This window comes from Nyctereutes procyonoides, unplaced genomic scaffold, assembly GCF_905146905.1.
Source record: "Nyctereutes procyonoides isolate TBG_1078 unplaced genomic scaffold, NYPRO_anot_genome, whole genome shotgun sequence".
Taxonomy (NCBI): Eukaryota; Metazoa; Chordata; class Mammalia; order Carnivora; family Canidae; genus Nyctereutes; species Nyctereutes procyonoides.
The window spans coordinates 36,946,704-37,016,286 of record NW_026575133.1 but is presented as its reverse complement, the minus strand read 5'-3'; the positions used below and the strand labels follow the sequence as shown (position 1 = coordinate 37,016,286).

The 69,583-nt window shown below is 57.5% G+C and overlaps 1 protein-coding gene across 2 annotated transcripts; it reads left to right on the top strand.

Annotated features, from left to right (window-relative positions):
• Nucleotides 1–21,266: 21,266 nt before the first annotated feature.
• Nucleotides 21,267–69,261, top strand: MLPH (melanophilin). 2 transcript variants are annotated; one of them, XM_055300423.1, is made up of 16 exons: nucleotides 21,267–21,503; nucleotides 28,195–28,325; nucleotides 44,470–44,691; nucleotides 44,802–44,914; nucleotides 46,908–46,946; nucleotides 48,361–48,464; nucleotides 49,895–50,011; nucleotides 51,102–51,303; nucleotides 53,292–53,437; nucleotides 58,909–59,094; nucleotides 59,357–59,512; nucleotides 60,824–60,916; nucleotides 61,457–61,528; nucleotides 63,247–63,304; nucleotides 65,114–65,220; nucleotides 66,084–69,261. In XM_055300423.1, exons 2-16 carry the CDS (start codon nucleotides 28,216–28,218, stop codon nucleotides 66,108–66,110), a joined length of 1,752 nt encoding a protein of 583 aa, XP_055156398.1. In that variant the 5' UTR covers nucleotides 21,267–21,503; nucleotides 28,195–28,215; the 3' UTR covers nucleotides 66,111–69,261. The 2 variants fall into 2 exon arrangements, with proteins under 2 accessions (XP_055156398.1, XP_055156399.1); XM_055300424.1 differs by lacking the exon at nucleotides 46,908–46,946 and having other exon boundaries at nucleotides 21,268–21,503.
• Nucleotides 69,262–69,583: the final 322 nt, after the last annotated feature.

The window sequence follows — 69,583 nt, the reverse complement described above, 5'->3', positions numbered from 1 at the left end:
ACTGAAATAACCAGCATGGATTCTGTTGTCTTGATTGGAACCTGGCTGAAATAAGAGGTCAGCAAGTTTGTGACCTCCGGTCTTCTGAGGGCATAGGCCATGATGCGAGATGCTTATTGTGGACAATACCTGTAAAAGAAGGAGGGGAGGGAGCTGTAAAGGAGGAGACAAACTCAGACCTAGCATGATGGAGGCAGTCTGACACCAGCCAGCATCGGGGAGGACAGCGGGGAGAGAGCCTCGGATGACGGCTTTGCTGGAGCAGGTGAACCAGCCCTGAGGGTCCTACATGGGGTGGAAAGGGCCAGGCTCGAATCCCCCACTGTGCCCAGAACCTGTCAGGAGCTACTGACAAGAGCAGCCTCGACCCATACCTCAGAATGGGTCCTAAAGATGCCAAAGCCAGAGACTTCCCCAAAAACTCACTCCTCCAGCTTTCCAGCAAGTTCTTCCTTGAAGGGAGAGCCAAGTGGTACACCTCCATATCTGTAACAGCAAGTTACTCCTTAGTAAAAATTGCCTAAATTATATCTTAATTTCAACTCGAAGGAACCCCGCTTGAATTGAGAAGTAAACAAGAATGGAGCCTAATCTCAAAAAATTGATGCATATATGCCCAGCGCCAGAGTTTCTCCTCCGTGGACACTTGTATTATTTTTTTAAATATTTGATTTTTAAGTAATCTCCACACCCAACATGGGGCTCAAACTCATGACCCTGAGATCAAGAGTTGCATGCTCTACCAACTGAGCCAGCCAGACATCCCCTCCATGGACACTTGTAAACAAGTGATTAATCACATGGGTCAGAGTGGATGGGATGGTTAGGGCCCAGCTGGAATGAGTTAAATGCAGAGAATTGTTTTTAAGAAATAAATCTCATCCAGTTGTCAACTGGAACATGGGAAAATATGCTGTAAAATTGCTGTCTAGGGGCACCTGGGTGGCTCAATGGGGTAAGCATCCAACTCTTGATTTTGGCTCAGGTCTTAATCTCAGGGTTGTGAGATCGAGCCCTGTGTTGGGCTCCATGCTGGGTGTGAAGCCTGCTTAAGATTCTTTCTCTCCATCTCTCCCTCTGCCTCTGCCCTTCCGACCCTCTAAGAACTAGGGGTGATGGAAGGGGAGGAGGGTGGGGGGGTGGGGGTGAATGGGTGATGGGCCCTGAGGGGGGCACTTGACGGGATGAGCACTGGGTGTTATTCTGTATGTTGGCAAATTGAACACCAATAAAAAATAAAATTATTATTAAAAAAATAAAAAATAAAATAGTACATTAAAAAATGAAAAAAAAATAAGAAATAAAATTAAAATAAAATAAAAAGACATTTGTAACCAGTACTAGCCATTAGGCCCAAAACCTCCTATTCACGTTTAGGAAACCCCCTTTTTCTTAAAAGATTTTATTTATTTATTCATGAGAAACAGAGAGAGACAGAGAGGCAGAGACTCAGGCAGAGGGAGAAGCAGGCTCTCTGCAAGGAGTCCGATGTGGGACTCGATCCTGGGACCCCAGGATCATGACCTGAGCCAGAGGCAGATGCTCAACCACTGAGCCACCCAGGTGCCCTAAGAAACCCTTTTTTAATCAGATATAATTTACATCTAATAAAATGCACTCATTTAAATGTACATTTCAATGATTTTTGATAAATGTTTATACCTATGTATATGAAGTACACAGCTTGATGAATCACAACAAGCGCAGCCTTGCAGCCTTGCAGCCACCATCTCAATGACGATATAGAACATTTCCATTGCCCCCAAAAGGGCCCCCCGTTCAGCACCAGACAACTACATACTCAAACTAAATTTGATTTCTCTATTCCAGAGTTTCCTATAAACGGAAGCTTACTCCCTCCATACTGTATGCTTTTGTGTCTGGCTTCCTTCACTCAATATAATGGCTATGAGATTCACTCAAGCTCCTGTGAGTATCATCAGCTTGTCACTTTTTATCGCGGATCAGTTAGTATTCCATTTATGAATCATCACATTGTGTTTACCCAGTCACCTGTTGACAGATATTTGCATTATTCCCAGTTGCGGGCAATGACACTATGCACTGTTGTTACCAGTTTTCATTTCTCTTCAACTGATTCATTTTTAAAATTTTTTACTTTTGCGTTAGGGTAATTGTAGACTCACATGTAGTTGTAAGAAATAATACAAAAAGACCCAAATGTCCTTTACCCCACGTCCATCAAAGGCAGCATCTTGCATAACTATAGAATCCTATTAGAGCCAAGAAACTGACCTTGATACACTTTATCCACCTTATTCTGATTTACCAATTATGTACCTACTCATGGGTGTGCATGTGCTTGTGTTTACTTCTGTGCAGTTTTATCACACGTATAGATTCATGTGACCGCAATGGAGATAGGCCAGCTCCAACACAGGATCCCTTTTGTAGCCACAACCTCTCCCTCCAGATCCTGGACAATCACTCATCTGTCTTCCACCTCGATAAATTTGTCACTTCAACAACGCTATTTAAATGGAATCACGCAATTTGTCATCTATGGAGACATTTTTCATGCAGCATAATTCCCTTGAGACCCATCCCCACTCGTTAACGTGTTTCAACAGTTTGTACCTTTTTTCCTCTGGGAAGTATTTCAAGATATAGATACATGATTTGGTTTAACCTCTCACCCCCCTGAAGGACAAGAAGTTGTTCTCAGTTTAGGACTAATACAAATAAAGCTTCTATGAACATTTGTAGACAGATTTTTGTGCGAACACAAGTTTTCAAATTTCTGGAAGAAATGCCCAACGGAGCAATTGTAGGACCATTTAGAAAGGGCACATTGAGCCTTCCAGGAAACTGCTATATTCTTTTCCAGAGGAGCTGTACCATCTTACACTTCTACCAGAAAGTGTAAGTGACCCATGTGCTCCTCATCCTTGCCAGCATTTGGTGTTATCACAATTCTTTGTTTTAGCCATTCTCACAGGCAATGATATCTCATTATGGTTTTCTTTTACATTTGCCCCATGACTAAGATGCCAAGAACATTTTAATGTGCTCACTTACTATCTGTTTATTCTCTTTGGTGAAATGTCTGTTTATATCTTTAGCCCATTTTCTAATTGGATTGTTTGGATTTTTAAATTTTTTTTTTTAGGCTTCTATTTCTTTTTTTAATTTTTTTTATTGGAGTTCAATTTGCCAACATATAACATAAACCCAGTGCTCATCCCGCCAAGTGCCCCCCTCACTGCCCATCATCACCCAGTCACCCCAACCCCCCGCCCACTTCCCCTTCCACTACCCCTTGTTCATTTCCCAGTTAGGTGTCTCTCATGTTTTGTCACTCTCACTGATATTTTCACTCATTTTTAAATTTTTTTTTTCACTGTTGAGTTTTTAAAAGTTCTTTATATACTCTAGATACTAATCCTTTGTTGCGAGTATGTTCCCCCAGTGGATTGCTTTTCTTTTCCTTCTCTTTTCTTTTTTTGTAAGATTTTATTTATTTATTCGTCAGAGACACAGAGAGAGGGGGGGGCAGAAACACAGACAGAGGGAGAAGCAGACTCCTCACAAGGAGCCTGATGTGAGACTCAATCCTGGGACCAGGATCACACCCTAAGCCAAAGGCAGATACTCAACTGCTGAGCCACCCAGGTGTCCCTCTTTTCCTTCTCTTAATAAAATGTTTCAAAGAGTAAGAGTTTTTTAGTTTTCGTGCAGTCCCATTTATCCCATTTGTCCATTTTTTCTTTGGATGTCAGGTCAAACAACTAATGCTTCACCTCGCTCTGGTTTAAACTTTTTTTTCACAAAAATGTAGTGGTTTCATGTTTTACATTTAAGTCTGTCATCCATTTTGAGTTGAGTATTGTGTAATGTATGAGATTTAGGTTAAGGTTCATCTCTTTGCCCCCGGATGTCCACTTGTTTTCACACCACTTGTTGAAGACTACCCTGCCTTCGTTGGGCTGCTCTCACGCCTTTGGCAAATATCAATTGGGCATATTTGTGTAGCTCTATTTCTGGGTTCTCCATTTTGTTCTATTGATCTATGTGTCTATCCCTCTGCCAATTCCATCTAGTCTCGATTGCTGTAGCTACATTATGACCCTAACATCATAGCCCATTCTTTTAAAAAACAGTGATATGAACTAAATTTCTGTTCAACTTCTCTCACATGCTCTGAATGTCCCTCTAAAAGATGAGACACAAGTGAGAGTCAAGAAAGTAGCAAAGATGGTCCTGAGCCCAGCCATTGCAACGGGTCCAATCCTTGAGCAGAAAGGCTCACTTCCCACAGGGCGGCAGTGGGGTAGGGCTTTAGTCACAGGGCAGGAAGCTTTGATAGCCCTGCCAGTGGACTAGACCAACCCCAGGACACAAGGTACACGAGGGAATTACAGCAGAGGGGGGTTCAGTGCCACATTTGCATGAACAAGGAGCTGTTAATGGAGGTAGGTTACTGCTAACCCCAAGACTCTGTGCCTGCGGCATCTTTCCTGAAAAGAGGAGCCTCAATCAACAACAGAGAGTTGTTGGACAAAATCCCAGCTTCCTCAGCCGAGGCTGGGATGACTCTAAGGCCTGTTCTCCCTTACCTCCCTGACCCCCAGCAGGCATGGGCTCCTCTTGCCCATAGTGGTAACCAACTTGACCATACACTCTCTTATGTTTCCCACTCCCCTGCAGGTGCTTTTTGGGGTGGCCTCCAAAAATAAATTATTTGCATCAAATGCACTCAGGGTCTGCTTCTAGGGGACACAAACCAAGACGGGGTCCCAGAGTTGACTTTCAGCTGGCTGCCCTTGGTTGGTGCCATATTGCTTTCACTGTGTGTCTAGATTCTTACAAACCAACCGCTCACTAAAATCTCCGGTTCTCATATGATGAAACCGCCTGTGTCAGCTGACAACTGCAGTTTAGGCATCTTAACCTGGAGAGCTGGGGAATGCTGTGTCTTATTCTTACCTCATACATATGAGTAGTGCTGTGGACTATGCCCCCTGCAAAATTCATATGCTGAGCCCTAACCCCCCACATTGTGACCATATTTGGATATTGGACTTATAAGGAGGTCTATATTTTTTAGTAAGGTCATCAGGGTGGGCCTCTGATCTAATAGGATCGGTGTCCCTATACAAAGAAAAAGAGAGACCACAGATCTCAGACACACACACACACACACACACACACACACACACACACACACAATGAGGTAAGGCCATGTGAGGACACAGCAAGAAGAGAAACATCTGCAAGCCAGGAAGGAAGTCCTCTCCAGGAACCAAACTGATGGAGACCTTGGTCTTGAACTTCTGACCTCCAAAACTATGAGAAAATAAAATTCTGTTGTTTAAGCCACCCGGCGTATGGTGTTTTGTTATAGCAGCCCAAGTAGACTAACACAGGTAGTAAATAGACAGGGAGGGGAAGGACAGGGAGGGGGGAGACGGGAGAGGGGATAAGGAGGGAGGGAGGAGCTCATCCAGCTGAAGTCTTCTTAATGCAAAACAACAGAGACAGTGATGGAACTCTTTAGAAAGGCGAAGCAGGGAGTCAGCTTTGATCAACACTCAAAAGACCAAAGGAGAAGAACCAAATTAAACAACACGTTAGAATATTAGAAACGCTTCGCTTAAGATCTAAAAGGAGGGACATGACTATGGCATTGTGCCATCCTTTCTAGGTCCTGTGGAATCCACTCCACTCCACCAGGAAGCTTCCCATCACCCTAGCTGACAGCGGGAGAGGGTGGATGTGCCCAGACCCAAGCGGCACTGGGGACAGAGCTGGCTCAGCTGCGCCATCAGGCCTCCGCACTCAGTTTTGTGCAGGGACACAAGGACTCACCTGACAGGCTATTGCCACCTGACTTGGGGCGCTCTCCCGGGAGGAGTGCTTCCCAGGCTGGCACACATCATTCCAGATTTTACACAGGGGATGTTTTGGCAGAACCACTGCTGACTCTAGCATCCAGACGTCTGAAATCATTCTGCCTGTGAAATCAAGCATAGACGTTATAAGGATTCCAAAGACCATCTAGTTGAAACCAGATACCTAAAGACGTGGCAAGCCATTGAGCAAAAGAATATAAACAGTAAAGTCCTAAAGCATGCCACTTAGGTCTGCTCAGGAGAAATCTGTGCTGGTAGGTGTCTCAGATGCTAATGGAGACCAGATGGGCAGCCTTACAGCCACCCAAGCTCCTCGCAGTGGGTGGGGAGGGTTGCACAGACTTCTCTGTGGGCTCCAGCTCAGGGAAGATGGGTACATTAAGCAGATAGGGGTATGCTGTGGGGCTGGTAGGAAGAGCTGGGTGTGTGTGGTCACTCTTCTTGAGGGGGCATGATCCTGAGTCCCCAACCCCAATCCCATCCCCGGGGGCCTCCAGGCCTGCAGAGTCAGCCTCAGTAACTGGCTCTGGCCAGTGGAGGGCATCAGAGGACAGCAGGAAGCAGCGGGGTGTGCCCAGGTGCCAGCTGGCCCTAGAGCCTGTCTTTAAAGGACTGAGTGGGCTCAGAAGGAAGCTGTCCCCAGCGCCTGGAGACGCTGCTGGACAGACACGGGCAGAGTCGCCGGGTTCCTGCAGCAGGTGCCCTTTGGGACACTGGCTCTTCCCTCCATTCCAGGAGGAGCCACCAGTGGGCATAGACCCCAGGGTCAGACCTGCGTGCTGCTCTCCCTCCGCAAGTCCTGAAGGGCGGTGGCCTGCTACATGCCAAGGCCAAGGGAGCCGCCAGCCTGATGCACAGGGAGCCCTGCTCTGAAGGCTCAGCACTGCAGGGCCAGAGTCTGAGTGTGTGGCAGGGACAAGACGCAAAGCAGGGCTCAGATGGAGCCCCGGGGGGCCAGGCCATGGAGCTGGGGGGCCCGGGGGCCTAGTGAACGGGGAAGGGCTAAGGGGGAGGAGATGTGCATACCAGGGGGCGCCTGGGTCTGCCTTCGGCTCAGGCCGTGATCCCGGGGTCCCGGGATCGAGTCCTACACTGGGCTCCCTGCATGGAGCCTGCCTCCCCTGCCTGTGTCTCTGCCTCTCTCTGTGTCTCTCATGAATCAATAAATAACATCTTTTAAAAAAAATGTGTATCAGAAGCTCCCTAGCAGAGAGGTGAGGTGTGTGGCTGCCGGGCTGAGAAAGGCAGGCAGCTCTGGAAATCTCTCAGGGTCCATCCCAGGCGGGGAAGCTGGGGCCCGGGTCAGGCCGTGGTGGGGGGGTTGGGAGGAGGGTCTCCAAGGGGAGTGTATTAGAGAGGCTGCCATCGAGTCCTGGTGCCCCCCAGGGGGCCCCCAGCTGGGGCCTGGCCCAATCACCACCAACCTGGGGCTCGTGGACTTCCCAAGGACCACAGCACGGGTGCCCGTGGCCTGGTGGCCTTTCAGGAGCAGCCTCACAGCCGGGAGGCAGGGAGGCCACGCTCGGCTCTGAGACAGAGCTGGTTGGGAGCCCCCGGGCCGCCTGCAGCGTCCAGCAGCCTTTGGGAAGTCACTTATCTGACATCCCCACCCCTTGAGCTTCAGTTTTGTGATCCATAAAATGGGGGTTTTGTAGCAGTGCCTACCCCATGAGCGTGCTTTAGGGACTGAATGAGATCCTAGAAGTGACCCTAGACACAGGGCTGTGCACGGTTTAAAGGCTCGGGGGCTGGGAGCCACCAAGCATCACAAGGCTGTCACTTGTTGGGCAGCAGGAGCACGTGCCTATCAGCTGGGCCCTGGGCACGGAGGCTGCACTTTACCCCCTGCACTTCCGGGCCCTGGGGACAGCTCTTGGGTTGCCCCTCGCCCCCTCCCAGCCTAAGGACATATTCCTTCCTGAAGAGGCGGCTGTGCTCTCAGGCTTGCCAGCAAGGCCCAGGACCCTCCTGATTTATTCCCCCCACGAGCCTGGGCCGAGCGCCAACCACCCACAGATGCCATTCGAGGCCCCGGCACGCGGCTGGGCAGGAAGCCAGGTGGGGCCGTGAGACGCACAGGGACAGGAAGCCTCTGTCCGGAGGCCGCTTGGGTGGCCAGGGCTCTCGGGGGACCCCCCGGGGTTTGGGCTGCGAGGGACACGTGGGGCGATCCTGCACAGGACCCCCGTGCGCCCCTGTGGAGCTGCTCCCACCCCAGGGTCCCGGACTCTGACCCCCGCGGCCCACATCTCCTGAGGCCCCGCCTGCCGCCTGGCCCAGGGTGCTGGGGCCCAGGCTCTCTTCCAGCCTCCTTCTGGAAACCACCCCTGTGCCCCTTAAGGCCCAAGGTGGCAATGGCTTCCCCAGCCTCCCCTGCTGGCTCCCCTAACTGCCCTCACCTCCGCCGGAGGAGCTTGGGCGACAACCCCTCCGGCTGCTTCCTGCGCAGACCCTGGCCGGCAGGGAGCAGGTGCCCAGGGAGGCCCGTGGGGCACCCAGCCCGGAGCCCCGAGAGGCCAGGGTAAGGGGGTGTGGGCTCTGCTCTCGGGCAAGGAGCCCTCAGGTTCCTAAGTCCTGCGTGAGGACAGAGGTCCCAGAGCTGCCCCGGCTCAGACTCGCTGTGGATCGTTAGGCTGAGGGACACCCACCCTGCAGGGAAGCCCCTCAGGGGTAGGTGCTGGGTGGGAACGGGCAGGGAGAAGGGACCCTCCGCAGCTTCACTACAGGTCCCTCACTCGACTGCTGGAGCCCAGGACGCCTGTTCCCACAGCCACGGCGGCCCGGCCCCGCGCCAGAAACCACACAACCCATGACACGACAGAGAGGCCAGCAGAGACAGCCAGTTTCCCATTGTTCCCTGGGAAATGGCAGGCCCGGCTCCCACCCCTTTGCGTCCTGAGAATTAGAAATAATGCCTGGCCCCTTCTCCCAGCCAGCCCCCCGGGGCCACCCGCTCGCAGTCCTCCTCTGCCCTACAGCTGCGGCCAGATGGGCTCCCCTCCGGGGTCTGTGCCACGGGGAGGAGGCAGGGGCCGGGCTTCTGCTGGAGGCTCAGGCCAGAAAGGGTGTCGCTGGAGGTTTCTAGCAGTAGCTGCTAACTGAGGGTGGGAAAAGGGGGCAGCGGTGGGTCGGCCTCTGCAGGTCTGGGGCTGTGATGGTAGCTCGACCCAGTACCCCGATGGAGGGAAATCCCAGAACTCCCATCCCCCCGCCCCCACCCCCTCCCCTGAAAGTGCAAGGATTCCCTAAGCTGCACCCTGGGGTCAGATAGTCCGGTGTTGCAACCCTATAACAGCCCTGCTGGGAGGCGACTCCCCAAGGGGCCCAGCGCCAGGAGGCTTGCACCACCCACAAACCAGACAGGGGCACCAGGAGATGAGATTTCTTTTTAATTGGATATTGAAAACAAAACAAAAAAAAACAACAAAAAAGCTTTCAAGTAACTGTCGTGGATACGAAACTCTGGGCTGCGGGGCCCTGTGCTAAATTTCCCTGACTTAGGGGCACCCGGTGGGGCTCAGGTGGGGTTAAGCTTCGGACTCCTGGTTTCAGCTCAGGTCATGATCTCAGGGTCCTGGGATCGAGCCCCACATCGGGCTCCCTGCTCAGCAGAGAGTCTGCTTCTCCCTCGATCTCTGCCTCCACCCCGTGCTCTCGCGCTCTCGCGCTCTCTCTCAAATAAATAAATAAAATCTTTAAATTAAAATAAATTCCCATAACTTATCTACACCTCAGTCTGGTTTTACATTGAATCACACAGTGGGAAGGGAGTAAGAGCAGGATCACCTAATATCGTTCTGGGCTCACAGGTCCCAGTTGCCACTGATGCACCAATAAAGCACGATTTGTCACGAGGGTCTCCTGGTTAAAGGGCGTGAGCTGGGGGCTCCGCGTCCCGAGGAGTCAGAGGCCCCTGGGGGTCCGCAGGGAAGGACTAGAGAGCAGAGGGCGAGAATTCCGGGGCTTCTCTGCTCCTGCCGGGCTCCTCTGGGGTGGGAGCCACCCCGGGCCACAGTCAGCCCTACCCAAGGGGCAGATGTGTGAGGGTGGGGCACCTCCAGCAGGAACCGCATCTCTGCCTTTAATTAAGATGCCTTTTAATTATGCGTTTGAGTTAAAGTGGCTGGAAGCTTGTTGGCTGCAAAAGGAAACCCTTTGAGGCCCCAGCCAGGCCCCAGGTGGGCGATTGGGGGAGGGGAGGCTGAGGGGGAAGTGGGTGTGAGGAGATGCAGTGGCCCACATTGCACCGAAATCTCATTGGCTCGGCACAGGGCCCTCATCAGAGCTGCAGGGGACCCCCATCCATGCTCCACCTTTGCTGAAGGCTAGCCCGTGCCCTCTGAGCTCAGAAGCCAGGGCGCAGAAATGTGTCCCAGGGTCCCAATGTGGGGATGCTGAGGCTGCAAGGGGCAGGAGTGTGGGCTCCCATGCCCACTAGCCTTGGCGGGATGACTGTCCTGGCCCTGCCTGCCCCTTTAGGGCAGGAGGTTGGCCACTAAGTGCCCTGGGGTTCACTGCCCATAGGCCTCTCTCCTTCTCTCTCAGTACAGAGGAGTCACAGCAGGTAATGGCCCGGCGGCAGGCTTGGGACTGCTCCACTGTTGTCCCTAAGGCTCTGCCTTGCGGGGCTCCTTCCCACGCTGCCCTCCAGGTAGGACATCTGGAGGGAGCAGCCGGGAGCCTGGGACCATTGGGGTCAGCCCTGGGGATGCCTCCAAGCTTCATCTGTTGCTGGGTCTCCAGCCCTTGGCAAAGGTAGACACATGGTCCGAATGCAGGACGAGGGCAGAAAGGAGAGAGAGGGAGTGAGGACGTCTGGATGTGATGAGCACCGTCCCGAGGGTTTTTACACAAACCCTTAAAATCCTTGAAAGACAAAGATAAAATAGTACCCGCTAATGTTTGTGGAGCCTGATGCCAGGAGGGTGGGGTGTATGCACTCCTCCTCCCCCTCCACATAGCTGGTATCTCAGACAAGAACCCCCCCCTCCATTCAGTGCTCTCTGAAATGGGGACCGCTCTGGCACCCCGCCCGGGGGGGCTGAGGGGATGGCCTGTGACCACGTGGGTAAATCCTGTAGGACAGCCCCCGTTGCGCAGTGAGCCGTCACCAGCATCCTAGAGTAACAGGTCAACAACCTAGAACCCTTCCAAGACCACACAACCAGTGGGGACATCCTGGCCCCTGATTCTCACTATTCATGTTTCATAAGGCAACGATTTGTAATTGATTGTTGAAGCGCTTTTGTGACACTGATTTATGAGGCCTAGTTCTGACAGCTGCCTTCAAACCCTTGTCAGATCATCCCAGCATCAGGTCCATCTAAGTCCTGGCATCTACTCACTGTCCTTGCCCGGTTCCGGTGGTTTTCCTGGATCTTGGTACGATCGTGATGTATGATCTAATGATTTTGTGCTTTATCCTGGACTTTTTGGTTATTACATTAGGAGACTTGACCCCAACGAAATCTATTTTAGCAGATAATTGCCTGCTTTGGTAGAGGTGTAGGCTCTGGCCTGCTTTGTGGGCTTCAGCTCCAAGGACAGCCCGGTTTCCTGAGCCCATGCCATGTCATTCAGGTGTGCTTCATTCTTCCAGTGTTTTTTTTTTTTTTAAGATTTTATTTATTTATTCATTAGAGACACAGAGAGAGGCAGAGACACAGGCAGAGGGAGAAGCAGGCTCCATGCAGGGAGCCTGATGCAGGACTCGATCCCAGGGCCCTGGGAGCAAGCCCTGAGCCAAAGGCAGATGCTCAACCACTGAGCCTCCCAGTTGCCCCCATTTTTCCAGTGTTGGTGGGGCTCTGTCCCTCTGTCCCTGCTGGTGTGGTGTGTGGAAGCAAGAGGTGCTCCCCTGAGCCACCTGGGTCACTGGTCACTCTGCAGGAAGGGACAGAAGCCACTGGGTCCAGGTCTCCCTATACTGGGTGGCGGGCAGGGAGGCACACGGCTTCACCCCTCCCGCTGGTGTGGGCAGCATCTGTGGGCAGGTGGACCCCCCGGGGACCCAGTTGTGGAGAGGCTGGGACAGTCACTGCTCACAGATCGGACTGCCTGCTGGGACTCGGTTGTTGAGTGAGGCTGGGGCTGTTCACAGAGGCTCCATTGGGCTCCCTTTTCCCAGTCCCTTGGCCAGAGAAAATGGGCTTTTTTGAGGTTTTCTTTTAACCTGTGCTTGGGGAAGGGGGGGTTCTGACCACAGGGCTTTCTGGCACCCAGATAAAAGGAAAACCCAGGGAGCATCCTTCCTCTGGCCTGAGATCTCCAGCCCTTCCACCTTCTTCCACGCAAGCTCAGAGTCCTTCGATCATTGTCAGTTGAACGACTTCCAAGGTATTAAGTTATTTTCTGAATAGAGGAGCAAGGGAAAAGGAGTCCGGCATCTTTTTTCAGAATCAGCATTCTAAGTCCTTTATAACCCCACGTTCCAACTCACCTCTCACCAACGCCCACTAATCCCCCCAAACACACACTAGTTCCACCAGGCTGGTTGGTCTTCTCCGGGGGGTGGTTCCATACGAAATGCTCACATCAGTCCAATACGCAGCAAAAGATAGAGTTAGGTCAGGCTTGGTGAGAGGAAGCCCGTTCCGCTGGGCCACGGTGCAGACATCCTTGCGGCATCTGGTATCAGCCTTCTGCTCACCAGTTCCTGAATTCTTCTGCGTGTACCAATCAAGCAATATCCTAGTTGGATGCTTGTTTTTTGAGCCCCGAGAATACCACGGTCTACTAACCAGCCCCACCGATACCAATGGGCCAAGGGGCCATGGTCACCTTTCTGGATTTTTCTGCCATTATGGCAACTTTGCCCACCTTGCCTCTGACAGCTGAGCACCTCCACCTAAACTCTATTTGATGATCCCGGCATCCCCGCTGACACTAAGGAGTGAAGTTCTATGGCATAAGCTACTGTCAATACTACCAGCATCGAGACGCAGAAGCACGTCTCATAGGTGTGTTCCCTGCCAACTTGGTGAGGGAAGTGTCCTCTGGACCCTCCCAGGGAACACGGTCAAGGGATAGAGCCTTCAGCCTCACACGATAAATCCATTTACACATCCCTACCTTCCAAACCAGCTCACTGACGCCACGCCCAAGCTTTGCAGGGCCACTTCAGCGGCGTATCTGCGTGTCTCCCGAGTATCCTTGCCGGGAGGTCAGACCCTGACCCATGGCCAACCTCTCTCAAATCAGTAAACTCAATCCATTGCCTTCAAAGTCCGCTCCTACATGTTTCCCCTTTTGCTCGTATGTGACACATACGAGCCAGGGCCTGTGCTCACGTCCATGAAGATGCCATTGATATCCAGAGCAGGAATTTTATTTTCCCACTTGGGCTTTGTTGAGACCTGGCCCTAGTCCCTGGTCTAGAGGAAAGAAGGACCGGGTGGGGACATGTCTTGAGAATAAGCATCTGATTGTCAGACAGCTAGCTCAGGGGACGTGTTCGAATGGTGTCCAAACACCAGCGCTGCTGGGCCAACGGGAGAGGCTGCTTCCTTATGCCCAGAGTGTTCTGGAGAATCTGGGTGTTCACACTCAGACTCTTCCACCCAAAAGTCCCCATCCCAGGTCACAGGATGCCACCACTGCCCTATCAAGGACCCATCTACTGCACAGAAAACCTGTCCTGCTCTGGCACACATTTGCCAGGTGTCAATACGAAATGGCCAGTTAAACTTGAAGTTCAGAAAAACAAATGAATATTTTAGTAAAAATAGGTATGCTTCATGAAATACTTAGAACATACTTATACTTGGAAAAAAAACCCACTCATGGTTACCCTAAAATTAAGATTTAACCAGGCAGCCCATATTTCACCTGGAAACCCTACATTGGCATCCTTATGATTAAATGCTGGGTCTGATTATCAGCACAGTCTGCCCCAAGGTGTCAGGGGATGCAGATCTCTTTAATCATCGCTGGAGGCCTTCTGGCTTCCACAGGAGGCCCGAGAGACACCTGCACCTGCCGTTCTCATTCTCGAGTACGCGTTAGGTTTTTATTACAGGTTTTAAATGACTTACAAAAAATAATAATAAAAAAATAAATGACTTTAAATACCTGAAAACTTTAATCAGTGTCTCCAGAACCCCGAAATATATTTATGAAATAATTTTCAAAACCAGTGACCTGACCCAGGATCCTGGGCAAGGATCCTTGGAAGGCTAACTTGAGAGCAGCGAGGACAAGAGGGAAGGCCCAGAAGCAGGTGGACACCAAGGTCTCACCCTGGACCGAAGGCATATCCGTGCTCCCAGAAACCAGCGTGCCCGTCTGGGCCTGGGGGGCAGGAGCCACCGGAGAGGGGGCTGGGCACTTGAGCTGGGTTTGGGTGCAGGCGGCTAGTCAACGTGAAGACTGGGGTTGAGTCCACGGGGAGGGAAAGGGCAGGGCGAGGGCCAGTGGGCGCAGGGTGGGCTGCGGGGTGGAGGGAGGACGGGGCCACACTGGCCTGGAATCTCATACTCCAGGTTCTGGGCTGGTTTCCAGCTGGCACAGAGCTCCGAGCCCTTGCCGGCTTCAGGATGACCCGGGAGGGTCCGGCTGGCAGCGGCTCCGCGGAGTCAGTGTGCGACAGATCTCCTGGGCAACACCGCAAATGTTCAGGAACATTCAGACAAGAGTGTAACATGAAGTGTGAAGTGCAGCTCATGCTGCTGAAATGGAAACGAGGTCAGCCTGCGAGGTGCGGGCGTGAAGAGGGGGTGGGGGAGCCGTTGCGGGGACGCCTGGTGCAACCGGGCCGCTCCGTCCGCCCCAGGCTGTGCGGCCCTGATGGAGCCCCCAACCCGCTGTGCTGAGGGCCGCAGCCGGCCGGCTCCGGGACACCCCCACCCGGGCCCAAACCCGGGCTCCCCGCTCTAACTGTGCGGACCCGGCATCTCAGCTTCCTCACCTGCACAACCCAGGCCACGCCGCATGGGTCAGGCACCCAACACGAGAGCTCTTGACACGTCAGGCGCCCCCAGTGCCTGCTCAGCACACAGTAGGTCTTCGGGGGTGGGGGGACCAGCTCTCCTCACTTTGGAAGGGGGTCTCCTGAGAGGAGAACATATAACCTTTCCTGAATTCTTGGGGCATCCAAGGGGACTCAGCGGTGAAGCATCTACCTTTGGCCCAGGGCATGACCCCGGGGTCCTGGGATCGAGTTCTGCATCAGGCTCCCTGCGTGGAGCCTGCTTCTCCCTCTGCCTGTGTCTCTGCCTCTCTCTGTGTGTCTCTTGTGAATAAATAAGTAAATAATCTAAAAAAAAAATAAAAGAAAACAAAACAAAACATGAAAATTTTCCTGAATTCTTTCCCTCGACTCCAACCATTTCTGCTCAGTTCCTGAATCCTCAGAAGTGAAAGCCCCTAATTAAGCTAATCTAGGGAAGGCCAAGGGCTCATTGGCTCATGCCTCACATGACTCGAAGCTTCCAGAACCCTGAAAGCCTGCGTGGTCTGATGATTTTAGAGTCACGGGCTTCATTCCTCAGGAGATTTCTCTCTCTCTTCTGGCGTGGCCTCTCTGCCTAATTAGAACTGCTTCTAAGCAGTATCGAAATCTAACTCCTAACGTGTTCAGATGAGGAAAAAGCACGTTGCCAAAACGGATTTGCAGATCGTGTGTTCCTCTGAGCCCTTGAACACAGGGGAGGAACAGGCAAATGAAATTCTGTAGGGCTTCAAGTGGAAGGAGACTGTTTCTTGCCCTAGAACATTCTGGGGAGGGAAAGCCAGGATGACCTCACACCAACTCAAGAGAGAGGAGGAGGCCGAGCTGAGTTGGGGGCCAGCATCTCGGAGCGCAGTAAGGGCCGGTGAGTGGCAGAAGCAAGAGGAGGGGGCGGCAGAAAGTTCTGGCTTCAGTGAGGGCGATGAGCCCCTGCCGGCCTCTTCCCCGCAGACCCCTTCCCCCGGAGGCTGCCAGGAGCGCCGGGTGCCGGGGGCAGAGCTCTGTTTGGAGAATGCCCATCAGTCAGAGCAAAATCACGGGCATCATCATGTGCAAGGACATGGATGGAGCTAGACAGTATAATGCTAAGCAAGAGCAGTCAGAGAGGGACACACACCAGATGATTTCACTCCTACGTGGAATTTGAGAAACAAACTAGCAAAGGGCGGGGGGACAGAAAAAGGCACACCGAGAACCAGACTCTTAGCTCTAGAGAACTCACTGAGGGTCACCAGAGGGGAGGGCTGGGGAATGGGGGAGCAGGTGATGGGGATGAAGGAGCACACCTGTCGTGATGAGCACCGGCTGTTGTAGGGAAGGGCTCAATCCCTATACTGTACGCCCGAAACTAATACTACACTGCAGTTAACTACCTGGAATTTAAATTAAAACCTTTTTTAAAAAATCAAGGGCACCATCGAAACAGATAACTATGATTATCAAATACTGTTTATTCAACAGTTATCTAAGGCCTACTATGTACCAAGCGCCATGTAAGGCAGCAGACACGTCAGGGTGAACAGCACGGTCCCAGGGCTCCCAGAGCTCCGAGCAGCGGAGCAAAGACGAGAACCAGGTCACCACACACATGGCAGGTACACTGTGGGAGGGGCCCTGCAGGAACGTGCACGGAATAACAGAATCCGATGGCGGGGAGGGCTGGCCGCTCAGAAGATGCTCTCTCTGGACTGTTGAACTAAGAACTGAAAAGGAAGGAGGACCAGAGGAGTGGCGGGGGCGGGGGGATGCCATCGACAAGGCTGGACCTCAGAGAGCAAGGGGGAGGGTGGGGTGCTTGGGAGACAGCAGACAGGTGCTTCGCTGTGGTCCCGACCCCAGGGGAAACACAGCTCAGGGTCAGTGCGTGTCCCCCAATGTGTGGGGGACAGTCACAGGGCCCCGTGCACTGCAGAGCTGGCTGAAGCAGCGTCAGGTGACACCTCCTCAAAGGCCCTGTGATTCCCTGCCTGGCCCCACAACCACAGAACCAGAAGAATGCTTCCAAAAATGGGATTTTTCCCAACTTTCCAGATCCATAAAAGAAAAAAAAAAAGGTCATTCAGTATCTGATGAAAACATAATTTTCTTGTAAGGTACAGGTAGTTTACCGGGCATAGCTGGGGCTCGGGGCAGTATTTTGCATGTATTCAATATCCTGTACATTCATCTCAGAAACCCAGATTCCTCTGTCGGCCCAATGCCAAAGTGGCCCAGAGGATTTAGGGGAGAAGGAGGTATGGATTGGAACAGCTGCCTGCAGTGAGCTAGAGGACCCAGGAGGGGCCCGTGGCTCGGGGACAGCAGGCCTTTCTGCGCAAATCCTGGACCGGCCCATCTCACAGATATTGTAGGACACTCCCTGGTGGGCCAGGGGCCTCCTTTCCCCCTGCGGCCCCCACCTACAAGCAGAGATGAGGCTAAGTCCAAGCCCACCAGTCAGTGAAAGCAGCCTGCATAGCGAGCCCTGGAGATGGGGGCCTCCCAAACCGTGAAGACCAAGGATCCCCCTCTGAAGGCCATCTTCCATGCTGAGCTTCCTGCTGGAGTGGTGGAGACAAGGCTCTTTCCCTCCTTGTCCCATCTCCCCCTAAATCCCAGCAAAGGCAAGGTCTCCAGACAGGCACTAGGAAGACGAGGAGGGGAGGAGCCCTCGACTGCCCTCTGGCGTCCACCCATCTACCAGCTTTCAGGAGAGTCCAGGATGGCTTAGTGAGAACTCGCTAGAGAGGTAGGAGGTCTCTAACCCACTGTGTGACCCCGGGTGTACTCCACCTCTTCTCTGGGCATCAGCTCCTCACCAGTAAGAGACAGAAAACACTAAATCAAAAAGATGTACGCACCGCTACGTTTACTGCAGCACTGTTAACCATGGCCAAGATGCGGAAGCAGCCTAAGTGTCCATGAATAGATGAATGAATTAAAAAATGTGGTATACATATATGTGTGTGTGTGTGTAAAAATACACACACACAATGGAATATTACTCATTCATGAAACAATGAGAATTTACTATGTGTAACAACATGGGTGGACCTACAGGGTATTATGCTAAGAGAAATAAGTCAGACAAACACCGTATGATTTCACCTCTGTGTGGACTCTAAAGCACAAAACAAACAGAAAGAGACTCATAAATACAGAGAACAAACACGTTGATGCCAGAGGGGAGGGGACAGGGAGATGGGCAAACAGGTGAAGGGGATTAAGAGGTACACACCTGCAGTTATAAACTAAATAAGTCATGGGATGAAGAGGACAGCGTGGGGACTATACGGTATTGTAATAAGGTTGTACGGGGACAGGCGGCAACTATACTTGGTGGTGAGTGTAGCTTAACGTACAGAGTTGTCGAATCACCATGTTGCACACCTGAAACTAATGTAACACTGTATGTTGACGGCTCTTCCATCAACCAATCAAGAGACAAGATGGAACCGCAAAGTGTTGAGAAAGAGCAATCCAGGCCCTGAGCAAGGGAACAAGGGGCAGGGGGAACTGTCAGCGAGCCAGAGGGTACCACCAAGGGGACACAGGGAGCCCTCAGAAGCTGGGGAGCGGACGAGGTAGCCAGAATCCCAAAGGTGAGGCCCAGGAGAGGCAGGAATGTCAGGCTGAGGGGAAACAACCAGCTCCACCGATCCTGGCCCGGAGCCACCAAGCGCTACAGCTAACGTCTCCCCCCTCTCCTCCCTGTCCCCTCCTAGCTCCCCCGAAATAGCTAATGTAGGAAATTAAGATACTCTCAATGGGACCCTTTGCAATAAAAGATATCATGGAGACGACTGGCAAAATTTGCAACGGTTCTTGTGATTAGAGACAGCCACGTATCACGATTTTGATGGTAAAGCAGTTTTTTGGAAAACTGCCCGCGTTTGTATAAAATACACACTAGAGAAAAATCATGTCAGCAACTTACAAATGGAAGAGAGCAGCAGATATTTGTGTCATGCACGCAAATTTCTGTAATTTTCAGTGCTACAACAATTAAAAATTTTTTTAAAGATTTTATTTATTTATTCGAGACACAGATTGAGAGAGAGAGAGGCAGAGACACAGGCAGAGGGAGAAGCAGGCTCTCTGCAAGGAGTCTGATGTGGGACTTGATCCAGGGTCTCCAGGACCACACCCTGAGCCCAAGGCAGGCACTAAACCGCTGAGCCACTCAGGGATCCCCCAGTTAAAAATTTTTTAATTCTAGAATTTCCTCGTAGAAATTGCATACATTCTTTGACTCAGCAATTCAATATCAGGATTTCATTCTATAAACATATGGGCATAAGTCTATATGCACGTACAGTAATCTTTTTGTAACATTATAAATATACGTGTCAACAATACCATGTATTCCCTACAATACCTATAGGACAGACATTTTTTAAGTAGCAAAAAAATCACAAGTTAACTGTCCATCGATGGGAGACTGTAAAATAATTACAATAAACTCATGCAACCATTTAGAAGAATGAATTGGGTCTGTACCAAGAGCAACTAGCATTTACCGAATACCACGTGGCAGGGCTCATCCAAGAGCTTTGTGTTTATGGATTCAGAACAACCCATTATGTAGATCTTATTGCTATCCCCACAATATAGAAGAAGAAGTGAACCCCGGGGAGGTTAAGTAACATGCGCAGGTTAACACAGCTGGCCCGTCATACACCCAGCTGGGAGTCGGGCTCTTGCAGTTGGATGCGGAGTCCAAGTCCTTAACCACACCCACGGTAATCCCGGAACAATACCCAAGACACCATTAGCAATGATTGCCTTTGGGGAGTGGGGTTGGGAGCAGGAACAAGAACAAATTTAACTTTTGATTTCATACTGTTTATATTCTTTACCATATATTTTTATCAGGTATGATCATGTGTCACTTCTGTACATTTTTTAAAACCCACTCATTTAAGTGACCACTAAAGTATATATTAAAAAAAAAAGATTAAAAAAAAACACCACTTCTGCCCTTAAGGAACTTACAGTCTTATTGCTTTTAAGAGATTTATTAATTTTACAAGCAATAGTAAAATACATGGTAAGGAAATGAAAAACATGGCAACCGGTGGAAACTCAGCTTTAAGCTGCAACTATATCCAGTGTTTGCACACGCGCTGGTGCGTGCACACACGAGCACAGGCAGGCACACAACCTGCAGTTGCAGAGTTTGGTGAGAGCTCCCATCCTAAGGCAGCCCAAGGGCCTGAAATACCCAAATTCACTTGCACGGCTTCTTGGGGCGCCAAATGCTCTAACTGCAGCAGCATCGCGCGGCTTTCGAAATAAGTCGATCGGAGAAGGACAGGCATTGTACGGGCTCACTCATTTGGGGAATGTAAAAAATAGTGACAGGGAATGAAGGAGAAAGGAGAGAAAATGAGTGGGAAATGTCAGAAAGGGAGACGGAACATGAGAGACTCCTAACTCTGGGAAACGAGCTAGGGGTGGGGGTGACTGGGTGACGGGCACTGAGGGGGGCACTTGGCGGGATGAGCGCTGGGTGTTATTCTTTATATTGGAAAATTGAACGCCAATAAAAAATTAAAGAAAAGAAAAACTTACAAATCATCTAATGTGACATCACAATGAACCTCTAAGGCTGAGTCCCCTGCTCTGCAAAAACGGAGCGGGTAGTGTGTGTTCACCTAACAGCATCGATTATTCATTGATTAACCATCCCCTCCCCATTTTGTAGCTGTGGGGGAGACCTCCCAACCTAAGGTGGCCCAAGGGCCTGCAAGACCCAAAGGTAGGGCCTGGGGCTGGGCGATGGACTCTTGGGTTCAATACTTTTTAATGATAAGCAAGAGGGAGGAGGGGAGCGCGCTCCAATGCGTCCAACTCCAGAAGAGAGGGGAAGGGGGGTCCCCCAGGGGTCCCCGGGAGATCCGAAGAGGCACGGGGGTGCTTGGGCTGGGGCTGGGGCTGGGGACCTGCGGAGTCAGACGCGCCCTGAGCGCCGAGTCCAGGCAGGAAGGGTGCGGGGGGGGGGGGGGGGGCGCCGCGGGGTGGGTCTCCCCAAGCGCAACCTCCGAGCGCTCCCCGCGGGGTCCGCGCGCCCCGAGCGCAGCCCGTGCGCCCTGCAGGACGGTCCCGGGGCCCCAAGGCCCACTTACCACTGGGCACCCCCACTTAGCAGTCGGGGGCTTCCCGAGCCTCGGTTTTCCCATCGGTAAAGCCGAGGTCAACTGCGTTCCCCTGCAGAATTGGGTAGGAATCCAAAGAATTAAGAGAAGCCAGTGCCGCGCGCGCGCTCCGAGGGCGCGGTCAGGCCGGCGGGGCCCTGGCTGGGGGCGGAGGCTCGGCAGCCACGGCACCCGGCACGCCCGCGAGTGGCCTCAAGCCCTGCCCTCCCCACCTTCCTCCCGAGCCTCCTGGGGCGCCGACCCCGGAGCATCCCCTCCCCCCCCGCCCCCCGCACCTGCGCTGCCACCTGCGCGGCACCCGGAGGCGCGCCCGGAGCTGGGCGGGGCAGGCTCGGCCCATGTGACCTCGCCCGCCCGCGCCCCGCGCCACCCCCCCAGGTCAGGTGCCGGGTGCCCCGCGCCCCGCGCCCAGCCTGGCCCCGGCCATCCTGCGTCGCCCCAGTGCGCCCGGACCGACGCCCCGCCTGGTCGCCTTCCTTCCCCTGTAGGACCGGAGACAGCAGCCCCAGGGGCAGGGCCAGGGCCTGCCCGCCGGGAAAGGAACCGGTGAGTGCAGCCAGAGCAGGGAATGGGGAGGCCAGGGGGACGCCCTGGGACTGGGCACCCAGGCATAGGGAGGGTCCACGGTGATGGGTGCAGCTCCCCCCTCCTCCCCGTGTGCAAATGCCCCCAGAGGCTCCCAGGCCGTGGTCCAGGCTGGTGCAGAGGGCGCTCCCTTTCCCCCAAACACAGGCCTCAGGGCTACCCCGGGTCAGCCTGGCCTGGGTTCTCAGGGAGCTCATTTTAGGCAAAACAGTGATTTCGCTCAGAGCCAGCTGCAGGTAGGTCCCAGTGTGGACTGGGCCGGCTTGGGCCAACCCAGCAGACACAGAGCTAGACCCGCTGGGCCCAAGGCCATCTGATGAAAGTCTTCACCTGCGCTGCGGTGCCGATTTGGGGGGACAGAGCTGGGCTGGTGTTTTGCGGTGGGAGGAGGGTCCTGGCCTTCCTCTGGGCCCCTAAAGTCCCAGCATTATTAGAAGCATCTTTTGTTTACCAACAGCACTCCCCGCCGCCCGTCCACCTAGTTCTAAGGATGTGGGACGGATTGGTGGGTGATGGGCGTCGCAGAGTGGGCGCTGCTCCCAGGTCCTGGCCTGAGCTAAACCCCACTTATAAATCCTCTAAAGTACCTTAGGCTTAGACACCTGTTTCCAACCAACCTTAATCAAATATTGAAAATGCCATTTTCAGCTGGGTTGGGGCTTTTACATTTTCTTTTTTTATGTGGTAGGTTTTTTTTTTTTTAATCTTTACATAGTTCCTTCTGAGAGGTTAGAATGGTAATGGGGGAGGCGAGGCCCCCAGAAGCCCATTATGTGCAAAGGCAGGCCCTGGCTGTGGCTGTGAAGTCCACAGAAAGGGCAAGGGCTTGGAGATCGTGGGCACCTGAGCAGTGACACTGGCATTTGGGTCCAGCTCATTCACCTCTTTCCTGGACGACCGTGTCTCCCCCTCATTGTTGGGCCACACAGCCGAGCTTAGCAAGGCCATGACTTTCCTGGGCGAGAGCCCCACACACACCAAATCTCCAGGACCTCATGTCTTAGAATCCAAGCACCAATTCTAGGTTCCTGTGCTCTCCCCCATCTGAAAAATGGGCACAGTGGTAGGCGCCCTGGAGACAGTTCTGGGCACACAGATGAGAAGTCAGGGGGTCTTACTGATTAGGGGATTAGAAACTAAAAAGTTAAAACCAGCGGAGTAGGTCTGGTGGGGGGCTTGGGATGGTAAACAGGTCTCAGAGCCCTGAAAGCTAATGGGAAAGGTGACTCTGGTGTCCTTGGATGACAGCATGGTGCGTGCCTGTGTGTGCACCACCTCACGTGGCTGGGTCAGCCTTCTGGGATGACTGTCTTGTTCGTTTCAGAAGCAAGTTCTGGGGCCACCGGGGTGGTTCAGTCAGTTAAGTGTCTGCCTTCAGCTCAGGGTGTGACCCCTGGGTCCCGGGATCGAGTCCCGTATCGGGCTCCCCATAGGGAGCCTGCTTCTCCCTCTGCCTGTGTCTCTGCCTCTCTCTGTGTGTCTCATGAATAAATAAATAAAATCTTTAGGAAAAAAAAAAGAGGAAGCAACCTCTGGAGGAAGAGCTCTGCCCCTCCACCCCACCCTAGAGCCTCCCCTTTAACATCCTGGCATTGTGCATGGCTGGAGAGCGCTAGAGAGCTCATGGAGCCCAACCCTGTCCATGACACAGATGGAAAAGCTGAGACCCAGAGAGACGGTGACCCTGTCCTGGGTGACAGAGCCAGCTGGTGCTTGAGCCGGGATGGGAAGCCAGCTCCAGACTCTTGGCCCTGTCACCGTCCCGCAGCCCCAGCCGGGGACCCATTCTTGCTGTGGACGTTGAGCTGAGGCCTTGGCTGCACATGCAGAGCTTGTGTCCGTGTGTCAGTGAGGATCACCAGCAACTGCCCAGAGACCTGAGGGAGCAGAGAGAAAGGGCAGGTGGGCGGGCAGGCTACAGAGTGACCCCCCGCCCCCAGTGCGGTTGCTGCTGGAGCAACAGGTGTGCCTGGTGTGCTTTGAGCCGGGGTTGGCGGAAGCTTCTGGGTGGAAATGCGCTCAGTGCACAGCTGGCCAGGGCTGGGGTTTTGGTTGCTCCTATCGGGCGGCCAGGCCCGCCCGCAGAAGTAACCGCACCGGCCAGCTCAGAGCGGGCTGTTTGAGAAGCAGCCGGCCCCTCGCCTGGCACGTCCACCATCGCACAGGAATGTGCCTGAACCTTTATCAGCAAGACCACCTCCTGCTTGACGGGGACAGAGAGCCTTCCTGCCTCCTTTGGGAGCTGGGCATTGAGGGGAAACTCCGACTGGCTTCCCAGTTCTATTTGCCCAGGCGGGTGCCCACTCCTAATCACCCTGGCTCCCAGGCTCAGAGGGCAGCTGACCCAGGAGGTGATCGAGCCACGTGTCACGGATGAGAAGCCTGCCCCGCCCAGGCTTCCCTTTAACTGGGCCCAAACATGACCTCGGGTCTCTAACAGATAAAGACGCACCAGCGGAATTCAGCCGTCTGCGCCTGGGGTTTTCCATTTTACGAGACCCGTCCCGTTCCACTGTCTTCCCAACTCATGAACCCCCGCGCCCACCCTTGCTTTTCTCCGTTACGACCCTGACACAATTAGGGAGGGCTAACAGTCTCGGGGATTAAAAATGTGATTAAATCTGAGCAGCGGAACAGGCAAAATTGAAAGTGTTTCACGCAGGAACCTCATGACTAGGAGCCTAGTGGAGTCGGCCCTCCTCCCACACAGACAGACAGACACAGACGCGTGAGCACAGTCGCCCTGGGAGGTTCCCCGGGGGGCTGGGGCGGGCAGGGGCAGAAGCAGCCCTGCTCCTGGATGGGGTCAGCAGATGCCCTGTCCTCATGCCCCCCTGTGACTGTTGTGGGTGGAGGGGATCCAGGGGGAGCTCGGGGTCTCAGGGAGCAAGTCCAGTGTGTAGTGATGGGAGACGGGAAAATTGGCTGAAGGGCTGTCGCCTCCACGAGCCCCCAGAGGTCCCCAGGTGGGGCCGCCTGCATCAGCGCACCAGCCTGAGGCCACCCAGAGGGGCTGCTAGCGATGCCTGCCCCAGGTGCCCGTGTGGTATGTGCCTTGTAAATGCTGAAGTCTAATATAGTCTCCATTCAATTTGAGATCACTTTTTAAAGACAGTTTTCAAAAAGCACTAAAATCATTAATTCCTAAGTGGGAAGATTCGGTCACAGTAGATAAAGACAGGGATCCCCGGGTATTGGCTCCCAATTCCTGGCTGTGCTGTGACACGCTGCCCTAGGGACCCTCACCGACACCCCCACCCCCACCTCCCGGCACTGCGGCGCAGCACAGCCGGGCGAATCTGGACCTTGGAATCCCTCCTCCTTCCCTTCCCTCCCTGCACCCCCCTCCCAGCTCCCCTGGAGGTTGCGTTGAAGCTAAACATAAGCACAAGAGTAAAACGTCTCAGGCGACGTGGAACCATGTGTGACACATGCAGTTCTTGGTTCTCGGCTTGGCGGTGTCAGATGCCCGTTAACCATCCAGATCCCATCAGCTCTGGCTTCGTGAAACAGCACAGTGAACAGATGTCGCTTCCCTTAATAACTCGGGCTCACGACCGGAACTCCCAAGAGGGTGCTAAGCCGCCATGCCACGGTTTCTGCAGGGGGCAGGTGCGGCCGCCTGCCGCCCTCGGCCTGCTGGCCTCCCCTGTTCACATCTCAGCATGTTTCTGAGGGGCTCACACCCTCCTGGCAGGCACCCCCTCCCCAGAGGTGCCCAGACCCTATGGGTCCAGCATGCATCTGGTCCCTGGGGCCTTGGTGGTCTTTGCTGTCGGAGTTGGGAAACCAAGGGGCCATCCTTACGAGCAAGAAGCTTCCAAGAAAAGGAACAGTCTGAGAAGGGGAGGGGGGAGACATGTCCTCAGATCTCGGGGATTGGGGGGCGAGGGAGGCAGCTCTGACTGGTTAGCCGCCTTCCCATCCATCCGCTTACTGGCCACTCACGGGGCGTGCTCTAAGACAGGTGGGCTTGCAGGGTAAGAAGAGTATACTGGTTTCCTTTTGTTTTGCATTTCTCCCTCATTCTTTACTATCTTTTTTTTTTTTAAGATTTTATTCATTTGTTTGGGAGAAAGAGCAGCAGAGAGAGCACATGTGCACGAGCAGTGGGGAGGGGCAGAGGAGAGGCAGGCTCCCCGCAGAGCAGGGAGCCCGATGCGGCACTCGATCCCGGGCCCCGGGACCAAGACCTGAGACAAAGGCAGACACGTAACCTGCTGAGCCACCCAGGCGCCCCACCATCTAAGTTTCCTAAAGGAAGCCTGGAATGACGTCCCTTTGGAGAGGAGACGTGGCAACGAGTCAGCTGATGGTCACGGCTCTCTCATCTGCTCTGAAAATAGAACTTCAATGAACGTGCTTCTTAGGATACAATTTTTTTTTCCAAAAGTGGTTTAAAGAAATGAATAAACCCCAGTCATCCATCACAAAAGAACTTTCCCCCCAATGCTTCAAAAACCAGAAATTGCATATCCCAGGAGAACGGCAACAGTGAATTTTGTTTTAACGCTTTCGTGTCCAAAATCTAAACTATCCGTGAAAATAGTTTGAATGACTGGCACAGCAAGGCAACTCCTGAATGTGTCATTCACGGTCAGCGTCGTGCCCGAAGGGGGAACCCCTGAGGGTTTGGTGCAAAAAATATTAAGAAATTGCTCTTCACCAATTTAAGGCAGAGGTCAGGGGACATTTTAGTTGGGAACTCTGAGAAAGCGCTCGTGTTAGGCGGTGTCTGGACGCTGCCCTGGAAATGTCGCTTGTCGTTGATTAACCCCTCGTGAAACACATCAGAGTCCGTCTCTGGCCCGGAGCAGGTTTTGTTGACGTCTCCGCGGCGAACATGCGAATGTGAACGGCACGGGGCGGGGGGGGGGGGGGGGGGGAGGTTCCCCAGAACTCAGAAGCAACGTCACGTCGTCACGTCTTTCGGTTGGCCTGAAGGGTTCCCAGGGGGAGGAGACATTTGGAAGGGACCCCCTTCTCCGATGTCCCCAAGACACGGGCGACAGTCCTTGGTGAAGGCTTGTTGAAGTCACACAGGTTCTCACTGCACAAGGGTCGCCCAAACCATGTTTTCCCCTGAGCCTCGGTGTGCAGAGAAGAGCTGATGTGGGTGTAGCGGCCTCGTCCTCGGGCCGGGGCGCTGGGAGCGCAGAACGGTGCCTGCGGTGTGCCAGGGAAATGACAAAGTCTCCGTCCTCGTGGAGCTGGACAGGGACGAGGGACAGCAGCCGTCACACTAGAACGTGCAAAGAAATGCTCCAAGGATGAGCATGAAGGGGGTGGGGGGCTGAGCAGGGTGGGCCCCTCTGGGCAGCATCCCGACCCCGTGTGCTCGAATCCCCAGTGAAGTCCTCCCTGGTGTGGTAATGCCTCAACTTTGTACCCAGTGTCACAGCAGCGTCAGCATCCGTGAGGCCCGAATGACTCCTCTGCGGGAAGAACCAGCAGGGGGGCCCATGTCCGTCCTCATTCTCGCTCAGCCAACCCCTTCACTGTCCCTGTCCTGCTTCGCTAGAGCTTTGCCGCTCAGAGGGGTCCCGGGACCAGCGACACCGGCCACCTCCAGTGTGAGCACGGCCACCTGGGAATCTCCTTAAAATATGAATTCTGAATCAGGAGGTCTGGGGCGGGGCCTGAGAAGTCTGCATTTCTAGCAAGCTCCCCAGAAATGCTGCTGGTCCTCGAGGCACACTGTTCGGTTTGGGGGTTTGGTTTTTTTTAAGGCTTAATTTTTGTATTTGAGAAAGACGGCGGCGGGCGGGGGGGGGGGACAAGCAGGGGGAGGGGCAAAGGCAGAGGGAGACACAGACTCCCCGCTGAGCAAGGAGCTGGACACGGGACTCGATCCCAGGACCCCGGGATCATGACCTGAGCCTCACCGACTGAGCCACCCCGGCGCCCCATGCGAGGCAAGCGCCCAGTGCTACTCCGTTAAGCAGCTGAGTGAAGTCAGGGTCTCGGAGGCCAGCGCTGGCGGTGAACCTAACGTGCACCCAGGCTCGAGCCCCACGGCCGACCCCCCTCGGGTACACCCGCTCCCGCTGACCATGTTGTCCACGGGCCTGGTCCCCACTCCTCTGCCGGCAGGTGGGCCCCACCCTGGGAAGTACGTGCAGGCCCCCCCCCCCCCCCGCAGACACAGTGACCTCAAGACATCGGACTGGGGCGACCTCTCGGGGCCAGGGCGTGCACGGTGACTCCACAGCTTGACCATGAATCTGAGGGGAGGTTGCCTGGAAACAGGACAGGATCACCCTCCACCAGGAGCTGGAAGGCGAGAAGCCCCGGGGATGGAGCCCTTCTGCAGCGTTTCCCCAGCGTTTCTGGGGTCCCCACTGCAGCACATGACCCTGGGGCAGGGGGAAGATACTGACGTCACCGACGTTATGTCACAGCGGAGGGACAAAGGGCCCCGGGGCTACGTGTGTGAGTTCCAAGTGTGCAGGAACGTCACACATAAACCTTAACACCATTTAAACAACACAAGTTTCCAGACAGGAATTTGTCTGTTCTAGAAAACCCTTCCGTCCGGGGCCAAAGTACCTGGGAACTCGGCGTGTCCCGTGGCCCCTCTTGTGGGGCCTTGTGATGTAGCCTCTGTCCACGGGCTTTCGGGGTGACCACCTGTGATCCTGTCCTATTCCAGGTGTGATCCTGACAAGCAGAGATGGGGAAAAAACTGGATCTTTCCAAGCTCACGGACGAAGAGGCCAAGCACGTCTGGGAAGTGGTTCAGCGGGACTTTGACCTGAGAAGGAAAGAAGAGGAACGACTGGAGTAAGTGTGTAGGGCCGAGCCGGTCCCTCCGGCGTCCTCAGGAGGGGCCTCACCGGGGCGCCCTCGGGGGGGGGGGCAGACAGCAGGAAGCACAGGTGCAGGACGCTGGATGGGAAGCCGGGCGCTGGGAGACGTCCTGCGTTCCGGGCTCGGCTTCCTCCTGAGTAAAACGAGGGGATCTGACCTTCCAGCCTGCATTCGGGTGTCCCCTGAATGGTTTTAGTTCCTCTTGATCCAGCTTCAGGCTCAGGGTCCCGTGGTCTCCTGAGTCCAGGGACGCTTCGGCTACCTGGCGAGCTGAAGGTGATAAAATAGGGAAACACCCAGAATGTCGGGATGGAGGGATTTCAGCGTCAAGGCTGGCTTCGCCTCTCTTTCCCGCGTGTTGGGTGGCACCCATCCTCGAGTGGGTGGCCGTGGACCGAGCCAACACCCTCCGCCAGTATTTACCCGCGGCCCCACCTGTGACGTTCGCTGTGCCCCGAGCTCCTTTATGATCCTTTCTTGGTGTCCGTGTGGGCCAGAGGCCTATCGAGGAGACCCCGGAGCAAAGGATCACGGAGGAGGAGGGCAGCCCAGCGAGCGAATGGCCGAAAGAGCACCCCAGGCGGAGGCGGAGAGGAGCTAGTGAGGAGCGGGGTGCCAGGCGGTGGGTCCTGGAGGACCTCTCTGGGGCTTGAGCCTTCTGAGCCCCGGCAGCCGTCCAGCCGGGGAACCCCAAGACCCGGCTTCTGCTCTGCAAGCCGACGGCTCCCGGGGAATGGTCACACGTACCTCGAGGGCAGAGCCAGCAAGTTTGCCCACGACTGGATGTGCGGGTGCCGAGGGCGAGGCCAGGGTCGTGGCCTGAGTCACCGGGAGGATGGGTCGTCGCCGCCTCCCTCTCGGAAGATGAGGCGGAGCGGGTTTGGGGGACGCCAGGAAAGGGTTCCGACACGTTGCGGTTAGGTGCCTGGTAGGCGTCAGGTGGGCCGGTGGCCTCCACGCGAGCTGGCCGGGAGCTCGGGGACCGTGAGAGTTTTCACCAATAGATGACATTTTATATCCGTTTCCTGGGGCTGCTGTAACGCTATACATTTAGTGGCTTACAGGGCATACGTTTCTCAGGGTTCTGGAGGTCAGACGCCTTAAGATCAAGGTGTCAGCAGGCCTGCGTTCCTTCTAGAAGCTCCAGAGAGGAGCCTGTTTCCTTGCCTCTCCCAGCCTCCCGGGCACCTGGCCCTGCCTCTGTCCTCAGGGCAGTCAGCCTGGCATCCGGCCCCCACCCCTCGCCTCCTCCTCCTCCCTCTGCCCCTCGCAAGGACCTGTGATGGCATCGGGCCCACCCAGATAATCCAGGGTAACCTCGCTGCCTCCAGGTCCTTGATCACATCTGCTAAGTCCCTTTTGCCCTGTGAGGTAACGTCTCTACAGGTCCCAGGAATTAGGATCATAGACTTTTTTTTTCTTTTTTTTTTCTTTTATTTATTTATTCATGAGAGACACAGAGAGAGAGAGGCCAAGACACAGGCAGAGGGAGAAGCAGACTCCATGCAGGGAGCCCGATGTGGGACTTGATCCTGGGTCTCCGGGATCACGCCCTGGGCTGAAGGCAGCGCTAAACCGCTGGGCCACCCAGGCTGCCCCATAGACCATTTTCATGTGGGAAGGAGAGCATTATTCAACTGACCCCGACATGTAGTCGCCAGACAGAAGGAGACCCCCCAGGAGGGAGGGAGTCCAGAGAGAGAAAGACGGGCCCCCCCTCCCCGGGAGATGAGGAGGACCAGGGGCGAGGGGAGCTCTGGGTCCCAACACAGAACAAAGCCCACATAATGGCCGAGCCTCTAAGAGAAGCAAGCAGGGTCCCCCCGATGCCTGCAGCGCCCGCGGGGGGGGGGCCAGTCAGTGCCGCCGGAGGGTCCCCGCTGCCTCTTGGTGCAGCCCATTCCACCCTGGGCCCCTGGGTCACCCCCGGGCTTTGGTCATGAAGCCGCTGCCTCCGTGCTGGCCTCCGGGGACCGCCAGCCCCTAACACACCCACACGAGACCTCAGACTGGAGCCCACGGCAGGCCTTGACCTGACCTGACTTCCGAGTACCGCGCAGGTGCCCGAGCTGCCACCGGGCCCTCCGCCCCTTCTCTCCCTGCCTCTGTTGACCTCACTTCTCCCCATTCTGAGGGCCCCTCCCTCTCTTCCCTTCCTCCTGTGAACACTCCAGCGTCCTCTCGCTCTGTGACCCAGAGCAGCTCCCTGCCCGGCCGCCGGGCTCTACCCAGGGCCGCGATGCTCGCACCAGCAAAGCCAGCGCAGCCTTCCCTCCTGACGGCACCTTCTTCCCCAGGGATGGACCCAGCCCTGCCTCTGGGCAGCCCAGCTGTTGTCGACTTATTTTCAGTCTATAGAAACACAGATAAATGGGAAGGAGGGGAGCCCAGCTCTCCAAGGAGCAGAGGGAGGACCACCTGGGCCAGGTACCAAGAGGCAGCCTCCTTCCCAGAGACCCTTGAGCTGGGCCGCTCCTCTGTCTCAGCAGCCAGCCGGAGTGGGTGTCCCAGAAATGCCTGTGTTTCTTGCGTGAAGGCGAGTCCCTTCTGATGTCCACCATTCCGTAGTGTCCTATTCCCGTTGCCACGAGGAGACAGGCCCAGGTGACCTCTCACCGCTGTTGGAAACGGAAGGCTCCCACAAGGATGCGGACCGTGACGCCGTGGGCCAGGTCCCCGGGCCAGTCACGGTCAGGGCGGCTTCCTCATTCAGAAGTGCCCGGAGCCGTCTGCTCAGAAGTGGGACGCGGTGGGGGGGTGGGATGGGGGGGATCGGCCCTCTCTGCTCCGTGTACTTGGCCTGCCGTGTGGCCGGGGGTGGGCTGATTAAATGACGGGAGGAGGTCGAATGGGGAATGTTGACGCAGTGGAGGGTCGCACGGCCCTGGGAACGCGAGCGTGCAGAGAGGCCGCGGTGTGGAGAGCCTGTGTCCTGGGAGCGTTAGGTCAAGAGCAGCGAAGCCCAAATGGCATAACCGGGGCTGGTTGTTGCTGTGCAAACATGCGTGGAGCAGGTGGCTCAGGAAGTGACGAGTCACTGTGGGAGGGAGGAGGAAGGGAAGGGTTTTTGCATTTCTTATCATATCTGACAGTTTTGTCTCTCGGTAACTATGCTGCTAGTTAGATACGGAACAGAAAGGAAAGCTGCCTCTGACCGTGAGGGACCTTTTCCCCCGTCACCCCCAGCCACCCCAAGGGCAGCCACGGGACCCAGACATGTGCTCCCGAGCACGAGGGTGGGCGTGATGAGCACCGTGAGGCCCGAACGCGTGGGTCCAGGTTCTGCCCAGATGGGCAGCTCTGCTTAGAAGGGGCAGCTAAACCCAGCATGAAAATGAAGACCCTGGGTTCTTGACACCAGCGGTGATTCTACAGAGCAGTTGGCTAAAATGCCAGCACCCCCAGGTTCCCTGATCCGTGAAGCAGTCATGGGCCGAGAGGAGAAAGTGGTCACCCAGTGGCCGTGACAAACCCAGCGGCTCGGGAATCGCTCAGACGGGTTTCTCATGTCTTTGCCACCCTCCAAAAGGGAGACCGAGCGCACAGCTCAGCTGGAGGAAGCTTCCACAGTCAGTGATAGAACCAAGTTAATGGGGGAAAGAAGTGGAAACCCAAGAAACACATTCACTAAATGGAGAGAACTTTCCTGCCCTGAATATGCACCCGGTGGACACGGTGCGTGGGCCTGATTCGCCGGCAGCAGATTTGCCAAGGGGCAGTTTGCTAAACAGTCAGCTCACCGAATATACCAGTTTGAAAACAAACCACAAAAATATTTCTTTTAACGTCTACAAGTTAACAGAAATGTGTATTTGGTGGATTTCTTCCCAGACGTGGAAATGCCAATCCACCGTAGAGGATGCTAGGAGAGGGCCTGGGCCGAGACTTGGGTACCGGGTCCCTCCCTGTAGGAGCAGCGCAGCTTGGGGTCTCCTCTGTCGAAGCACGAGACAAATGAGCTGGCCCAGATCGCTGATATTTGGGAGGACGAAGGCCACATGGCTGTGAGACTGGTTTCCACGACACCTGCAGGACCAGAGGTAGAGCATCCCCTCCAAATACTGACGCCCCTGATCCCTCACCCAGGCTGTGTGAGGACGTTCAGAGCCCCGTGGGGGACACGGGGGCCATCCCAGCTGTAAGAGGCGAGGGCCGGAGGGTCTCGGCCACTGCCTCAGCAGGAGCCTCTTGATGTGGCTTTCCGGATAGAAAACACAGCTGCCTCTCCGCTGAATCTACCAGAACGAGTTTTCCTAGGGTCCAGCTCCCGAGTGGATGGCACCACATAGAGAGCATCCCGAGTGGGTGGCTTTCCTTGCAGGCCGTTTCTGGAAGTCGACAAGAAGGAAGAAAGAGGCCATGCTGTCTTTGATTTAGCCCCAGGCACGTAGCAATCTCTCCCTGGAGTTGGCGTGTGGGACCAGGGACTTGGGAGTGGGGTGTTTACAGTACAGAGTGTCCTGTTATTCCTGGCTTCCCATCAGGACGTGACACTGCACTCCAAAGAATCAAAACCTCAAAGACAGACGAAATTAGGATGTTAACAACATGGGCACCAGTGAGGCGCTTTAGGATACCTTTAACTTACTACCTGCTTCCCACCGTGGAGTCCTGAGCCGTGGGCTCTGTAACGAGGGCGTATGTCTTGCTGTGGATGAACCTCGAGCTTCAGTGGAGGGCAGATCCTCGTGTGAGGGGATGGCCCTCTTTACCCCGAGCCTGCTACCCGGTGCAAGGCCTGGGCTGTGAGCCTTCCCGGGTGTTAGGGAGACGGAACATAGGACTATCTCAGTGGGAGCATGCTGTTTCTGATAATTTTGTTAAATTAATAAAATAGAAATAAAAATCCTTATTTTTTTAAGATTTTTATTTATATATTCGGCAGAGAGAACACAAGCAGGGGAGCAGGAGGCAGAGGGAGAAGCAGGCTCCCCACTGAACAGGGAGCCCAATATGAGGCTTGATCCCAGGACCCCGGGGCCATGACCTGAGCTGAAGGCTGATGCTTAACTGACTGAGCCACCCAGGCGCCCTAAAAGTACTTTCCTAACATGATAAAAGTATCCCTCAAATAATAGTTGTCAGGATATATTAATGTTAGAAACAAGAAGAGGATCATCAAGAAGAGGATCATCAGCACTCATCCTGCTAATTTAGCTCTGCTCTCGATGGGCTGGCCAGTGCGATTAGAGAAGGCAGCAGAATAAATCCCGGAGATACAAACCTGTTATCTGCAGATGTGAAAACCCAAGGTAGTTCTCCGTAAAGCCAAGGTAAAAGAGAATGTAGTAGTCCGGCTAATTACCAAAAAATATAAAAGAAAAATCAGTGTCCCCTTCTTAGACATCGGAAATAATCAACTAGAAAATATATAGGAAAAATAATCAATTAGAAAATATATTGGAATAAAACTTATTTGCAATAAAAATACGAGGTACCCAGAAACATACAAATCAGAAATGTGCAAAAGCACTGTGGAGAATCGCACAAAACATGGTGGAGCCTCACATGAAAACGTTAAATAAATAGCAAGTGATGCCGTATGCTCGAGATTGCACAAGCATCTTAATGGCCGGAGAATCAGCCAACTGGAACCCTGGTGAGATTCCCAAGGCACTTTAGGGAACGTGAGACAATGGTACAGAAAAACAAAAATGTAAGGTAAAGCAGTTCAAATAAAAATAGTAAGGAGGCCTTCGTTCCTTGAGATCATTTATTTCAGCGCTACGTTAATTAAAATAAAGCGGGCCCTGCTATTGTGGACATTGCTGCTATAAACATTGGGGTACATTTGCCCTTTCGAATCAATCGATCAATCAATCAAGTGGGCCTTCACAGATTAATCAATGAAACAACATGGAAAGGTCTAAAAACAACCAAGGATGAGTAACAGTTCCTAGGACGATAAAGGTGACATTTCATACCAGTAGGAAAGGTCAGTTGGGGGACAGCTAGCCACCGGCCGGGGTGAGGGTTAACCTCAGATTTTGAAGTGAGATGTTAAAAATGTAAAATATGTAACTAGGAAAAATGCCTGGAAGAGAATATAGGTAAATATGTGTATGGTCTTGAAGTGGGGGCTCAGTTGGTAAAGCGTCTGCCTTCGGCTCAGGTCGTAATCCCGGGGTCCGGGGATCGAGTCCCGCGTCGGGCTCCTGCTCCTCGGGGAGTCTCCTTCTCCCTCTCCCTCTGCCTGCCACTCCTCCTGCTTGTGTGCTCTCTCTGTCTTTCAAATAAATAAATAAAATTAAAAAAAATAATAATCTTGAGGCCCCTGGTGGCTCAGTGGTTGAGCATCTGCCTTTGGCTCAGGGCGTGATCCCAGGGTCCTGGGATCAAGTCCTGCATCGGGCTCCCTGCAGGGAGCCTGCATCTCCCTCTGCCTGTGCCTCTGCCTCTCACTCTGTATCTCTCATGAATAAATAAATAAAATCTTAAAACAATAATAATAATCAGCTTCCAGTGGAAGGACCTATGTACAGCAACGCAGGCAGAAATCACAACAGAAAAAAAAGAGAAAAAAAAGGAAAAAAAAGAAATCACAACAGAAGTTATCAATAAGTTTTGACTAAAATATATATGAAATTTAACAGAAAATATTTATTTTTATTTTTTTTAAAGATTTCATTTATTTGAGAGAGAAATGGCGAGAGAGGTTTAATTTTTAAAAAAGAAGAAACAATTTAGTGTAAGTGGAGAGGATTCATATCCTTCATATGTAAGAAGCTTCTTAGAAAGATGAGTAAGTTTTCCAAATGAGAAAACCACAAAAAAAAACAAAACGATGAAATAGGAGAAGGATATGAAGAGGAAATTCCCCAAATAAGAAATGCACATAGCCAATACACTGAAGAAATACCAGAAGAAATAGAAACTAATCAAAATAATGTTTTCACGTATTTCCAAAGATGAACGAGAACCCCAGGGGTCAGCCCGGCTGTGGGGCGCAGGCAAATGCAGGGCTGATTAGAGGGATAAATCAGACCTTTGCGGAGGCCAGTCTGGGGCAACATAACCAAACCCTAAACGGGTGCCCACCCTTTGAGCCAGCAAGCTCTTTGCTAAAAGTCATGCCACGGAGAGAAGCAGGAGAGGAAATTCCTCACGACAAGGATCCTAAGAGTGAAGAACTAGAAAGACCGTAACGTCCAAAATTACAAGCTTTGGCTACGTAACTGACTTTTACCGTGAATCCAACAAGGCATCGCCTGGCGCCCTTTTAAAATTAAAGCTGCAGCAATAAATCCTCAGGACCAGCTCACGAGGTATTAAAGTGGAAAAAGCAGACTGTGGAAATGTATGGTTTTATGGCATTTCATTTTTTTAACATGCACGGAAAAGTCTAATAGTAACAGGGGCTCCGCGCTTCTTGCTCTGCTCCACCACACTCGTGCCTGGTGGTCCAGCCTCTTCTGGTTTTGTTTTGTTGTTTGTTTTTTGGGTTTTTTTTTTTTTGCTGATCCTCCTGCCCCCCCACCCCTACCCAGTATTCATTTTTGGGGGGTCCGGGACCCCCACCTCAGCTCTCCTCTGTGCACACCCTCTCCCTTGAGGGATGCGCACCTGCTCCACGGTGCTAACACCCTCCAGACCTGTGCCACGTGGGGCAGGAACTGAGCCACGTCTGCCCACCAGGGAGGCGACCTGGAGCCACCTGTGTCTGTTAAGCACTTGAAATGTGCCCGATGCAAATGGGGAACCGACTTCGTCTTTTTTTTTTCTCATTATCACTAAACATAGATAGCCACATGTGCCGCGTGGTGACCATATTGGACAGTGCAGGTCTAGACAGCAAGTCCCAGCTGTATGCCCTCAGCTGAGAACTTTCCTCTGACCCCACAGAAGCAGGTAAATTTGTCTGCTGAGCGCCTCAGCTGTTTTTTTTTTAAGATTTTATTTATTTATTCATGAGACACACACACAGAGAGAGAGAGAGAGGCAGAGACACAGGCAGAGGGAGAAGCAGGCTCCATGCAGGGAGCCTGACACGGGACTCAATCCCAGGTCTCCAGGATCACACCCTGGGCTGAAGGCGGCACTAAACTGCTGAGCCACCAGGGCTGTCCTCAGCCGGGGGTTTAATCAGCATCTCTAACCCAGCGTGTCTAAGGCAGGTCTTGATTTCTTCCCCCCACCCCAGGGTCCCCACTTCCCCGTCTTGGAGTCAGCCTGATGGCCGAGGTCGAGTGTCCAGCAATCACAGTCATTTCCACTCCTCCCCTCTCATCCCACATTTCAGGCCCCCACAAGCCCGGTTGGCTCAACCCTCAGGTTAAGTCCCAGCTGTGGCTCACCAGCCACACGGCCACCCGGGTTCTTGCCACGCCATCTCTGCTGGACATCTCCCCTCCACCCTCCCTGCCCCGTTGTCTTCCTCCCCGTGGCCCCCTGTGAGGCACCTTTCCTCCCCTGGTCTCCTTGGCTCCCTCCCTCACATCACGCACATCCCTTCTCAGACACTGCCTCCTCCAAGAAGCCTCCCCGGGTGCCCTTTCTAAAACAGTCCCCACCCTCCCAACACTTCTCTCTGCTTAGCCTGCTGGATCCCCCTGCACGGCCCTTAGGGCTCGTCTGTTATCCTATGAGTCATGCACTTGCTGAGTAGAATCGACACCCGTGTCAGGCCCGGCGAGGGCTCCAGTCTGTCACTAGCACCCAGCACAGTGCCTGACCGTGGGAAGACTCGCAGCCGTCTTGAGTGTGCACAGATGACCAACGTGCACTTGGGGCTTTGTCCGTGTTGCATCGTTTACCCCCTAGACAAGCTTGCCACGCGGCTTCTGTTATTATCTGCATTTCCAAGAGAGGACGCTGAGGATGGGCCAGCGTCCCCGGCGGCGAGGAATGTCCAAGAACGTCCAGAAGTCGCTAACTGTGGGACTGCGTGGGGCAGGGGAGATGTTGCTCTGCGTCGCTCTGCATTATTGCTCCTAAGTGACATTTGTCCTCGTTACTCGGGTATGAAAAAGTCGTAGCTACAGAAAAGGTGCACGTGATGTTTTCATATCCTGTAAGTACAGAGTGGCACCTAAGCAAACCCCCCCCCCTTGAAGCGAACGGGCAGGTAATGGCCCCGGGTATGTCTTGAACCCCCTCCACCTGGGGAAGAGCCAGGCCTGGGGACACCTGCATGCTGGCCCCGACGGCCGATGAGGTCCTGAGTTTGCAGGTTGCTGCGCCCCCGTCGATGGAGGCTCAGGATGGTGGCCTCTCGACTGCGTCTGTGCCGGAAAGGGTTGGGTAATCCTGGGTAATCCCGAGGTGCAGGGGGAGCGAGGGCGCTCGGCGCAGGCAGTGACTCATGCCCCTGGGCGAGGACCCAGCTTACCTAAATAGAACACCCTGTTTCCAAGGGCACTGCCCAAAAATCAAATATTAGGCCTGCGAAACCTTCCTCAGAAAGGTAAACAGGTGGAGATGGGGATTTGCGATCTCTGCCAGCAGATGGGGGCTCCTGAGATACTCTCTGAAAGCTCCCCACCGCATGAGACGGGGGCGAACGTGGCTCACTTTAAAAATGCTGCTAACAGGGGACATCTGGGGGGGCTCAGTGGCTTGGCACTGGCATTTGGCCCAGGCCGTGACCCCGGGGTCTTGGGATCGAGTCCCACATCGGGCTCCCTGCATGGAGCCTGCTTCTCCCTCTGCCTGTGTCTCTGCCTCTCTGGGTCTCACGAATAAATAAATAAAATCTTAAAAAAAAAAAAAAGATCCACATACTTGCTCTTCGGTTATCATTATGCTACGCTGTCCTGCTTGTTCAGCTGTGACTGACCGTCCTGCTTCTTTGGGGCGCCGTGCTTTCCATACTTCAGCATCCTGCTCCTGAGGCCCATCGGTGCCTGCAGGCCCCGACACCCGGTTCCTAGGGTCACACCTGGGGTCTGTCTGGAGCACCCCTGCAGGTTAATGTCTCAGGAAGGGCCCGGGCTGTGGAGTTTACATTCAGGACGCTCTCGGCTGGGCGTGATATCCCCTCTCGCACAACTTGCCGTTCGGAACTCTGGCACAATAATGTGCCCCCCCTGGAGACACCCGCATCCTGATCCATGGGGCCTGTGATTATGTCAGGTTATGTGACAAAAGGGGGATCCGCTTGCCGATTGCAGTTAAGGCTGCTCATCACATGGCCTGGACTTGGGGAGATGGTCCTGGGTGACCCGGCTGGGCCTGGGGTGATCGCAAAAGGCCCTGCAAGAGGAAAGGAGGGACGCAGGACAGTGCGAGAGCCAGAGCGCTTCACTGCGAGGTGCACCGCGCCCGCCCTGCTGGCTCTGACGGTAGAGGAAGGGCCAGCGATACGCCCTCGGGACGCTGGAAAGAGCCAGAGCACAGAGCCTCCCCCACGGCCTCCCGGGAGGCTCACGGTTCCTGCCAGCACCTTGATTTTGGCCCAGTGACACCCACGTCAGACTTCTGACCTCCAGAGCCATCAGGTAAAAAGTTGGTGTTATTTTAAGCCACGAAAGGTGTGGGCATTTGCTACAGCAGCATCCGGAAACTGCCCCGTGGCTTCCAGCTCTCTCTCCACCTGCCAGCCGACCCTTGCTCCCCCAGAGCGAGCCTGCCGCGCCCTCACCGAGCGATCCCAACAGCCCGCGTGTGTGTGTGGCCTGCAACCCAGCACCTCCTAATCTGCAGATCTGGCTCTTTTTCCCTCCTGGTTAGGAGAGTTTTCATGGTTTCTCCCAGTGATCACCGCTTCCGTGGCATGGTCAAAAGTCACAGCCAACCAGGGTGTGCAGAGAAGAGCAGTTCATTTATTAGCCGTCTAAGGTCGCTCGTGAGCCCCCACCGCGCCAGCAGAAGATGCTTCAGCTTGTTGGTGTCTGGTATCCGAGACCCCGCTCGCTGGCACGGACTCTTCCTGGCTTAGGCCTGTCTTTCAGAGCCCCCCATCTCCACACCCCCTGCTTTTGGCCTTCATGGGGTGGACGGGGTTGCTGGGGTCTTGACTCCATACACCGCCACTGGATCGTGGAGGGTCAGTCAGGTCAGCTAACAGGATGGGGACCATCGCTCATGTGTGAATTGTACTGGCCGGGCGTTGGGAGCCCCTGGCACCCACCCCTGAGATCCTCGATCCCAGCCTCACGTGCTGCGGCCTCTTTGCCCCAACCCCAGGCCTCCGGGTCCCCAGCCCCTCGTGCTGTCCCACACCTAAGGATCCCCTAATGCAGGAGGCAGAGAGCAGAAGCCCTGGTCCAAGCTCATCCCTCTCTCAGTGGCTGCTGGGGCAGGTTGGTGCTGTGGCCACCATGTGCTCCTCCCTAGCTGACCCTGGAGGGTGCACCACTGACCCCTGGGTCCCGGGCTGTCCCCAGGACTCATGCGTTTCCACTCTGCTTCCCTCCAGATTCGCCCCTAAGGGGCTGGGGAGCAAGGACACGCGGGTCTGACTGCCTCATGTCGCCTCCAGTCCTCCTCCCTTCCACACCCATTTGTTACCTCGAGGGGACTTCCTTGCCCCGTCCCATCTTCAAAGGGCTTTCCTTGCACCGGACCCCAGGCCACTACGCCTCTCTTGAGGACGACGGGCATCCCCCCTCCACTCTGGGCTCTTGATGTTGGTGCCCAGGCCGAGCTGGAGGCCGGCTGGCAGAGCAAGGTGCTGTGGGTTTGTGGTCCTGGGGGCACCCCTCGCGGCACTCCTCCGTCTATCCCTGATTCCACGGCCGCCCCCTCCCTCCTCGTCCCCCTCCCTTCAGCCCTTGGCTCTGCGTCTGGGGCAGCAGACTTGCTTCCGAATCAGCCATTCTCAAGCATTTTGGCTTCAGGCTCCCTTTACATTCTTGAATTATCGAGAACCCCAAAGAGCTTACGTTCGTATGGATTATGCATGTCGGCGCGTACCCTATCAGAAATTAGAGCCAGGGCAGCCCGGGTAGCTCAGCAGTTTAGCGCCGCCTTCAGCCCAGGGCCTGATCCTAGAGACCCGGGATCGAGTCCCACGTCGGGCTCCCTGCATAGAGCCTGCTTCTCCCTCACCCTCTGCCTGTGTCTCTGCCTCTCTCTGTGTCCCTCATGAATAAATAAATAAAAATCTAAAAATAATAATAATAAATAAATAATAAATAAATAAATAACAGTAATGTTTTAAAAAAAAATGAGAGCCAGGCGTTTCAAAAACAGTCATCCATTCACTTAAAAATAACAGCAGTAAATCGCTTACACGTTAACGTAAGCAACCAACGTTGTTAGGGAAAGTAACTTTTTCCAAAACAAATGAGGAGACTGGCATGTTCTGTGTTTTTGGAAATCCCTTCAGTGGCTGGGGTAATAGAAGATGGTTGAATTGCCGTCTTGCTTCTGTTTTGAATGTGTTATAATATGTTGTTTTGGCTGAAGGATTTGAAGAAAACCTGTCCTCGTGCAGATACGTAGTTGGGGGGGAAGGGCATGTTTCAGTTGTCTTCCCAGATGATTCTGGACATCATGCTTTGATACTACGTGGGAACCCAGTAGCAACCGGTGATTTTGTTTTTCAAGATTTTATTTATTTATTCATGAGAGACACAGAGAGAGAGGCAGAGACACAGGCAGAGGGAGAAGCAGGCTCCCTGTGGGGGAGCCTGATGCGGGATTTGATCCCAGGACCCCAGGGTCACGCCCTGGGCCGAAGGCAGACGCTCAACGGCTGAGCCCCCAGGTGCCCCCTGCATGGTGGAATCTGAAAGCAAGTGTAACAATGAACTTTTCCTTCCCCGTTAGGTTAAAATCCATTGCTCTGTCCTGCACTCGAAGTGCATCTTGTATCCATGTGCGATTTGGTCGCACCATATACAGTTTCCAAATGGTGACACATCTCATCTGTTACCCCCCCAAAAAAAAATCACATGGAATACTACCATCACCGCCAACCTCCTCGGCAACCCCTACGTGATGGACACTGTCAAGCTCACAGTGGCAGACCTACATTTCCCGACATTCTTCTTCATGCTTGAAAGCTTGAGTTTTGTCATTGGCCACAAACATTGTCACTTGCTTTTCCTCGAGGTGACGGGCTCCCTGTGTTCATTTCTAAGGGAACGTCTGACAAACGCCCAAGTCAGAATAGTTCATCTTCCAGTTGTTCTTCGAAGTAAAAATGAGGCTTGGTGAAAAAAGAAAAATTCTCGTTCACGTTGGAGCTCCAGCAGTGGCCTGCTTCCTCGCATCAAGACCTTGGGGGTGATTCGGGGTGTAGCAGAAATGCTTTGAGTGCATACTAATTCCTTCACACCGGATGTGGAAAAGACATGTGCTCAGGGGTCAAGGTTGAGGAAGATGAACGGCTGTTACTGCAGCATCAAGGACGTACCTTTCATCGGGACACGCTTCATCAAAGACATGCCCGTCTTTACCTTTGTGGCACGTACTGCAAGGGCTGCTGGGACGGTCTGCACCTCTGCCTTGACCCCTGCTAAGGTCCCGCCGTTGCTTCTGCACCACTGGTGCAGGTGCCAAAGAGCAACCGAGACAAGTACCATCTCAGCATTGTTACTAAAATAGTGGGGACCAAGTGGAGCCTCTGAGAGGGTCTCGAGGGCCTCCAGCGGTCCCTGTACGACACCCCGAGAACCACTGTTCTCAGTCGCGGGACTTAAGATGCTGCGATGGTCATTCTGCCCGTCTTCCTCCCCGTCGTCAGTGGCCGTCCCTTGCCATCTTTGAGCCATCTCTCCTCCACCCCAGCGAACCTAGCCTGTGGTCTTTCCATCTCAACCTGGTTCCTTCCCTCCCGCCTCCTCTCTCTGAATCCCAGCCACACTGGTTTCTAGTCTTCTGGTTCTGACTGTCGACCGCATGCAGGGTGTCGCTTCTCCCTGAGGGTGACGGGAACTCACAGCTGCACAGGGTGGGCTTTTGCCAGCGCACCGAGTGGAGCGACATCTGGTCGACCCAGTGTTTGCAATAAGCGGGATGTGCGGAGGGCCCTGGCCCGGCTCGCTTCCTCCTCCTCGTGCAGCTGCGGGTCGGGGTGACTGCCCCGCGGCTGGCAGGCCTCATCTGCTGCTACTGTGCTGGACCCGCGCGGGTTCCCTCCTTCCCTGCTCTCCAGCCACGACGAGGAGAAGTTCTGTTTTAGAGAATCTGAGGCCGAGTGTAATTATCCCTTCCGCCGTAGTCAGCCCCTGGAATACGTCGGTGTCCAGGCGCCAGCTGCGGGGCCCCTATTTCAGAGGACTTCCCGTCCTGGGGTGCAGAGTGTCCTGTGGGTCCCCAGCCTTCTTCCTGCTGGGCTGGGGGTGTACTTCTGCCTGGATACAGAATGAGGGAGAGAGGCAAAGGGGTGGCCTCTAGATTTTCTGGCTGATGCAGATACAGTCCCAGGGGAAACGGAGGAGGCTAGGCCCGCCCCACCCACGTGGCTCCGTGACACCTCTCCCCCTGGAAAGCCGCCAGCATTAGGCCATGTTTCCTTGGTTTTCAAAGCTGAGATGAGAGCTTTGTTTGTGGGCCTAAATTCCCCAAGAACGAGAAGCGGGAAGCCCGTGAAGTCCAGGAAATGCCACTTACCCCCACATGCGGTGTCCCAGAGCTTCCCAGAACCGCTGCCTTGTCTCCAGCCTCCACCTGCTCTGGGGTGTCCCGCTCAGAAACCACAGGCACAGTGTTCCCACAAGACGGCGGCACCCAGGGTCCGGCTGATTCCTGCCACTAAGATTGCATCAAGTTGATCTCGTCTAAAACTAAAAATACGGCACTTGGCAGACATTCTCTAGAATCCAGAACCAAAGGAATGTGTCCGTGGTGTGGGGGTACACTTCCCAGTCGGTGCAAATTGGAGAGCACGCCGGGAAGATCTGGGATAACTGCGGTTTTCCCGGGACACCCTGGTGCTGGATGTTTCCTGTGCTGGACGCCCTCCAAACCAGGCCATTGCAGCCTTGCTCTGTGGGAACCAACCTTGGGGAGGGCGAGGTGGGGGGCAGCTCAGCTTGCTCCCCTGCTGTAGGACCCCAAAACTGCTTGTGAGGAGGTGCCTCCCATCCCAGTCCCCAGGACCCTCGTGACCTCAGGGGAGTGCAGCGACCGGTCACTATCTCGGGAGGGTGCCAACCCAACCCCCACCTGCCTGGAGCTGCCTTCCTTGCAGGGCCGTTAGCTCACCCAGGGTGCAGGGCAGGGGAGACTGGCCGGGGCCTCACAGCCTTGCCCGTCTATGAGCTTGGTCTCTGCCTTCCCTGTGGCGTCTGCAGAGCACTGACCAGCCCATGAACCACTTGGATTTTTCTCTCCTCTAATCTCCTCTCAAACAATTAGACTGGGCAGTAGATTGGTTTGAAATAACCATGTGGCCTGACCAGGTGCACCCCCAGGCCCCCACCTGCCCCCAGCCCCACTGGGCTCCCCAGGGCCTCTCACCTCACCCCCCGACTGAGGAAGGTTGGATGCTCGGTGCTAATGACTCAGGTCCTCCGGGGAAACAGGGCGCCGAACGAAGCACAGTCTCCGAGCTCTGGGCTGGGCATCAGGAAAAGCTGCAGGTTCCAGCTCTGAGCTGGAGTTCGGGACCCCTGTCCCTCCTCTATTAGTATGAGTTAGCTGAGGTGGTGCAGGCAGTGGTGGCAACTGTCCCAGCCTGTGATTCTGAGCCTGATGGGCCGCGGCCCTTTGGTCCTGGATGACACTCCTCGGTAGGCAGCCTGGAAAAATGTACAATTGCAAATAGTCACAGAAATGTTGAAATGCGATTTTGTTTCTATAAAAATAAAGTATTTCAGTTCCAGCCTACCCAGACTGCACGTGACTGAGCCCAACTTATTGGGCTTCCCCCTCCAGAAAAGGAGCTGGAGACTTTGGGTCACCGTTTTCTGGACACGAGAAAGATCCTGTGTGTGTGTATACGTGTGTGTGCACACACATGCGTGCAAGCATTTAAAACCTGTTGTAGGGACGCCTGGGTGGCTCAGCGTTTGAGCATCTGCCTTTGGCTCGGGGTGTGATCCTGAAGACCCGGGATCGAGTCCCACATGGGGCTCCCCGCAAGGAGCCTGCTTCTTCCTCTGCCTGTGTCTCTGCCTCTCTCTGTGTCTCTCATGAATAAATAAATAAAATCTTTTTAAAAATTAAAACCTGTTGCAAAAACAAGGAAGGTGTCTAATAGATTTCCTGTTTCTGATATTTTCCTAAGGGGGTTAAAGGGCAAGATTAAGAAGGAAAGCTCCCAGCGGGAGCTGCTTGCGGACTCCGCGCACCTGAATGAGACCCACTGTGCCCGCTGCCTGCAGCCCTACCGGCTTCTCGTGACCCCCAAAAGGCAGTGCCTGGACTGTCACCTCTTCACCTGCCAAGACTGCAGCCACGCCCACCCGGAGGAGCAGGGCTGGCTCTGCGACCCCTGCCACCTGGCCAGGTGAGCCAGTGGGTATTGGGGCCTGACACGTGGTGCTGGCTGAAGAAGGGCGGGCACGGACGTGTGCTGCACGGGGCAGTGCCGCGGGCCTGAGCTCTGTGTCTCCGCAGAGTTGTGAAGATCGGCTCGGTAGAGTGGTACCACAAGCACCTGAGGGCCCGCTTCAAGCGGTTCGGGAGTGCCAAGGTGATCCGGTCCCTGTGCGGACGGCTGCAGGGTGCAGGTGAGGAGTGCGTCTCTCCCGGGGGCCCTTTGTGTTCCCAGGCATGTTTTATGTTTTAAGACCAAGCAGATCCTTTGGAATGTGAGTGTGCACCTGTCTGTCCGTTTCAGGTGTTTTAGGCGAGGTTGGCTCCTTTCCGTGGGATGCAAACATCTGCACCCCCCTGGCCTCGCCCCCTGGGAAGTCCTGCATGCTCTTGACACCCCCACTATTTGAAATCATATTTTTCCATGCTTTCTAGCAGGTTGAGAACTGACAGCTAAGGTCTCAAACTCCGTGGCCGGTCGAATAGCCAGGCGCTCGCGGGCTAATACAACACATTCTCCAGGCCTTTCCTCCCCGGGAGCCCAGTTTGGGGCCTAGGCTTTCTCTTTTCGGGAAATATCCCCTGTGCATCTGATGATTATCAAGACTCAGGGGTCCTGATTGTAACGCAGCAGTGTGTTTTGATATTTTGAATCCAAGTATTTATTCCATAATGAACTCAAAACCTAGACTGTGATCTTGCACTAACCGTACGTTCGCCTGAATTGTCCACTTTTAAGGTATTTGGGAAGGGAGATCATTTCAGGGGAAGGACGAAGTTTGGAAATTGAACAGAGATGACTAAGCAGTGTTTGCAGGGGACAAGTGCCTTGTCCCTGCCACTTGAGTTCCAGGCTCTGCCATTAAGCCTGGCCAAGCATTCGGGCTGGCACAGCCCATCAGGCGGGTGTCTGGGGGCTGGGCGCCTTGAGTCTCTCCAAGTGAAGGACCAAGGCAAGGGCCCAAGGCGCTGGAGCCCGTGCACGTTAAGAGCAGATGCTGTGCTTCTTGGCTTAGTGTCCTCATCACATCCCAGCCTCAGGCCTTCCGGGGAGGGGCCTTACATGTGTCTTGTGTCCTATCAAGTCTCACATTGATAAGCAGGATCTGAAGTTGGGCAGGGCCACCCCCAGAGCACTAGGGCTTTCCCTGGACCAGGTGCTTCTCAGGTATCTCAGCACATTATTGAATTTAGGACAAGGACCCCACCCCCACCCCAGAGGCCCCCTCAGCTGTCTTGGCTCATAGCACCTGGAGCAGGGAACCAGGGGGTGAGAGGCTTCTTCGGCTCTTGGGGGAAGAAGGCACATGATAAATCGTCCAAATCAGAACATTTTCAAGAGTAAAAGGAGGCTCTCCTGGTAACTGTGCTGAGGCAACAGATGGGACCACGGACACAGGGGAGCCTCTGCCACCCGATTCTTGAAGGCTGTATCTGTCTCAGGCTGGAGTCCGTCAGGAAAGCCCATACCCCCCTGCCCACTCGGGCAGCCAGGAGCCGGCCGAGAGGGTCTCTCCCTGCAACCCCAGGAGCTGAGTCCGGCCCCGCTGCAGGCCCGAGGGTGGGAACCTCAGGGAGCGGGACAGAAAGCCGCACAGCAGAGCATTCCAGAACCTCAACCCCAAAGGCGGCTCCGTTCACAGAGGCCTCACGGGATCCCCTGAGGACGTGGCCTCCGTCTGGGAGGTGCCGATCTCCAGGCACCAGGTGGGCTGCGGGAAAGGCTGTGGGATGGTGACGCCCAGCCGGGCCGCAGCCCCGGAGCCAACCCCAGCCGGGACCTGCCGATTTCAGTTGTCACGACTGAGGGCCACGAGGTGGCACTGTGGGGCAGCAGGAACCGGGCCGCAGGGGGTCGGGGTGGAGGGGGGCACCCTGCGTCCAGGGGTGATGTCACTGAGTCACGGAGGGTGCAGGGGAGGAAAGTTGCGTCTATTTTCTCAGGTAGTCAAACTGAAAAACTAGAAGTGATGGAGGTTACTGTTTAGAGACCTGGCCAGCCAGGGCCTGGTGCAGGCCGGTCCCCTGGGGGGCGGGGGGCACCGGGTCTTCTCCAGGCGACCCAGCAGAGCCACGGGACCCCGCGGCAGGAGATCGTCCAGGGCCGGGAGGGAGGGGAGAGGACCCGTCCTCGGGCACGTGGTCCCGGGAGGCTGTCCCTTCCCACCGCCTCTTCTTTGGTCCCAGGTTCGCCTGACAGCGCGCGCAGCTTACCTGACACCCACAGTAAGTGCCTCCCGCCCCCGGGTGGGGTTTGTTGCACCTCCCTGTCAAGGGCGCCCGCGCACCCTCTCCCGCGACGGCAGCGGGGAGGCCTCTGGACTTTGTTAAGAATCACTGGCTCTGGAGAGGGTGGGGGCCGTGCAAACGCTCCCCAGCAGGGACACGCGCAAGGAGCTGGTAACCAGCAGGGGCCCAGGGCTCCTGTTCCTGTTTGGTCCTGGGGACAGGCCACATGCGTGTGCGTACACACGCACACTCATGCATGCAAACCACGCACATCGTGCACAAGCATACACGGGAGCATGCACACAACCTCACGTATGCACATGCATGCACGCACACATATGCACACACGGGCATGTACGCTGCACACATGCACACACACATGCATGCACACATGGGCACGCACACTCATGCACACACACACTCAGGGGCATGCACACATGCACACGCCCCAGGCTTCCAGAAGCCACGCCCATATTCGCTCAGTTCAGCTCAGTGTCCTCTGTCTGTTGGTTCCTCAAGGCTCACTGTCCAGAGAGTGAAAATAATTACCCGGTCTGTCCGCTGCATGGGTCTGAGTCCGGGGGACCCAGAAAGGCTTTCTGGGTCTTCTCAAGGACACTAAATGCCCTGCTGTTCACACTTGAGACCTCCCCCCACCCAAAGGCACAAGGAGTAAGGGCCAGGGTGGCACAGGCTGGGGTGTGCGGTGGCAGCTCGTGCAGGGCCCGGCCCCACAGCCCAAGCTCCTCATCGTGGCCCCTGAGGGAAGGTGGAAGATCCATGCCCTAAATCCCAAGAGTCCATTTCCTGGATTGCTTTCTGGTGACCTAACAGGAGACCAGGGGCCAGGCCAGCGTGAGTGAGAGAGCAGAGGGCCGGGGCCACCTGGGTGCTCAGGTGAGGGCCTGGCCAGGGCAGAGAAAGGGGGGCAGGATCAGCAGATGAAATGACTGAGAAAACATGACTTAGCTCTGGCCTCCTTCCCCCACCACAAGGCCAGGGGGTGAGATTGCCCAAGAAGCAGTCCAGGAATGGAGAGCAAATGCCTGAAGGTGTGACCCTTGACAAAATTGTTGCAAAGTAATAGTTTCCTGCTGGGATTCAGAACGGGTCTAAATGATGCTTGGAAAGGTCTCTGTGAGGCCAGCAGATGAGCTTGCCTGCATGGATGGATCCACAGCGGGTAGATGGGTGGATGGAGAATGGATGGGTGGGTGGGTGGGTGGGTGGGTGAGTGGTAGGTAGGTAGACGGGTGGACAGATGGGTGGGGGTAGATGGGTGTGTGGATGGGCTGTAGATGGGCGGGGTGGATGGATGGATGGGTAGGTAGGTGGATGTGTGGGTGGTGGATGAATGGTCTGCCCCCCGTCTGTCTCTCCCCGGGTGGAGTCATGCAGGTGTCCGTTGCAGGTGGGCCGGAGCCAAGCCCTGGTGAGGGAAGTGGAGACAGTGAACAGACAGATGAGGATGGAGAACCGGGCACAGTGGCCCAGGCCCAGCCCCTCGGCAGCACAGTAAGTCCTTCCCAGACATCCCCACTGCCAAGTGGGAGGCTTGGGTCCTGATTTCCTAAAAATCTCCGTGCTCTCCACGACTCTCCTGGGTGCTTCAGCATGAGCACAAGACCCCGCCTCCCTTGCCGTGCCTGGGCAGTCTCTGAGACTGAGCATGAAAGAGGAGCTGCTTTCACACGTGGTCTCACCATAAGAAACCCCAAAGCAAGGTGTGGGGTGGGCAGAGGCTGCAGAGAAGCCTGCCTGACCCGTTCAGCCAGAGTCCCGGGGGGGGGGGCACGTTTGTGAGGTTGTGAGGGCAAGCAGGGGTCCCAGAGCACCCTGCATCTTTTAGGGAAGGGGACCCCCTTTAGACTCCTTCCTGTGAACATTTTACTTTTCCTTATAGGCGACCATGAGCCTGTTATTCGTCTTGGTCTCCATCTTCACTTATTTTATGACTTATTTTTTTTAAAGATTTTATTTATTCATGAGAGACACACAGAGAGAGAGAGAGAGAGAGGCAGAGAGAGAGAGGCAGAGACACAGGCAGAGGGAGAAGCAGGCTCCATGCAGGGAGCCCGACGCGGGACTCGATCCCGGGTCTCCAGGATCAGGCCCTGGACCGAAGGCAGGCGCTAAACCACTGAGCCACCCAGTTTTATGCCCATTTTATTACTTATTTTTGATGATAGACGAGCAAAGCATGGCCCAGCGTTTCTGGGTGGGATGACGGAAGGGGGCAGGTTGGGGCAGGGGTGGATGATGAGTTTAGTCGGGAGACACGGGGTCCCCGATGCTGGGGTCCATGAGACTCGGCACCGGCCAGATCCGGCCAGTCTACAGCGAGAGAATTGTATTCCTGCCACTCTGAGCTTGAAGAGTACTAGCCAGTGTCCGGAACATTCCCTATGCGATACCTTTAAAGGATCAAGATCGTCGTGGGGGAGGATTTCAGTGGGCTGGTGCTCTTCATCTGAACACCAGGGAGCTCTCCTCCAAGTCTGCATCCCCGGCGGGGGTGGGGGGGTGGGGGGAGGGACCCCCTCATTTGCATGAACCGCCCCCCCATATACACCTCTGAAGGGAGAGAAGCAGCCATCAGCCCCGGAGAAGACCTCCGGCCCCTCCCCGGCCCCCCACCCAACACCCCGAGGCCGCAGCCCTCCAGGGCCCGTGTCCTCAGCACTTCTGAGCAGCCCCATGCCCCTCGGGCCGAGCAGGTGTTTCCTTCTGCTCTAAGAGATGCTGAGGATGCCGATCTTGCGGGGAATTCGGGGCAGCGGGGCCTCCGGACCCCTTGGAGCTCCTTCGGATTTGTTTCTAGTGTAGGAGGTAGATGAGCCCCTGGGGGCGCCCCCCTCCCGCTGCCCAGGGCCGAGGGGCCCCCGGTCCTCTCTGTGAGGCTGACTCTGACTCTCCTCCTCTTGCCCCCGCCCGCACCTGTGAAGAAAAAGCGCCTCTCCTTCCACGACTTGGACTTTGAGGCAGACTCTGACGACTCCACTTGGTCTGGAAGTCACCCCCCCCACTCGTCCCCAGTCTCAGTGGCCACAGACAGCCTGCAGGTCAGTGGACTCTCGTTTCTGTCCCCCAGCCTTCCGGGGATAACCTGAGCGACAGGTACGTGGGCCCCAGGTGGGGGACGGGGCGCTCTGGGAAGGAGTCCGATGGCCATAGCAGGCTTCGGGGCACGACAGGCCAGGGGAGAGTCAGGGTGAGGGCACAGGGTCCAGAAGCTTCTCACTCCCCATCTCTGCAGAGACGGGGCTGGCAGCTTGGAGAAGTGGTGTACGGGATGGGAACGTGGGAACCGGGCTGGACAGATGAGGGGCCCAGGGATTTCGGGGTGACTGCCCGTCCCAGAAATAAGGTTTTCTACCCCGTGACTCAGGAGGGCAGGCCCGAGGACCGGTGTCTGCTCTGGACTCAGGGCTTCACGTGTGCCTGGACGTCCCTGCGGCGGCACCAGGCCAGAGCTGGGGTGGGGATGCCTCTGCCCAGGCGGATGCACAGACCACTTTGGGGGCAGTGGGCTGGCTCCCCAGACGTCTTTGGGCCACAAGACCAGCCCCTGCGGTCTCCACTTCCCGTGGCCTCCAGGGCCTGACCACTGCTTCCTTCCTGTCCCCCTCACACTGGAAAAGAGCCCTGGGGCATGTGGCTTCCAGGAGCCCTCTGCACCTTGTTTCCTTGGGGACGATGGCGCAATAGAGAGACCCCAGCGGGTAGAAGAGGTGCTGGGGCGGCACCCAGGGGCCCCCCGGGAGCCCCACCCACACCCCCACTCGCTTTTCTGGGAGTATTAGGGTGTACACAGAACAATGCATACCCCCAAAAACAGTCACCTCCCCATCGGCCTCCTCGGGGCTTTGGGCTACAGGTAAGTTGGAGCCCCCGAGGCTGTCAGGTGGGTCTCAGGTCCCTCGTGTGATGAGTGGCCTAGGGCATCGGGAACCTCAGCCCTCCACGGACGCATGATGCAGAGTAGTCAGCAAGCGGGTTCAGCAGGATTTCTGAAAGCAAAGGGCAGTGAGTTGCGAGGGGCCGGAGCTGAGGGGTGTCTGGCGTTTGCTCAGATGATGCCTGGAAACCCTGGAGACTGGGACTGGGAAGGACCCACATGCCAAGGAGCTGACCCTCCTCGTAAAACCGCAGGTCCCGTGTGCCCAGGCCCTCACGCATGAGCCTCGTGCAGAGGACGCCTCCCAGGAGGCCGCCGTCCTGGAGGAGGCGGATGTTGATGCCTCTGGGTGCTGTGCGCATCCAGAAGAGCAGATGGACAGCCTCTCACCTGCCGGACGGGACGCCCTCGCGGAGCCCTGCCCCCCTGCGGGGTCCTGCAGCACAGCCACAGCTGGTAGGTCCCTCGATGGGCTCTGCGGGGGAGGAGGCCGGGGAGGGGCCTGCCTGTTGCCCCGACGGGTGCAGACGCGCTGGCTCACTCGTAGCAACCCCTTCCTTCGCTCTGACTGTCCGACACACGCCGTCCTGGTGGACACCATCCACACCTGCCCCCGCCGTCCCCACACCCACCCCACCCCGACCCCGGAGCTGGGTGCTTCTCTTGTAACCCTCAGAAGTTCCAGCGCTAATGACTCAACTGGCCGCACAGCTTGCTGCGGCCTTTAGGGAAGATCCTGAGCTGGTTTGTAGGGACAAGCAGGTGTCCCTGAAGGGATTAGGATCACCGGTCACCTGGACCGCCCATCGTGACCGAAGGACCGGGCAGCTCCAAACCTGGGGGGACGGCTGGTACAGGTTCCCCCGGGCACCGCCTCCCCTGGCCCGCTGTCGGCTCCTGGCTGGGAATTGGGAGGCCTGTGCGTGCCGAGAACCTGGATTTGCTCGGTTTAATCTCGTTGGCAGACATGTGCTTCATAATGAGATCCTGAATGGCTGTCTTCCCTGTGCCCTGGGGGAGGGTGGGTTCAGGAGTTCAGAGCCCCTACTGCTGCGGGAGCCGAGCAGACCGCAGAGGCCGCCCGCCGTCCCGCTAACGAGCCGGGGGCCAGCTGCCCGGAAATGTGGTTAAGACACCGTCCGCCAGGAAATCGGTCCACTTTCCGTTTTCCTTTTCATTATATCCTAGGGGCCATAATCTCATGGTGCACAGGGCAGTTAGGATGCTGGAGGCATTTCGGGGGGAACATGGGGCTTCACTGCCCCCCGAACAGTAAGTGAATCTACATCGAACAAGTCCTAGGATGGAGACGTGCGCAGACTTCGTGCCCCCCTCCCTGCCGCCACCGCCGTGACCCCTCACCACCCCGAGCACCGGACCGTGGGGCGGCGGGCAGGGCGGGGACAGAGGCCCAGGGAGACGGCCGGCGCGGAGTTCCGAGCCCAGCCATTCTGTCCAAATAGCACAGTCTCCACCTCATCCCTTAAACTGGGGGCATCTCCCAGTGACCTGTCGGGGTTTGACGGGCAGCGCCGTCCTTCAGAGTGCCTCAGACGACCTGCAGGTGCGGTGGGACGCGGCACGACGCTCGACCAACCCGCTTAGCCGCTGTGACCCAGTTTCTCCTCTCTGCGAAGAGGGGTTACCGCATAACGGGCGGCGTGCTCGTAGGCACCGCGCGGGATCGTAGGATCACAACCCTATGGGCTTAAAGCCGCGCACGTCCACCCTGTCGCCGTGGGCTGGGACGTCCCGGGCTGGAACCTGTGTGTCCCGGGGCCAGAGTGTCCCTGGCGCCCGGAGCCCTCCCGGCAGCTCGTTCAGGGGTTCGGCAGGACTCGTCGTGCCCGTGGAGTGCAGAAGTCGCTGTGCACAGTGACTTCCTGCCGCAGGAGCTCCCGGGCGGCACCTCCTGGCGAGGGTCATCCCCGGACACAGCTCCTTGTCCCCCATCAGGTCCCAGCGTGGCCGGGCACCGTGCTGTCCAGGCTGCCTGGAGCCCCGGGAGGGACCTCTTGGGGAGGCCGTGGGGACAGTAAGCCCCCCGCAGCCGGAGCCCAGGACAAGCATTTCCAGGCCCACGGGAGGGGACCCGTGCCCACAGAAGGTCTGGCGTGAGAAAAAGCCCGTAGTGACGTGTGGAAGGACTTCCTAAAGTCACCTCTGCTCGTGGAAGCTCCCGGGGGCCCCGTCCGCCTGACCCCAGGCAGCGGCCCCGGGGTGCTGTGAGCCTCCTGCGCACACGGCTGTCTCCTGCGGCCCACCGAGGCTGCGCCTTGCCTGAAGCTCCATCCGCCTTTGCCTTAAGCTCTCGGCTCCCCCTCCGCAGGGGCCACCGGCACATCTCGGCGGCTGTAATCTCTCCTTTTTCTTTATCGGGAAAGTGTGTCCACTGGCTTCCTGCTTTTCGCTCTAAATAAGTCAAACCCACTGTCACCCCAAAGGGACGCACGCCATCGGGAGGGAGCCCCTCCGCTCCCAGCATCTGGCCGACGCGGACATCTCCGTCTCCGAAGACGAGGACGCCGGGGCTCCGGGCACCACCTCCCAGCATCCCCGACGGGGAGGCCACACTCCAGCTGAGAGTCAGGTAAGGCCGAGGGCCAGGTAAAGCTGAGGGCCAGGTAAGGCGTCTGGGAAGCTCCTCCTTGCAGCTGCTTGGGGAGGAGGCTTTTTAGCTTAACATCACGTCCTGGTGGAGAAATCAGAGCCTTCAAAATACCTCAAGTATTGAATTTAAAACCCTACATCTGCACAAACCGACGTGCGTTGTGGTATCATCAAAATATCCATCGTTTCGTTGAAGTGAAATCCACACAACATAAAATTAGCCATTCCGAAGCGGACGCTCGCTCGCACTTGGGACGTTCACAGTGTCACGCAGCCGCCGCCACAAGGGTCCCACCAAAACGCCATCGCCCCAGAGGGAAACTCTTCCCGTTAGCGTCGCTCCCCGCCCCTCCCCACAGGCCCTGGCCGCCACCAGCCTGCTTCTCGTCTCCTGGATTTGCCCTTTCCAGGCTTTCCACGTAGACAGAAGCGTCCCCTGCGGGACCTTCCGTGCCCGGCTCCCTGCGCGCAGGAATAGTGCTTTGAGGTCCGTCATAGTCTAGCTTGTGTCGCCACTTGGCTCCTTTTGATGCCGGTATTCGCTCTCCACTCCACCAAGTATCCTCAGGTCACCCACAAGAGGAGGACGTGCTCCACTGCTTTGTACCTTCAGCAGACTTCACGCAGGTTTTAAGAAAATTTAGAAGACGTAACACCTGTTAAATTAGTGAGACCCCCTCACACTGAAGACCCCGATTTAGGGAACAAATCACAAGATTCCTGAGTGCCCCGGGTTCCCTTCACGGAGTTGAAACCGTGGTCCCGTTTACAGATAATTGGCTTAGGTCTGAGCAAGTACACGGTACCGGGGGGAAGGCGACAGCGCTTTCTAGGAGGAGAGCAGGACCACCAGGTGGATACAGATGCACCGACCCCAGTAAGGCCTGACTGCCACGGAGGGGGTCGTGGGATTGGGGCCGTTTGCAAGTGAGGAACCCAGAGGCAGGACACCGAGCGGAGAGCCCCCGCTCTGGGTGGAGGAGCCTGGATGTAGCTCAGCCAAGGCGGGTCTCGGGCACGTTTGTCTGCACCCGGAGGTGTGGCACAGAGCTCCTCCCGGGACCCTCCCCAGGGGGTGGGGGTGTTGGAGGGCCGGGGGATGCACCCATGGAGCTTCCCCAACGGGGACGGAGCTCTGGGCCGTCAGGTGGGAGGGCTTCACCAACATCCAGCGTGTCCAGAAAGGGCAGGAAGCTGCTAACGTGCAGTGGTGCTTTGCTGTGGTTGCACAGGCAGACAGGGGGACGGGGGGCCTGCGGGGCGGTGGGGGGCTGGAGCTGGGAGGGGCTGTCTGCAGGGAGCTAGGCCTTGCCCGCCCCGTACCCCTGTGTGCACCCAGACCACCCAGAGGAGCACGGCCGACACCCCCTACACCGGCACTGCCCGGGGCCGTCGGTGACCAGGGGTGCGGCCCAGTGGGGCCAGGTTTGCTGAGCGCTCTGTCCCCATCAGCCCGAGCAGCAGCGGATGTGCCCGCGCGGGCCAGGACGTGCACGAGGCCGGCGGGGGCAGCTGAGGGTGAGTCTCAGCCGACGTAGGGCAGGTTACAGGCTCTACCAACCTCCATCCTCCCCCTGACCCCAGGAAGTGATCTGCCAAAAACAAGCAGCAGGCTTAGGAGGAGCCCGCCCTTCCCGCATGGCTTTTGAGGAACCGGGGTACGTTTTTTTGTTCTAAAGTTGGTTGGGCTGAAAAACGTCAGCAGGACAGAATTGTGGAGTCTTTGGGCTCCGTATCTGTCTCCCTGTCCGGAGTCCGTGCCCGCAGGCACAGCTGCCTCTCCTTCCTGGCATGTCACCCTGAAGCATCCTGCAGGAGGAGGTGTGCTCGCCCTTTGCCCTGAGCACGGCAGGGTGGGAAAGGCCCTGAGAAGGTCTGCAGGGAAAAGCCGTCTACCATTCTGCACCCAGGGTGGCGCTCGCTTCTTGGGGCCTGACCCCCCCTTTTACGGAATAGTGAGGAAAACACTACACGGGGAGGTGACCTTTGATCAGACCGAGGTGAGGCTCCCAGGAGGGCTGGGGCAGTGGTGGAGGTGCAGTAAGGCCCGGGCAGGGACCTCCCAGGGCAGGACAGAGCCACGGTGGGCAGAGGAGCCCCGGTCAGAAGACAGGGGATGAAGACTAGAATTGTCTATTTGCAGAAAGTTTATTTAAGAGGTGGAAACTCTAGTAACATTCAGTAAAACCTGTGCCCTGGCATCCAGCCCTGCAGGTACCCTCTGCCCCTGCCCTGCAAGTACCAGCTGCCCCCGCCCTGCGGGTACCTGCTGCCCCCGCCCTGTGGGTACCCGCTGCCCCTGCCCTGCAAGTACCAGCTGCCCCCGCCCTGCAAGTACCTGCTGCCCCTGCCCTGAGGGTACCCGCTGCCCCTGCCCTGAGGGTACCTGCTGCCCCTGCCCTGCGAGTACCTGCTGCCCCCGCCCTGAGGGTACCCGCTGCCCCTGCCCTGAGGGTACCTGCTGCCCCTGCCCTGAGGGTACCCGCTGCCCCTGCCCTGAGGGTACCTGCTGCCCCCGCCCTGAGGGTACCCGCAACCCCTGCCCCACCGGTACCCCCCATCCTTCGAGCCTCCTTAAACAGTTCTCATCTCTGACTCCACGTCCACCAGCGTCTCACCTCGCCGTGTCCCGCGCATCTTTGTGTAAAGGCAAGCGGGCAGCCCGCCCGGTGCACCAGTGAAAACCAGGGCAGACTCTTACAGCGGCCCTGGGGAGGGCCCCTGGGAGTAAGGGAGGAAGCCCCCCACACCTGCCCACCCTCAGAGACGGCTTCTAAACCCAGACCGACAGACACACCCTGGGGGGGGTGCGAGCGTTCTCCAGAATGACGCCGTGTCGCGCCCGTCTGAATGTCCCACTCTTCCCTGTTGCCTTGCTCCGCGCTTGTAGTCAGGGTCAGGACTTCCTGGACGAGGGCTGCTCGGGGGAGGCTCATCTACAATTGCTCACACCAGAGCCCCAGCACAGCATGTGTATGAAGGGGCTTCCGTGGGGCTGGGTTCCAGAAGGCCGGGAAACCCAGCCCTGGCATGCCCCCCCTCCCGTGGTGGGCGTGGGCCCGCACTCCCAAAAGCCGCCCCCAAGGCCATCGGTGCTGTGCTCAGCCTGCAGACGCTGACTCGGTTTCCCCGTGGAAGCCTCACCCGTGCCAGGTTATGGTGGTTCATTTCAATCCACGGCCTAGGTCTGTTCCCAATTTAAAAATGGTAAATTTTGGTTTGGTTGCACGCAAGCTGAAAGCACCAGGAGCTCATGCCCGGTTTTCTGTCGGCGTGTGTCTAAGTAAGGTGGGAAGGCTGACAGTCGGGGCGCTCACACGGGGCAGACGCCAGTGCCGAGGTGGTTGCCGCTTTGGGCGGAAAGGACAGGGCCACCAGCTTCGTGGAGGTCGCTCACGAGGACCTGAGAAGCAGGCGTTCTCCTTGGGGTGGGAGGGGCAGCGCCTTGATACCAGATGGAAAACCAGGGTGATGGTGTATTTACCGTGTCCGCGCCGCCCTGGGGCCCTCCTGCCTCCTCCTCGGAGCGCCCAGAGCTGCCAGGGCCTGGCTCAGGGCAGCACTGGACCCGCAGCTCATGCCCGGGCTGCTGCCCGCCGCCCTCTCCCTTCTCTGTGGCTCCCTGCCGCCCCTGGCTCCTGCCTCTCCTCCCGCCCCAGATGAGAGCTCCAGCTCCTTGTCCTGGGATGCTTTTCTTTCCTTTCCACGCTCGAGAGGACATTTGACAGGGACCATGCTGGGCGCTGGCTGGGGTCTGCAGTGGCAGCCACGTGTCCTGCACGCGCAGAGGTGGCTGGTGAGCCTCCCCCCGCCCGGTATCCATTGCCACCTCTGGACTCCCCGGGTAGCCAGAGGGGGGCTCGATGACCTGCAGACAGAGGGGGGCTTGATGACCCACAGCTGGGCGAGGGGCCGATGACCGGCTGCAGGGGGATGGGGCTTGATGACCTGCAGCCAGAGAGGGGGGCGGCTGGATGACCTGCACCCAGAGGGGGGCTTGATGACCCGCAGCCAGAGGGAGAGCTTGATGACCCATAGCCAGAGGGGGGCTCGATGACCCGCAGCCAGGGGGGCGCCTGATGGCCCACAGCCAGAGGGGGGCTCGATGACCCACAGCCAGAAGGGGGACCTGATGACCCACAGCCAGAGGGGGGGCCTCGATGATCCGCAGTCAGAGGGGGAGCTCGATGACCCGTAGCCTGAAGGGGGGCCTTGATGATCCACAGCCAGAGGGGGGGCTCAATGACCCACAGCCAGGGGGGCGGCTCGACCCACAGCCAGAGGGGGGCCTCAATGACCTGCAGCCGGGGGGGTGCCGATGAGCCACAGCCAGAAGGGGCACCCGATGACCCACAGCCAGAGGGGGGGCTCGATGATCCGCAGCCAGGGTCAGGGGGAGGCTCGATCACCATCAGCCAGAGAGGGGGCTCAATGACCCGCAGCCGGGGGGGGGGGGGCGGTGACCCGCAGCCGAGCCCCTCGTGTTGACATTTCCCGGCTCCCCGTTCTTCTTGGGGCAGATTCGCCCCCTCGGAGCCCCGGGTGCCGTGAGGATCGAGCTAATTACCTGCCGAACAAAGCAGGAACATCTCCCCGCTCCCCAAGTGCCATTTCCCTTTGAAAACACGCGAGCCACAGAGGACGTAATGGCAGGAAAGACGCCTCTGCTGTGCTTGGCAGCAGAACGGAGGCATCGATTTTTCTGGGTCCCGATCTGGGCGCCCGTGGACTCCGGTGACTCAGGGGAAGAGGAAGTGGTACTTTCAGTCACTGGGAGGCTGTTACCTGGTGCCTCCAGGCCCACGGTGACCCAAGGCTGCGGCCAGCTAACGACTCGTAGTTCGAGCAGCCTGGCACGATCGATCCGCGCCTTCCTGTGCCCGTCGGGAGCGCCGGTGACAGCGGCTGCCCGGGGGTAATGACGTGTCCGACGCCCGTCAGCTTCGGCGCCCACCGCCGCCCCCACCGCCGCCCTCTCTTCTGGTCCCACTCCCAGCTTTCACTTGGTGTTCCAGAACTCTCGGGCATCAAAATGGGCTTCAGGGCCACCTGCCCCAGGCCACGTGACCCGTGGTGGCCTCGGCTTTCCTGCCACTGCTTGGGAATCTGGTGCTTGTGTGGAGCTGCGCTGCTGACGGCGGGGGGCACTCCCTCGGCTCGGGGACCCCATCTGGGGTCAGAGGGAAGAACTGTTGGTGGTGAAAGTGCCCACGAAGGAGCGCTCAGTGTCTCGCTCACCGTGGGTGGGCCTTGGCCTGGGTGGCGTCGGGATCGGCAGGTGTGCCCCCGCCGCCGCCCCTGCAGAGCCTGGCTCCTGAGCCCGGGACTGGCCCAGCACGAGCTCTTCGGACCAGCTCCTCTGGGCAGTGGCTGCAGACCCCTCCCAGAGCCCCCCTGCGGCCCGGTGCCCGCGGATGACCCACTGAACGCGGATCTCCTTGCCCGCTGCAGTGTCTCGCCGGCCGTGAGCCCACCGACGCCGACAGAGAAGAGGAGACCCTCAGGAGGAAGCTGGAGGAGCTGACCTGCCGCGTCAGTGACCAGGGCGCCTCATCCGAGGAGGCGGGGAGCGAGGAGGAAGGGTCAGACCTGGCCAGGAGCCCCTCCTCGCAGGACCTCCCCGGGGCAGCCCCGGAGGTGAGGCGCCCCGGTAGGCTCGGTGGGACCTGGGCAGAGGTGGGGCCAGGCGTCCAGAGGTTGTGACGAAGCCGCTGCCCCCACCCCATGCCCCCCCAGGCAGGCAGCCCACCCCCGGTGGGCCCTGGGCCCCCACAAGAGCGGCAGCGGGTGCCCAGCCCCCCCGGGCCCACAGGAAGGGGTGTCTCTGGGATGGGCCCGTCTTGGGGAGGCCTTGCCGTGTCTCCTGCAGGTGGTCACGTTCCGTGCTTCCCTGTCCTAGGTGTGCGCGGCTGCGGGCCAAACGCACGGACGGGACACGACCCCCTGGGGCCCTCGGGACCTCGTGCAGCCCGGCAGGACCACAGACGAGGAGCTGCTGCAGCTGGAGGACAGAGTGGCCCTGACGGCCTGTGAGGTCCAGCAGGTGGAGAGCGAGGTAGCACCAGCCCCAGGGGCGGGGGCTCCCGGGAGGAGGAGTGGCGGCCGTGGACAGTCCACCTGCAGCTCTGGAACAGGAGCTTGGAAATGCTCGCCCGCCTGCAGCCTCGGTGAGAGGCAGGCGGGCAGGGTGTTCAGCCCCGCGGGCATGATGCTGACGCGTACCCCGCCCAGTCTCAGGATGCGGGGGCTTCTCCAGAAGCAGGCTCGGGTTTTAGGACAGCCCCCGGGGGTGGGGGGGCTCAGAACCAGACTCTGACCCGAGGGCCACCCTGGGAGCCCAAGCGTGGGCCCAGGACCTGAGTTCCGGTGAGCATTGTGTCCGTAGTCTACAGAGGTCAAGGACGGAGCCAGGGCCCCTCAGGGACGGCCTAGGTGACTGGGGACTGCTCTCCCCTCTGGGGACCCGCAGAGAAGAGAGGGTCTGCCCCTCAGGCTGCAAGGGGAGCCAGCACCCACAGCCCATTCTCGCTTCTGCTCCTAAGCAAGTGCCCACCAGGAGTGAGGAGCACCTCGCCTGAGCTGTGCACCGAGCACGCTCATCAGGGGGGACAAGCCAGCCTGACAACCAAGGAGCTCGGTTCTTAAAGAGAGCTGTGCAGACAGGAAGTGAGGGTGGCTCGGTGGAGCCCCCAGGTGGGCTGCCCAGGAAGGGATAGGACAGGAAGAAGGCAGCACACATGTGCAAAGGTCCTGGGGTGGTCTTGAACTTGGCATGTTCGGGAACGAGCAGTGAAACCCTGAGCCGGGGGCAGAGGGTGTGAGGGGGCAGAGGGTGGGAGGCAGGTCCGAGAGGAGGGTGGGGAGCCACTGGAGGGAGCAGAACAGGGGGCCTTGTTGCTGTTTCTAGAAGTTTCCTCTGGCTGCCATGGGAGCTGGGGGTGGGGGCCCATTTAAAATGATGCCAGAAAAAATAAAATAAAAATAAAATAAAATAAAATAAAATAAAACAAAATAATAAATAAAATAAAAAAGTAATGCCAGAGAGGCAGACGCCAACTAAGTCTTTGCCCGTCAAGTGTAGCCCTGTCCCTTAGAGCTGCAGCGACGCTGACCCCAGTCGCTGCCCCTCCTTCCGTCCCCGGTGGGAACCAGAATTCCTAATGGGCCAGAAAGTGTGCAGGGCCCCCCTCCCTCCCACCTGGGGCGACCTGCAGCAGCCCCCTCCCCGGCAGCCACGTGTGACAACGGGCCTCCCGGAAGCGCATCCGCTGGGACCCCCGTCTTAAGGGAACCGTAACAACGCAGGCGAATCGGCGGCTGGGTCGGCACATCTGAATGAGGTCCGCCTGTCTGTCCTTTCTGCCAGGTGTCCAACATCAAGTCCAAGATTGCGGCCTTGCAGGCTGCGGGGCTCACGGTGAAGCCCTCGGGGAAGCCCCGGAGGAAGTCCAACCTCCCGGTGAGTGCGGGCGCCCAGCGCGGAGGCTTTGTGCCCGGGGACCGGCCAGAGCGCAGGCCCACCCGGTGGGCCTGGAACCAAGAGGCCGCCGCCCGCCCCGCCGACCCGTGGCCAGCCCGGGAGCTGTGCCCCGCCGGGGTTCTGGCTGAAGAAGCGCTTTTTGAGGCGAGCTTGGCTCTTCCTCTGAGAACTTGGGACGCATGCACACGGCCTCAAGTCCGAAAGAAGCAGCCTGAAGGGTGGCGTCCCGCACGTGCCGTCAGAGCTGGGCGCGACAGGAAGAGCAGGTCGGGGGCGGGTCTGGGGCCAGTACCTGTCTCCCCAGATTTGGGCTGGGGTCCCCAGGCAGGTCACGCCAGTGGGGTAGCTGGCAGACGAACAGAGGGTGGTCCCAGGAGAGCCCCCGGAGGTCCGGCTGCAGGGGATACACGGCAGGGCCAGTGTTCCGGGAGGACGGCCATCGTCCTTCTGTCCCGCGGGCCACCTGTGACGGGGTCGGACAAGCAGCAAGCAGGTACAGGCTTCCTCCTTGTCCTCCAGATATTTCTTCCCCGACTTGCTGGGAGTTACGACCAGAGGCCTAAGGATCCGAATGCAGAAACTTTGGACGAGGTACGTGTCATTCCAAGAGGAAGGCTGGCGCAGCTCTTTCAGAAGCGTGATGAGTCCCGGGAGCGGTGGGGCTGAAACGTGCCCTGTGTAAGCTCGGCCAGCCCCGCAGGGGACCCCAGGGCGTCCCCAGAGGCACGTGCTGAGACGGGGCTGGCATCATCGTGTTGGGGAAATCCAGGAAAACCCAGCTGGGGAGGCAGGACGGTGGGCAGAGGCCTCGGCCTCGGCAAACCCCACTCACGGTGTCTTTGGCTCTGGGTAAGGCAGCGGGAGTGGTTCAGCGTGGGGGCGGGAGGCCGCACCGACCCCTCCTCGCCTGTCAGTCACAGACCACCTCACTCTGGGGTCTCCCCCGCGGCCCTGCGCAGGCAGGCAGGCTCCAGCGGCCTGGGGTCAGCACCTCCTGGCCCCCGGGAGGTGCAGGTGTCAGCCGTGGCCGCGCGGGCATGAGGAGCCAGCGTGCCTGCAGGGGCACCGGGACGGGGGTGGGTCTGAGACGGTGGCCCCATCACTGTGTGCAGAGGAGGTGCCGGCCCGGGAGGGAGCCTGGTCTCCGAGGCGTCAGGGGTGCCACCCCCGTGCCCCAGGAAGAGCAGCATCTGTTCCCCGTCCTGCCTGCTGCCTCGTGCCCCTTCGGAGCCACAGCGCACCCTGGTCACTCCTGTTCATCGTGCAGTGACGCTGGGCAGCTCTCTACAGTGTAAACAGTGTTTTTCACTCCTTCCATTTGGAGCTGACAAACCTGGCGAGTGAGCGTTGGGATTAACCCTGTGGCCCCCATGAGCAAACCGGGGCTCGGGGAGCTGGACATACTTGATGGAGATCACGCAGGCCACGCGTGATGGAGGGATGTCGGCCCCGGCACCCTGGCCCCGACCTCCCGCCCTGCTCCCGGGGCCGTGGTGCTTCTCACCTGCTTGGGGAGCCCCAGCCCTGGAGGCCTCTTCATCAGGTCCCCGGGTGCAGCCCACAAAACGCGCCCGGCAGGACCCCGGGTAGACGCTGGGCACTTTTCAGGGGAATTCCAGGCCACCTGCTCCTGCCCGAAGAGGCAAAACAGGGAGCGGACGATCCACGTCGTCACAGGGAGGCAGTCCACGGGACAGTGAGAGCGAAGGGGCCTCAGCCACGAGAGCCGGGGACGTGCGAGGAGCGAGTGGTCGTCCAGTATCCCCGAGAAGGGGCTGCTGGCCCATTTTCCAGATGAGTTCAGAGAGGACACGCAGGTCGTCCACGTCACCACGCGGGTGGTGACACCCCCAGGTCTGCGGGGCTGAGAGCGTGCTGTCCGTGCCTCCCACCCACAGGGGACAAACGGAAGCACCTCCTTTATGCTCTGGCACTTGGCGCTTCTTTCACTGATACCACGTATTTTAACATTGACCAATGTTCACATACTGCCAAAGGACAGACAGCTGACCTGGTTCACTAGAGTCCGGAAGAACCCCAGGAAGTCCCGGGTTAGCTCCCAGTGTGGCTAAGAATTACAGCAATTTTTTTAAAGATTTTACTTATTTATTCATGAGAGACACAGAGAGAGGCAGAGACACAGGCAGAGGGAGGAGCAGGCTCCCTGCAGGGAGCCCGATGGGGGACTCGATCCCAAGACCCCAGGGTCACGCCCTGAGCTGAAGGCAGACGCTCAACCACGGGCGGAGCCACCCAGGGGCCCCAGAATTGCAGCAATGTCGTGAAGCCCAGAGACTTCTTTCTTCTAGGTGACGACTGCGCCCTATCTCCTCAGAAGGAAGTTCAGTAATTCTCCGAAAAGCCAAGGTAAGAGGGAGCGGCTCCCCTCGTCCCCGCTGGGTTTTCCACGCCCTGCGCCGTAAGCTGGTCTAATGCGGTGCGCAGCTCCCGACCGTCTCGTGCGAAGCACAGAACGTGACCTAGTGTCCCTCCGTGTCTCCGTGTGACCAGGACACGGACCTTGTTCCAGGCAGAAAGGCCTGGCTGGAAGGCCTGGCTGCCTCGTGCACGGTGCACGGCCAGGCCGGCGGGGAGCCGTGTGCCCGTGCGTGGATCCCCTCGCAGCCCGGCAGCGGGTCACCAGAGGGAAGCAGCCCCCTTCCTGGGTCAGGGCCCGGTCCCCCCGCTGCTCTGTCAGCCCTCTAAGCCCCGGTGGTGTGTCCCGTCGTCCCTGCGTCGGAGCTCTGTCCTCACCACCCGTCGTGACAGCCAGGGCCCCGGGCACAGCTCTCTCTGTGTCCCTCCTCTGCTCCCGAACAATCGTTGGCCCCCGCCTGCCTGCAGAATGAGTGGGATTTCTTAGCCCTCCAGACGCTCACTTCCTGCCCCACGCGGGGCCCTGGGTGGACAGCACACACCTCGCAGGCCCCTGGGGACTCAGAGCTCTGTGCAAACACGCACTTCCTTACCTTTGCCTGGGCCGGGCCTCCTGCCCAGAGCTCTTCTCAATCCCTTCCCCGAAGGCCGGGTGCAATGTCTCCCCTCGGAGGTTCCCCACCACTTCCAGAATGTTCTCCTCCACCTCCTCAGGGCACGTCTTTGCACACCCCGGTGTGCACCCAGCTCCCCTCCCTGCCAGCTCCCTCTCTGCACCCCTGAGCTCCCAGTACCCCGAGAGGTCAGCCCAGAGACGGAGCTGGTCCCGAGGCCCATTGAGGGGAACCCGCGACCCAGGGCCACCAGCCAGGGGACGGACTTTGCCAGTGGGGCCAGCTGCCACGGGGTGACCAGGAGGTTTCTGGAGCGCATGCACTGGCGCTTGGGGAGCTTCCGGGAGGCCTCATGGCTGAAACCCAAGTGAAGGCTCCCGCTCACAGCAGGAGGACAGGGGAGAGCCCCTTGCCCTCAGAGGCTGCTCACCTGGTCCCAGGCCTGGATACCTCACCGCCCCAGGCCCCCCCGGAGCTGGCGGGCTTTCCCATGGAGGCTGGTGGCCTGCACCCGCCTCTCCTGCCACCATGACCCGCCTCCGCGGAGTGGCTTCTCATCCCGCGTCCCCAGGCCCACCACCCCCAGGGACAGGTGGGGGGCCACGGGTGTCCTCCCTCCCCACCCCGGGATCGCTGGATCAGCAGCCCCCTCAGTAGGGTTGGGTCCCGGAGCAGGAACAGGTGGCAGATCCCAGCCCCGCGTGCCCTGCCCGGAACGGAGCTCCTCAGCTCCCCTGGCAAGATGCGTCACGCAGCCCTACTTGGCGGCTTCCGTGGCGTGAACACCTGCACCATGGTGGATTTGCAGCCACCGCCATGACGTCACGGAGCCCGGGGCTGGGAGGGGGAGACGGGCCCAGCACCCCCCCAGGGAGCAGGTGCCGGGCCTCAGGCAGGCAGACAAGGCCACTGGCCGCCCTCCCCCGGGATCCGCTCGCTGTGGCCACAAGCCGTTGGCTAGGATGTGAGAGCGAGGGCCCTTGGGGGGGCCCCCCCCGTGCTGAGGGCAGCGCCCCCAGGCCCCGCGGCCCACGGCACACCACAGAGTAAAGGAAAGGCAACGGCGCTTGCTGTTTAGCCGGAGGGAGCCTTTCCGACGGGACCGTGAGGCTCGCTCCCAGGCCGCGGAGAAAAGTGGAGCCCACGGGGTGCACGCACGTCCCTAACCGCTTCCCTGCCCCCGAAGGTAGAGCCGCCGACTCTGCTCGGCCATCGGCGTTGGCGTACCGCGGAGGATCCCTGACGCAGAGGAACCCCAACAGCAGGAAGGGGGTGGCCGCCCACAGCTTCGCAGTAAGCTTTCCTCTTGCTCCCTGAGAGCGGGCACCTCGGTGGCCTGGCGGGTTTACGTGGTGACGGTGACGTTAGGACCCCAGAGCACATGGGGGGTGGGGTGGTAACTGGGTGACGGGCACTGAGGGGGGCACTTGACGGGATGAGCACTGGGTGTTATTCTGTATGTTGGCAAATTGAACACCAATAAAAAATAAATTTATTAAAAAAAAAAGACCCCAGAGCACAGACGGGGTGACACTAACGGGTAAAATCGGCCAAAGATTTAAAGGAAAATTGAAAACATTTCTTAAAGGTACCAGAATGTACCAGTGGCAGGGGCCACTGCTCATCCTGGGGTGGGTCTTGGCTTGGGGCAGAGGACACCCCGAGAGGGGACAGTCCATGGGCAGGGAGGGCACCCAGGGAGGGACGACCCACAGATGAGGAGGACACTGGGGGGGACAGCCCACAGACGGGGAGGACAACACGGGGGGACAGCCCATGGATGGGGAGGTCACCTGGGGAGGGGACAGCGCACGGATGGGGAGGACACCCAGGGAGGGGACAGGCGCCCCAACAAGGGGATGCATGTGGGGGGAGACGCGAGGATAGAGGTGCCCGCAGGCCCCACCTTAACTGACGGCGGCGGCACGACCGTGGCCGGAGCTCCGCCGTCCCCACCCAGGGCTGATGACTGTCCCAGAGGAAGTTGCCAGCGGGGACTTGAGAACTGACAGGCTTTCCGATTAGAATATCCCTCCCCACGCTTCAGAGCCTGAAATTCTCAGTCTCCGTCCGTGTACCCTCTGATGAGGGAGTGGCCAGTGCACACAATTGTGTGTGTGTGTGTGTGTGTGTGTGTGTGTGTGTGTGTCCTGCAGAAGCCTGTGATGACCCAGCAGCCCTGAAGGGGCCCGACGGAGCCACCCGGGCCCACCTCCCGTCTCCCTGCACCTCAACTCGTGCTCCTCCACCTGCCCTGAACGTCGTGCTGCACACAGTCGGGGGACACGGGACAAGACGGAGCCCCGTCCGAAAGCGAGCCCTCCTGCGAGGTGACAGCGCTCCAGACCCGCCGCTATCCCCCACCCCTGCTCCCTGACGCCCTCGGCCACCGCCCCTGCCGGCCTGCCCCGACCCCTGAGAAACGCCGAGGCTGACGTGGCTTTCCTGTACGACGGAGTTCCACGCACGTATCGAAGGCCACGGAGAAGAATGCTCCAGCCTGATCTTTTGTCCCTTTCCGAGCCGGCCTGGCCAGAGGGGGGCTGGCCCCGCGCAGCACCTGACGTGTGCTCCAGCCTGGGTGGGAGCAGGGCAGGCGTGCGTGTCCCCATGTGTGCACGTGCGCTGTCGGACCGGGCAACTGCGCGTCGAGGCGGGCGACGGAACCCCTGACCAGCCGACCTCCCCGCCCTCCTCCTGCCCCCCGTTCTGCGAGGCCACCTGGGATTCACAGACTGGGGGCAATCCTGCTGCGGTCCAGGGCACAGCGTGCACAAGGCAGCAGGGGAGCCTCGGATCCACGTTGGAGGGCAGAGGACCTGCTGGGGAGGTGGGCCGCAGGGTGGGTTCCAGCCTGGCGCTGTCACTCATGCAGGGGTCAGCCGGTGGGACCGAGGGGCCAGGACCAACTAGGGATGCCCGCTAGCCACCTGCCGTCAGTTCTGGAGGGGCCCTGAGTCGTCCTCCACCTGGGGCAGCCTGGGAGTCAGGGTTGCTTTTGGGTGACTGGGTGGCTCATCCGGTTCTAAGGGGAGCCCACGGGGACCCTGCGGGGGGGGGCCGCCTCAGAACATGGTAATTGTAATTGCACACGCCCCTCCGCCCCGGCTGCACACTGTGACCCACCCCACGGGGACTCGTGTGTGCAATCTTGGCTTGAATTTAAGCCTGTTTTGTGGACGAGGACACGGAGCCCTGAGTGCGAGGCAGCGTCCCCCTGGAGCGAGAGCTGATCGCAGGCACAGCTCCACGCACCCCCCTCCCCGCACCCACCCAGGACCCCAAGCCTTGCACCTCCACCGAGCCGCAGGTGCAGCCGCCGCCGGGCTGGCCCACGGGCTTCGGGAACCAGCTTCTGGATGGATCCGGCTGCCGGGGCTGCCGGGGTGTGTAGAAGAGACGGGTCTGACACCCCTGCTCCGGGCGGCCACCTGGCTCCTGACTCAAAGCCGAGTGATGGAAGGCGTCCTACAGACGAAAGGGGATCCGTTTCTTTGTTGGCGCGCCCCTCCCTGTTCACAGAGTACCTTAAAGTCAGTGCGAGTTCATGGGAGTCCGAGCAGTGAGTCCGCTGGCCCTGGGTGTGTCCCCGAGGGTTGACAGTGGGTCCCCAGTTTACCTGCTCGTGTCCCAGAACCTCGCTAGCCAGGCTCCTCCCTGGCTGATCTGAGCTCCGAGAACCTCAAACTCCCAACAGCCGGGTGTCCCCTGTCAGGGTGGCCTCGAGGGGCGTGTGAGCCGTCATCGGTGCCTTCAGACTTGTGCCTTCACTCCCTCAGCAGCCCTGCACGGAGACCCGACAGTGCGGGAGGCTGGGGGGGTCCTTCCCAGCCCCTGCCCTGGTCCCGCCGGCCCAGCCCCCCACGCTGGAGCCCCTTCTCCATCCCCATCCGGCCCCAAGGCCTCGGGCCCCTGGGAGCTGGACGTGTGGCCGATTCCACCCCAGAGAGCAGCCACCACCACCGCCTCTGGGGGCTCAGAGTCACCCTTCCAGCCGAACTTGGTCTCACGCCCCAGTTGCTTGCTGTGCCCTCTAGTGTCCCCTCCGGCCTTCCAGGGGCTCCGGCCACGGCTCGCTCGCCTTCGCCCCCACCTCCTGTCAGGAGAACGTGGCTATTTGGAGTGTATCTTTAGGCCAAACACTTCCACTCGGTTCTTTTCCACGATGTCTGGGTCTCGTTGCTCGTGGGACACATCTGCCCGCGTCTTGATAAACCCAGGTGCTGGGTCTATGCCTGTGTCACGGTGCATCAGTGCTGTCTCTGCTCTTGGGAACCGTGGGCCATTGCTCCATGGAGACCTTCGTCGTGACTTGTGACAGCGTCCCCAGGGAGCGCTGGCTGCTTGGGCTGCCGTTGTGGGGGGCAGGAGGGTCACTGTGAGCCCCACTGCCCAGACCCCTTGCCTTCCAAACAAGCCCCTGGGAAGCTTGAGAAGACCTGTCCCCCGAGCCTGGGGGCCACCAGGCCTGACAGTTTTGGGGGAGCTGCTCCCAAGGCAGGCCAGCCCCACCTCCTTTCTCCAAAGTCCCCGTTGCCCCTGCGTCCTCCCGAGGATACCTGCCCCATGGCCCAGACCTGAGTCCATGGATCGGGCCACATCTCTGTGCTGCCTTGTCTGTGATGCTTTTGTGCTACAACAACAGAGTTGGGTCGTTACCATCTGACCCCGTACGGGACAAGGTTGCCGACTCCCGGCCTGGGCCCTTGTCCCGGCTTCTGCAAGGAGCCGTCCCAGGCAGCGGCTGGCAGGGCGAGAGGAGCACACCAGCTTCCTCCAGTCCGGCCCCCCACGGCCCCCCAGCCAGCCGCCCTGCCCTCTCCACAGCCCTCCACCCCTGCACTCCTCCCCCGGCTTGTGCCGGGAAAGGTGCGGCACCCACGCCAGCGCGCACCGTCTTGGCAAACGGGATGCGTTGCATCCTGGAACAGGGGGTGGCAGCCAGCCCGGATCTCGAGGGGCCCCGGGGCTGCTCCTAACAAATTCTCACCCGCCAGCAATGGACCGTCTCAGGGTGGAGGCCGGAAGTCTGGGATCGGCATGTGGGCAGGCCCTGCTCCCTGCAGCCGCTCTCGGAGACACTCCCTTCTCTGCCTGCCCGAGCCTCGGGGGCCCCCGCCGTCCTGAGCCTGTGGCTGCGTCATCCCACGTTGTGGCCCCGTCCTCACAGGGCCCACTGTGTCTGTGTCACATCTCCCTCTGCCCTTCTCTTACAAGGATGCTCATCCCTGGATTTGGGACCCACCTCAGTTATCCGGGTAATCTCATCGGACATCTTCACCCTCCAGACGTGTACAAAGACCCTTTTTGCAAATAAAATCACCTTCCCAGTTTCCAGGCTCTGGAATGAGAGTTTGGGGAGCCACCATTCAACCCCCTGTAGCTAAGTTGGAAAACCTATTATGATCCGCTGACAGAGCGGACTCCCCCCAACTACCACCACCATCCAGACCCCAAAAGGGAGCTCGGGGCGACACTTGCAGGCCAGCGGCCGCCTCCCCAGCCTCCCAGGGAGCCCCGGGCGCAGTCACATGCTTCACAGGGGCCCAGGCGACAGGCCACCCTCCCCGTCCCACCCAGTGGCCCTGCCACGCTGCCCCTTGCCCTCCCGACCCCCGTCTTCACGGAAACCCCCACCCCATGGCTATTCACCTGG

Coding starts and splice junctions, on each gene's coding strand:
- MLPH (XM_055300423.1), top strand. CDS start 28,216: ATGGGGAAAAAACTGGATCTTTCCAAGCTCACGGACGAAGAGGCCAAG. Junction 46,947..48,360: donor CAGCTTACCTGACACCCACA/GTAAGTGCCTCC, acceptor TGTCCGTTGCAG/GTGGGCCGGAGCCAAGCCCT. Junction 51,304..53,291: donor CTGCAGCACAGCCACAGCTG/GTAGGTCCCTCG, acceptor GTCACCCCAAAG/GGACGCACGCCATCGGGAGG.